Genomic DNA, 71,005 nt, shown 5'->3' on the forward strand with positions numbered 1-71,005 from the left:
CCTGTCTTCCGCGGCTCCCGCCTCTGCGCTATGCTGGGCCGCCCCCTGCCCTGCCCCCAGCTCGGCCGTCTGCCGCTCCGGGCTGGCCTCCTGGCCGGGCTCGTCTCCCGCCATGACCGTCCGTCGTCTGGTGGGGCTGGCTTCGGTGCTCGGACCGGCGGACAACGTGACGCGCTTTGTCAGACGTGACCACGTGACTCTCCGGCGTCCGAGCACCACAACTACTGCGGCCGCCGCCGCTAGCAGAGACGCACGGAGCACCAACTGATTAGCCAACTGATTGGCACCAACTCCGCGCGAGACACGAGCGCCAAGGTCGGTGGGACGCTGTGTTGGTTCGCAGACCGAGGCCGACGCCCGTGACCATAGGTACCTAATACCACTAGATCGGCAACACCCATGCTAAATTACTAGCAGACGCGTGCAATCGAAAGCGGAGCATCAGATGTAAAACGGCATAGACTGGCAGGCTAACTGGACAAATTAAGATAAACCGGACGAGTAACGGGCAACCATAGATCTACGGAACTAGATAGGACAGCTGAATGGAGTGGTCCGCTTGCTGGTACGTCGGACCGGCCGGCATATGGGTACAGTCAAGAAAGATAGACTCGCTCTGTCAGAGCCATGGCAGCATACGGGGCATCTTTGATCTTTGTGATAGATCGCGGAAGCAAAGATTAAAGCTAGAGCCGGTCCTTAAGGGCTTTACTAGATAATATTTTTTGTCAAAAACTATAACAATAACCAGGAGTATCACCGCACATCAATTTAGGGCCAACAAGGGATAAAACGTTTCCAATTTACGACTCACCAGTGCTTGCATCAGTCGACGCTGAGGATGACGTTGTTTTCAGTGTCAAAGCCATAATGGTGAAACGAATGTCCTGTTTCCCCATGTCAAGATGTCATGAGACTTCTGATTAATGTTGTTTGCTTAATCATGAACTTCAGCCTCAGCTTTGCACTCGATCGAATTAGGCATATGACATTTTGTCTGACATGTATGTCAATCATGTCAGCAGCGACAAGCAGAGCCTGGAGAGCTGCTGATTGGCTGGTTGATGCCACGAGGTACGTGCAATGACCGTGGCGGCCGTGTGCGTGACCGTGATTGGTCGAAGAGTGGCGTCATTTAGCAGGATGATGCTAGTGTTGAATCTGAGCTTTGGAGTTTCCGATACTGTGAAATCTTTTAAAACAACCAATGGGAATAATTGTTTGTGAACTTTTTGCATCATGTTTGTTCTGTTTTCCTTTTCTGCGAGGGTGCTACGGATGCCTTCTACATTTCGATATTTAAGGTGTTGATTGCATGATCCGTTTATTCCTTTAACATGTTCTCTTAACTACATCATTTTGTCCTCCTCATACACACACCTCTCACTAATTTTGTGAGGGTACGCCGACGGGAACGGGTGATTGCCAACAGATTTGAAAAGCCGGAGATGAAAAGAATCCCCTCCAAGGTTTTTACAGAATGATTTTCAAACGGGGTGTCATAGTCCGACCAAACTCGATCTAGCTGTAGGCAATTGAATAGCTGATCTTTTGTGTAAAAAATTAAATGTACACTTGTAAAGTCACCGGTCTGTGGCAGGTCAAAGCCGGGCCGTGACTGTCAGCGAAGGCAATTCCTAGGGAGTCGTTAGATCTGATGCGACAGCGAAATGGTAGACGACGCCACACATCTCCGAGAAAGCTTCATAGGCAATACTACCATTGAAGTTATGATTAAAAGGAATGACGTTGCCAAGAAAAAGACGTGAATATATATTATTCTTTTGTTTACTTAGGTGAGGCTAATGGCACTAAATTTTCCTACGAGTAAATAGCTTAACTAATGATAGCTTGAATAAATTATAACTTATATGATAAATAAATAAATAAATAAATAAAGAATGATAATAAATGCATATTAAGTGACAACTTGAACAATTTGAATAACTTACAACCTTTTTGCTAGATTCCAGTGGGAATATATTCTAACTGAATTCTTCATTCATCATCTTAGGTCATTCAGCTTTTTTCAGAAGCGCTGGAGGACTGGTGCGACGTTAGTGCAGCACTAATATTCAATAAAGGAACCAAAAAAGTGTCAGTGATCACAGAACTGTCAGCCAAGCCTCACTAGTATGTGAGATGTGAGAGCAATTATTTAAGGCTAACATTAAGTCGCTCCTAAATAAGCATCAGTTAATGATTACTTGCCAGCATGGTTTCCTTCTTGGTAGTCCCTCTGCTTGACAACTATTCACGGAGTTCATGGAGCATGTTACTAGTGAGATAGATAAAAGCAATAGGTTAAATGCCGTTCATATATATATATATATTAGTAAAGCGCTTGATCAGGTGCCACACTAGCTTCGCAATCTCAGTTAGAATTGCATGGAATTAAGGGAAAGCTATTGGCTGGGGGGAGGGTTTGCCAGCCAGACAGGAAACAGAGAGCGATGCACAATGGCACAAATTGTCAGTGGGAGCCAGTAAGGTGTGGGGTTCCACAAAGGTCGGCCTTTGGTCGTTTTCTCTTTATTATTGTTGTGAATAATATCGAGCTAAGGTTTAGAGAGCGAGCTGCCGAAAACTTCTGACAATATCCAACGGTAGGGTGTCGAGAAATACCGACCAGATGAACCAAACCAAGCTTAGAGAAACTAGTGAATTGGGCCTTCCCGTGGCAGATGCCAATTAATCGTGACATATGTAGGGTGATAGATTTGGGTAGTTTTGGCAGAGTATTGGCAATAAAATGGGAGGCCGGGAGTGCGAGGAAGAAATGGACTTTGGGATAATCATTTCTGGGAAAATAAAGGCTGAAAACAATGTTGGGCTGCTGGGAGCCAGGTGCTGCGGATGCTGGGACGTGTTCACAGAATGCGCATTACAATAGTAGAAACGTTGTTCAAAAGGTACACTCAGCTTATGTTAGGCCACACCTAGAGTTGTGTGTAGGGGCTTGGTCCCCATCCCTTCAAAAATATGTGCAAAGGCTGGAAAGACTACGGCGAAAAGCAACTATGATAGTAGACGGGATTTGTATTCAGTGAAATATCGCAGGCTTAGAGGGGATCTGATATAGGTATTCAATGTTATGAAAAAATTGACAAGGTAGCTACATGGAGCTCTGGAAATTAGGCCGAGACTTAGAGGATACCAGTTTCATTTAACAAAAGGCAGGAATAAAAATATGGGAAGGCAGGTGACATTTGACCAAAGGGTAGTGAATCATTGGAATGGACTGCCAAGCACGGTTATAGGAAGTCCCTCTTTGGCATCATTTAAAAGCCATTTGGACAAGCTCTGTCCGTCTAAAGATTGCATTTATAGTTAAATTTAGGCAGGTCAGGTGGTCAGATTAATTTTGAGGGTGTGTACAAAACCTGAGGTATGCCAGTCTCGATGGGTCGTTGTGGCTTTTGTTAAACAGATGTCTTGCCTCTCATGCCTTTATTACAGTTAAACCGAGGTATAAACCAGCCGGCTTTTTTACCCGGGACTTTCCCGTATGTGGCAGATTCTGGCGCTCATTTCGAAGGGGCTTGTATTGATAATGCAGACCGCGACAAACATCTCCCACGAATATCTTCAAGGTCAGAGAAGGTCACTGTCCTAAGGTAACCCAGGTAAACAGTTGTTTTTATGAGCACACCGCCGAGAGCTATCCTTCACGCTTGTTCAAATAAAATGAATACAATCTCGTGTGATTTTGGTCAAAATGACCTGCCGAGGGTTAGACAAGGCCACAGACCTTGAATGAACACCAGTGGTCTTGCTTACAACAGGTATTTAGATTCGAGATGGTTGCACGAGGAGGTCGGGGGGGGGGGGGGCACTTCACAGAGCCAATCTGAAGTTTGGCCCCGTTTGACCTCATTTGGCTCCATGGTCACAACCTAACAAACGAACATTGTTCACTCATCGTATTATTATCAGCACAACGGATTGGAGAACGAGGCTAACCAATCTTGTAAATTTGCTGCACCTAGCTCTCTGAATTTTTTAGAGCTCACGGGTCCCTGAGCGAAGGGTATTCAACCGGCCACCCGGGTGCGTGCTAAGGGTGGCGAATGGAGAATGTAAGGAGCTCAGTTTGACAATATCCAGTAAGATACAGAGAGATCAGTGAGAGTTTTGGGGTTAAAAGCGACGCATAAGTTACCAGGTTCACTGCGCCTATTGGCGTTGTGCGGGACGGTCGATAACAAGGGCATGACCCTAGCGATGGATGCAACATGGAAAATGATGTACACAAAGAAAAAACGTTTGGGGAAGATGCGATCCATAGTAGTGGCGGTAGGCGTAACAATGCTGCATTCCTGGTCCACGGAAGCAGGTGGCCACTGGAAGTGTGGTCCAGGGGACAGGAGGTTCCAGAGTGGTCCAGGGGCAGGGGATTCGGAGTGGTCCAGGGGCAGGGGATTCAGAGTGGCCCAGCGGCCACGGGACCGCAGCCCGGCTCGAGGTGACTATCAAGGTGATCCGAGGTAGCTATCGAGGTGATTCGAGATCACTATCGAGGTGACTACGGAGGCGACTCGAGGTGACTATCGATGTGACTCCAGGGGACTGCTGTCGCGGTGAAGGTGATGCGGACACCCCACGGCCGGCCCACCTCTCTGCGGAAGGGGGAGGACTGGTCCGTATCTCGGCGCAGACGGCTCGTCTGACAAGGTACTCGGAGAGCGTGCTGCGAGCAGATAGCCGATAAAATGGATGGATGTTGTTTGGCAGAAATTGAAAGACCCCACGGGGAGTGCCAGTAATGGATGAGCGGCGCTTTTCGAGGAAAACATACGCACGCCAGCGCAAGGATATCGCGTGGCGGAACTCACGTCCGATGTAAATGGCTTTATGTCGAGCCGTACCGGTCCCATGTGAAGCGGAAAGAGTAGTTGTTTTTCGTGGACGCAAGTAATTTGCTGTGGAACAAGAAAATACGCACAGCTACTTTCGAATCCTGACGGAGTCCATTTGATATCTAGCGTGCCTCTATGGCCTGGTTATATCTCGCATCTCGATATACCCGAGCAGCTCACTGCATTGTGTTGAAGCAATGGCATCATAAACTTAGTTCATGAGAATCACTTTTCCGATATATGAGCACCGTCTCTGATCGCTCTCTTCAGAGATATTTGTTGCATTTTTAAAGTGGGTCATTATCTGGTCACTGAGTGCACCTGAACTGCTTTGAAGGTAGTCGTTCCTTGTTTCAAGAACAGTGACGTGACCAAATCTTGAATGTTTCTCGACACGCTCGTCACCCAGAGACGGTAAAAGCTGGTGGACCCAAGGTCGCAGGGCATGTGCCATACGTGACTTCTTCATGCGCCACTATTTCTGACATTATGTGTAGCTGCCGGCCGGCTGACCTGCACGTGCACCTTGCAACTAATTTCGAGCAATGCTGGGATCACCGTCATGCCAGCAAAATTATTTTGGAGAACTGGTGACATATTTCTCCTGCTGTATTTTCAGTCAGAACGTGCACCTCCGCAGCACGTATGTGGGCCTTGTACATGCATTACGCATCATCGCTCGATGATTTACCAGTGAGAATGTGGATCAAGGCTGTTTACTAGATGGGACGCTGCGGTCCCAAAAGCCACGAACAGCGTCAATTCAAGCGCGACGATCGGCCAGAAGCCACGTGATCTGATCACGTGACTTGTGACGAAAGTGAGCAGTAGGCGTCCGACTGGTGATATTCCTGGCGGTATAAAGGGACGTGGCCAAAAGTGTTAAATGCAATAATTAGCACAAAACTGATACAGTGGTGTAGGCCAGAGGGGCTAAGTGGGCATGTGTTCCCTCCCCCCCCCCCCCCACACACACACACTTTAAGGTTCAGGGGGTCCGAAGAAACCGTTGGGAACGACGATTAAGCGCCCAATTTGGAGGATCAAAGGACAAGCCCAGTCGCAGGTTGCATTAAGGGTCCCAGGCCGTACTGGCCGGGTTTTCAAAAGTCAGCCAGAGGGCTCATTGACTCGACAAGGGGCCCTTAAGTCAGTGTAGATCTTTTTATTGGTTAGACACCAGTAGTGCCGAATAATCCTCTCCGTGTCAGGGCCTGCAGTTTGTTTACATTTTACACGATTTTACAAGGCCGATGCCTGTGATTTATATTGGTCGGGCCCTGAGTCAATGGGGGACCCCTGCGTCGGCCGGGGCCCACAAAGTCGAAAAGTTGACCCTGCGTTGGCAACAGACCCAGATTCGGTACAGGACAGTGTTCGGTGGCCAGAAGCGTCCCTCCCAAGAAGCTATTCGTAGTGTTTAATGCGTTGAATCTAAAGTAGGTCAAATTTTAAGAGAATGCCAACCCATGTCGGCCTGGGGATATTCATCCTTCTCAGAATCGACCAGCAAAAATTAAACAACAGTCTTTGAGCTTGAGCGCCCCTAATCTTAGAAGCAAGAACAGCGATGGCCGAGGTTGCGGTTTCCGTCCAGGGAGCAAGAATCGCTTCTGAACTAGGGTGGGAGTGAAAAAATTTCATCGCAAAAAGACCGTGCGGAAGTGAAAAAATCAATTCACAAAAGATGGAGTTTATGAGCTCGTGGCTGACGCTTCAGCAAACAAAGACATTCTGTTTCAAGTTGGCATGGACATAATATCAGGAACCTGAACGGCGCGGCGTAGTTGCGCCAAATTTTGCATAGCTGTAGAAGATTGCATAGAGGATCGTTTGACATATAAATTTAAGATGTACCTTGTAAGGTCGCTGACCTATGACAGATAAAGTCCGCCCATGGTTTCAGCGAAGGCGATTTCTAGGGCATCGTCCAATCTGATACAACAATGAAGTGTTTGACGAAGACATACATCTCTGAGATACTTTCTTAAGCACCACAAATATTGAATGAGCAAATTACGTTGACCTAAGGTCAGGTATGATGGTCAGACCAGGTCAGGTATGAAGGTCAAAACCAACCTGATTTTTACTCTAGGGCTTGCTGTATGGAATAGTTTTTGGTGCTCATTTCGAATTTATTGACAGCAGGAACCGCATTATGCATTTTCAGCTGACTTCTTAGAAGTCAGAATAGGCCATTGCCCTAAGATGACACGGGTCGAACGTTTTGTTTTAGGAACATTCTGCCTAGCGCAATCTTTGTCGCTTATTCAAATGCAAAACGCAGGGTAGTCTTGTATCATTTTGGTCACCATGACCTTCGAAGGGTCAAACAAGGTCAAGACCTCAAATGGGCTTGTGAACTTTTGCTTAGAGACAGTTGCCTAGGTTCTGGGGGCGCTTTGGAGACCAACCTGGGAGTTGACCTTGTTTAGCCTTATTCGACCTCAAGGTCATGGCCTAGGAAACTGGAACCCTAACCTAAGTGAGTTGACGTATATATCAAGACACCCTGTAAATTTGGCGTATCTAGCTTTCTTAATTCCCAAGATCTCAGAGGGGGTCAAATTGACCCCCCCCCCCCCTCCCACCCGAGCGAAGGCCGCATGTTGCGCCGCGCCTATGTTTTAACATGCGCCGTGTTTTAACTTACTATGTTTTAACATGCGCCGGCCAACCGGGCGCATGTTGAAACATAGTAATTTCATGACAGTATTATGAGCATAGCAAATTATTAACACCAATAATTTGATGCTGCACTTTTGAACTCCCTTCCACGGAACTTTTAAAACAAAACAAAGCAAAGGAATTCAATAACAAAATAACAACAGAAGATGCAACAGGCATAAAACACTCAGACAAAATAACCCTGGACTCCTACACATCAGCCCATCACCAGGCCAAACACAACAGACATACTTCTGGCTTCTGTTAAGATGGGGTCAGGGATAACAAACATTTTGTCACTGTTTCTTACAAAATACCAAGGCTTATTTCCGTGAAAGTAGCCTATGCCTAACCTGAAGAGGCCTTACATCATCTCATCCTGTATAACCTGTTTGTATCACAGCAGCAGTTGGGAGTTACTGATTCTTGCACAATTCCCATTGCCACTTGCCATGCATTTGACTAACTTAACCTAACTTACAGTAGCCCATATATATGATGAACATCATCTCAACTCATCTATCTGTTGACAGCAGCACTTTAAATCACTTTGAACAACTTTTTTTGCTTGTCATGGTTAACCTATGTCAAAGGCAATAATGGGTGTGCTCCACAAAACGATCTCCCTTCTCCAAAAATAGCATAACTTTTAGATAAGTTTGGGATGTTGGCTTCACATTTAAAATGGGGTGGTCTGACCATTTGATACATATCAATATTTAACTCATGTTACAATTGCCAAGCAGCTTAGAGTGTTCCTGTGTTAAAAATATAGTTCATATATGCAGTACAGTCATTTGCCGGTCAGCAAACCATGACAACTATAAAAAAACATCTAGTTAAAGCAGCCATGAGGGACCACTTTAAGAAATTTAGGGCAAATAACCGAGAATATGGAAAAAGTTAGCTTGTGGCATCATAATTTGTCTTATCGCAAGACTCGACGCATTAAAACAGAAAATGGCTAACTTTGGTTACCAATTATGTGTTGAAAGCAGGTAAGGTAAGCAACTACTTGGTCCACAGGAGACTTACTGGCTTCATCCTGCTCCTCCAAAAACACAAATTCGTCACCTTTTGCATGGCCCGCTGGCAGACAGAGTCATCCGACTCACCTCCCAAATATAAATTTCAATCCTGCCCACCAACCTTCGAGATTAAAATGCAAAACAATGGAGAGGTGTGCACGATAAATATCTCCAGGGGGCAAAGTTTCGCCGTCAAACAATTATGTACTAGTTGCGTCAGGTCTGTCCCAAGGCTCTATATGGCAGCCTTGCCTTGCCTTAATAGCCTTGCCAGGTAGCCTGGTGAGTCAGACACTCGAAATGCTTGGATCTATCATTATTGACCACCGCCATGAACCAAGAAAACTGTTAACCGAGGGTTTAAGAAGGCAAAAACGGCGGTAAAAATAAGTTCCGTGCTTCAAATTGTCTCCTTCATTCCCTGTGAATTGTTCACGCATGGGTGCATATCAAACATGTTTGGGCGGCTGGCGAATTAATCCAATTTATGTATGAAATACGTGCAAGTTTCCAGTTGGAGCATCTTGCAGAGAAATTGGTCAAAATCTTAAGCGGTGGATGGTACCTCTAAAGACAATCAAAGAGGAAAAAAGAATAAAGTGGTATCACACTGGTATTATACCAAGAAAAACGAACGTAGCTAAATAAACATAAATACTGGTAATTTTGACGCAAAATTTTGTGATCAGCTGATTTGACTTAAAATATGTTAATGTAAGTCCTCGTATGGTGATATTCATCTTGTAAGTTTAAATTGGAAGACATTTCTCGAACTTTTCACTCATGCATTTCGGGAGTGGTGCATTTAGTGGTCAAGTTTCCTCGGGAAAAAGAAAGACATGAAGTAAAATTTTCTACCAGGCCTTGCTAGTGTTTGCACCAGGCTCTGCTCTCGTGGCGTGGTGGTGAGACCAAAATAATAGGGGATGTGTGAAAACCTTGCATTTGGCGCACAGCTGTAGATTGTGGTGGATTTTGTAAACAAACCAAACTTAATGCGTGCAAGCGGCTGGAGTCGCTGGGGTTCTTGAGCTTGGAGGTACCTGGCGCCCTTGCTCTGTGCATGCATAGACATGAGTCAGATGTAGGTGAGGCAGGACATAGCCATATGTCCAGGTTCTGCGGAGCCTCGTTTATGCTTGGTGGTTTCAAATGAGCTCGGTTTTGGATGACATCTGAAAACCTCAGAAAGGGAAACAGGGGTTTGGCATGTGCCATTAGACAATGTGAGGCAGGAGTGAAAATTCACATAAAATGTGGGGGAAAGAAGTGAAAAATTATTCCTCATAAGGCGTTGCTTTACACCCAAAGTCCACAATTCTAGGACACTGTTTCCGTCACACCGAATAGCACTGGCGGCTGCAGCTAATGGCACACGGTCTGTTAACGGTGACAAGTGCCCTTTCTGTCACAAACGAAATTTGGAACCGTCTTGACTATCACCTAGAACTAAGTCTCTCAGAAGCCGTTGTAACAGAACTGTAAACGCAGTAAACCAAAAAACAACGGCAGGTTAAATGCAATGTGACATAACCATCAATTTCTATGTTTTGTTTTGTTTCGGGAGCTAATTTGCACATATGTATCCTTTACTGGCCATCAAACGCTGAGTGATAATTGAGATTAACCTGATGAAATTACCAGATAAAGGTATCTATACTAACCCAGCCAGTCTAGAGGTGTGTAGTTTCGTATTCAGTTGGGAGGCTTTATGTTTTCTAATCAGGGATACAGTTTGCAAGTTGCATTTATTATGTTTATTCATTATGTTTCATTAATTACCATTTTCAGGGTTCAGCCCCGAAACAATTTTGGGACACTACGCCCCTGTTTGAGGTGTATGGCTTGAGGTGTATGAACGCGCGTCAAACCTCGGGAGAAAGCTGTTTGAAGTGCATTTTGGCACCCGTGCCCCCTTCCTCACCGGTGTGTATTTTGTAAAACTGCATCCCTATAGCCCTTCATTTACCGATAAAATGGGTCTACGAGTACCTGAAAATAACATCACTTTTGGTTTTGTGACGTCATCGTACAATCAGCTGGAAGCGTTGGCGACCTTAAGTATACTTGCCTTAACGTTACTGGCGTAGAGCTCGCACTTCGTACGAAACCCAGGCAATGCTAGCATCAGCAGATGCACAAGACATTTGTGAACACTTCTCTTGCCTTTATTTAGCATTATATATAGTGGCATGTCAACTAAATGCGTTTTATCTCACGCCTGTCCGCCGGTCAGAACGCTGATTCTGAAGCGCAGCCAGAAGGGTTAGAGACCTACACCAGTGATGCTCGGCAATCGGTACCTCATCTCAAAGCCGGTGTTCCTCTCAGCAGCAGAAAGCCCCAGATGAACCCTTGGCATGTGAAGCTCCAATGTCCTCCATCGACATTTAACACGCGCTTGGGTGTGGGTCAAATTGCCTCCCGAAGGTTTTTCCAAAATGGTTTCCGAACGGCGCGGCGTAGCCACGCCACAGTTTGCATAGCTGTAGACAATTGAACAGCAGATCGCTTGGCATAAAAAATTAGGTGTACCTCGTAAGGTCACTGATCTATTGCAGGTCAAAGTCAGGACATGGCCTCAGTGAAGGCAATTTCTAGGGAATCCTTCAATCTGATCTGATAACAGTGTTAGACGAAGCCATACACCTCTGAGATGCTTTCTTAGGTAACACAACAGTTGCATGAGCAAGTTACATTGACCTAAGGTCAGGTATAAAGGTCACACCAAGGTCGAAAGCAGCTTGTTTTGTTATTTTAGGCCTTGCTGTATGGGATAGTTTCTGGTGCTCATTTTGAATTTATTGATGGCAGGAACCGCATCACACACCTTCCATGGACTTTTTAGAGATCAGAATAGGTCATTGACCTAAAATGACCCGGGTCAACATTTCTTTTAGGGACATACTGCCTAGCGTAATCTTTGTCGCTTAGTCAAATGCAAAACTCAAAGTAATCTTGCATGATTTTGGTCATCTTGACTTTCAAAAGGTCGAACAAGGTCACCGACATTGAATGAGCATGCGGCCTTTTTCTTAGAAACGGTTACCTAGGTTCTGGGAGACTTTGGAGACCAGCCTGGAACTTGATGTTGTCTGATCTTTTTTGACCCGAAGATCATGACCTAGGAACCTGAAACTTTGACCTAATTGAGTTTACGTACAGGTTAATACGCCCTGTAAATTTGGTGTTTCTAGCTTTTTTAGTTCCCGAGATCTCAGTGGGGTCAAATTGACCCTCTCCCGAGAGAAGGTGATCTAGCCGGCCACCCGGGCGTGTGTTAATAAACTTTTCACAATAACGTGGTGTATGCTTCCAACTTTTGTTTTAAATAGAAATCTGCTGAAAAATGCAGTTAGACAATCAACAGATGTCTTCAAAGCGCAGCAGAATTAATATCTGCAAGTGAAAGCATGTCATTTACAGAACATAGAAATATGCTTCTGATAAGCATGTAAACTGTACAAAGCCACAGCAAACATGACGAAAGCAGCAAAGTAGTTGATTGATGCAGGCTGATGTGTTGGGCCACAGCTAGTTACTTTTACTTTAGTTCAGGTATCCACAAACAGCAAGCCTCCTAAGGTGTCAGGTTTTTTGACGCTATTACCAGGGACGCTCTTCATGCAGGTCCTTAAAAAGCCGCACAGTCCCTAAAAAAACAACAACAACTGACGATTAGCTACGTTCTTCAAGCCAGTCAGCTTCTCGTGACACGAACACAACCAACGGCAGCCACAGCCTTGCATGAAACGCACACTGAACCCAGTGTATTACCGCGTCGCGAGCATTCGAGCATTCTGTCTCAAATGGCACGATGGTTTAAAACGCGGCGTAGCAAACTGATAACGTTCGTCGCAAGATTTTGTGGCCAGCCACAATTCTTACGACCATAAAAAGTTAGGTAGTAAGTTAGTTAGACCAAGTTAGTTGGTTTTCCCTACTCTTTAGAGGGTAAAGTCAGTTTTTGCTGAAAAAGTCTGGGAAGAGCACTGATCTGACAGGCACTGTTAAAACGTTGTCACCACTGATATAGTGTAGTTTGTAGTATATTTCTGCCACCTGCTAAGAACTATCCTAGTTAAAGCTATGGGTTGGCTATCGTGACTCAAGGTTCTTTTGGCAACATCTTGCGACTCAGCCTGATCATGCAGCGAAACGTCATCTTTTCGAAATGCGCTCTACACAAGCTCACGCTGAAAGTGTTGTCGAGTACAGACCAATGCAAAGCTTTGAGTTCTATCTGACTGGGATGATCTCTTGAAATGTGGTCTAGTCTGTTGTAACTTACTTGCATTTTCACAATTTCTTCACCTATTGGCTGGCCCAAGTGTTCGTTTTTGTCACCGATCATATCCATAAATCAAAAGCTTTTTCACCCCGCAACACCTTCAAAATTAGATCGTAGCGCTCAAAAATAACACTGAGGTGAATCCTCACCTTGATAAAACAGTAGTATTAGCCTCATTCCTCGGATAAAAACCCGGAGAATGGAGATAAAGTTGGGTTGATATTTCGACAACATACTGTTATCGAAACAATAGCAGATGTGAGAATGGGCATATTCCCGAAATATCAACCCAACTGTATTTCCATTCTCCTGGTCTTTATCCGAGGAATGAGGCTAATACTACTGTCTTATTTATGTGAATAATGTTCCTCGCTAATAAACTGAACAACTTACGGAATTCTCACCTTTAGGATTTTGGAAATGGCCTCTGAGCACATAACTGTTCCAACAACACGGAAACAGAGATTCTACCTTAAATTTTGTAGGTCCGCAACCAAACTCCAGCAAAAGTTTGCGGTGGTATAAATTATAATTTATTTCTTTTTGTCAATATAGCAATCCAATCGGGTTGTCTTTTTTTATTTCTTCGGTTGATGAACCCATATGTTAATAGGCCGGAACAATGCGCTCCCCCTCAAGTTAAGTTAGCCATAACCGGTGATTTTTCGGGGGTCACCATCAAGAAACCCTTTGCTAATCTTATGTGCATATGTCCATATATTTCGTAACTTTCCACAAGATCCAGTGACTTTTTAGAAGTTACACGTCATCATTGATAAAAACGGGCATAAAAGAGACAATGTGAAACCTAGTAAAAATGGCCAACACATCACACATCGGTCAAGGGATCATCTCGGTGAATCACACTACTGCATTCACATTGTAGCATTACACACAATCGAATTCACACACGCACCCACTCATGTGCCAACATCCGCCTCTCTCAGTAGCAACTCCATAAGTTGGCGCTTGAAGCGGCCTAGACTCTGAACATTGCGCAAGTCGGACGTCAGGCAGTTAAACAAATCCGATGCTCTGTAGCTAAATCGGCGAGTGCCAGAGATGCTCACCGCTCGGGGGCGCCTCAGCTGGTTAGCCTGTCGCGTTTCATGAGTGTGCTCAGCACGTGTGAACATCGCGGCTATATCTGGTGGCTGACCCGTGAGTAAGACTTTTTTGAGCAGGCACAACATATGATATCTGACGAGCTGATCAGCACTAAGCGATCGTAGATCCCTGACAACATCCGATGTATGGTCACACCTTCTCCTTCCGCTCACAACCCGCGCACAGAAGTTCACGAGTTTTTGCACGCGATGGAGCTGGGTGGCTCCGTGAGTACCATACAGTGTTATACAGTATCTAATGGAGGTAAGAACTAGAGCTCCGACAATGCGAACGAGGGTGTCTCTTGGGAGTACATGCTTGGCATGGGACAGGGCCATCAGAGCGCCCGTCGACAGGGCAACAAGCTGATCAATGTGCGGTTCAAATGTGAGATTTCTGTCCATCACCACACCAAGGTTTTTGACAGTATTGCTTTCAGTGATGACAGCTGACCCAAACTTGACATGCACAGGAGGCATGTTACGCAGCATAGCCTTTGTCCCGAAAACTATGAACTGCGTTTTTGTTGTATTGACTTTCATAGAGTGGTTGTTAAACCAGTCCAATACAATTGACAAGGTACTCTCCATGGTTCCGACAAGATGTTGCATTGCACTTTTCTTTCCAGTAACCAAAATCTGTGTGTCATCGGCATATTGTATCACTGTAGCACCTTCTGAATATAACGCTAGATCGTTCGAGAAAATGGAATACAGGAGCGGCCCGCGGGCGGCGCCCTGAAATACCCCCATCCCATTCGGAAGACTGCGAGAGCGTGCAGTATGCCCTGAAGGATAGTTGATCTGAACCTGTTGGGTATGCTGCAAAGGTAGCTTTCAAACCATTTCGTGTCAATATTGTATATCTTAAGCTTGGATGAGAGAAGCTGGTGATACACAGCGTCAATACATTTTGACAGATCTATCAAAACAAGCAGAGCGATCTCCCCAGCATCCATCGCGGTGAAAATTTTATCAGTCACAACAGTAAGTGCGGTCTCTGTTGAAAAATTCGTACGATATCCGTGTTGTGTATGCGAAAATAAATAACGCTCGTTAAAATATGAGCTAAGCTTATGATGAACAATACGATCGACTATCTTTGCTGTCGCTGGCACTACAGAGATTGGCCTAAATTTGGTAGGATCGTTCGAATCACTGGTTTTCGGGAGCGCTGTGACAAGAGCGTGTTCCAGGCGCTGGGCACCGTTCCCTCAATGAGACTGTTATTGATGACGTCAAGTAGGGGACAGCCGACACCACGAAAAGACTTCTGTAAGAGCTGCGTACTAAGTTCATCTAGCCCACAGGATGTCGTCGGGTTCATCGTAGACATAGCAGCTGCAAGCAGCTCATCGCATGACACAGGATGCACCCTAAATGAGCAGGTCATAACTCGGGGGAGCCTGACCGTGCCACAAAGCCGTGCATCAGTTCGGCACGCTGGCGGCAGTCGTAGGCCCTACCTTCACAAAGTAGCCATTCAGAGTATCAGGATGAATGCTAGGTGTGGCTGACATGCCCTGTTTACTGCCAATAACCGATTTAACGCACCGCCACATGCCGGAGTGGTCATCATACCCCAGAAATCTGCTTCCTAATATGATCGCTACAGTCCCGTCTTATAGCTGCTCGTGTCTGCTTATTGAGTGCCTTGTACTCAGCACGCGAACAGCACGCTAGAGCGACGCGGCGACGAACCATCAACACACGCGTATCAGCTGAGACAGGTGGGGCGGATTGACAGCGCAGTTTAATGCGCCGGGCAGGCGCGACGGCATTCAAATCGGGTGTAAACACTCCCAGAAAAGAGTCTCACTTCTCAGACGTTGTCGCACTTCCATAGACGAGAGACCAGTCGGCGTTCACGAGCAAATCATTGAAATAATCAAAATAAACTCGATTCAGGCAGCGGGATGTGATGACATTGGTTTGGCGTTTCCTTTTCGATACTTTCAGCAATATTCGCGTGAAGTCATGCGGACTATAGTGACAGGCGGTGACACCACAGCGTTGGATGAGGTCCTTGTGATTTGTGATCGTAACATCTAACAGCCAGCCAGCAGGACGGTACGTTGGATAGGAATCGTTACACATATGCAGATTGAAAGACCTGAACAGTTGCATCAATTTCTGATAGCCGGTGCCTGTGCTCGAGCCAATCAGGTTCATGTTTAAATCACCGGCGATCACTATTGGGCAGTCATATGTGGACATTATACATTGTAACTGGTTCTCCAAATCATCGAGATCATCAGACACCTGCCGGGCTGTGTTAGTGGGATGTCGGTACAACGACCCGAAAATAATCTGCTTTGCTTTAGCGGGTCGAACAAGGGTCCAAATCATCTCGAGATTCGATGAACTAACGGCAGTATGAGGCGTTTTCAGAACAGTCACATCAAACGAGTCTCGCGCCAGACCTGCGACCCCTCCGGAACCCCTAGGCAGTCCACCGTCTGCAGGCCGGTCGTGTCGGTACAGCCGGTAGCCATCAATGTTCAGCAGCCGGGCGGGGACAGACGGCCGCAGCCACGTTTCACTGAGTGCGAGAATATCAAACTGATGCAAATCAGTTTAGACTGTGACGTAGATCTGGCAGTTTGGGTTTCAAACTTTGTATGTTTAACTGCGCGATGTATAGTTCACCCGCACGGCATTCGCCGGGCGCCCGCCACCTCGCTCCTCCCATACAGCCCCGGCGCCGCGATTGCTTGCCCCGGCGCGCCGGGCGGCTGTCACCCGAGTCAGGCCCGCGGCCACCAAAGGGTCGGCCCGCGCTCACGCCCGCACCCAAGCCGACCAAGGCAACCCTGGGCTCGCCCCTGGCCGCCGCCGTGACCTGGCGCGGTCCGCACTCAACAGCTGACTCCGCATGGCCCGAGGGCACGCGCCGAGCCGGGAGCCAGGGATTTGGGGCCGGCAAGGCGGCCCGCACGATAACCTGGGCGACCGCCAAGGTCACCAATAGGCGGAGCAGCTGGCGATTCATTGCAGAACGCAGGCTTGCCGCTAGCTTGCTAGCTTGTCCGCTCCAGAACTGGAGCGGAGATGGTTGTAGTCGCGTTGTTTATAGGCTCAGAAGCCGCCGGTAGTTGTCACCTCGGACCCGTCGCTGCACAGCCGGCAGGTAGGTGGTCCCGTCTCGGTAGTCACGGTAGTCACGGTAGTCGGTGGCGATTCACGTGATCAGCGAAATGATCCTTCACCTTCTCACTCGCGCGCAGGCACTCTCACTCTCACACTGCCACTAAAACTGTTTACGAAACATGGTAAGCGATCAGCTAAAAGGCCACTGGGGTCGCGAGGTGGGGAGAGACCACGGCACGTCCCCCACCGGCGCCGCGCTCAGTGGAACTGCCCTCTTGCCCTCCCCTTTCCCCCCTACCAAGATTTGCTTATACGCCTGTGCCTCTCATGCGTGTAACATCAAGCCATTTATCTTGGTCCTGGTTGTCGACATAGCTGAAGGCCCAATTGCCTATCTTCAGCTATCACTGATCAGCCGATTAAGTCATACGATTAAAGCCTCAGGATATCACATAATCTTTTAACTACATTGTGCATCTCACAAACAGTTATACACGCTTGCGATATCTGGACGCTAGACGTTAGCAGCAATTTGTACTCGAACTACCCCCATTCAGGAAATTAAACTCGGCTGTCTGGAGTTAAGCTCTGGAGCGACCTGCCGTGCGTTATAGAACCCACGGGCAGGTCACTGGAAGGTCTTTCTACTCTTAGCATTCCCTTATGCAGCTGGCGGAAACGCCCACGTGGTCTTGAAGAGGAAGTGCGGCTGGTGACCAACACATCACGACTGCATACGTTCGTGTTGCACAAGGATGTCATACTTAATTGAAGCTTTGTGAAACATTGCTGGTTTACTTGTAAATATATGCAACTGTGCATGTCACAGCAATTACATCAGCAGTTACCCGCATTCATAGCACGCGACAACGCGACAGGTACATCAGCAGTTAACCGCATCAGTAGCACGCGACAGCGCGACAATTGTACGATAGGCTCTGTTAACGTGTTGCAGCTGTCTCCATACATGGGGCCCACACATGGTGGTGAAAAGAGACCGGTAAGTGGCTACTGCTGCAGGAATTTAACTCAGATCCCTCGATCATGGGAATCGCACCACTAACACAGTGCTTTAACCCGCGCCCGGCCGACCGGTGAAAAGTTCCGGCACCGACCGTGGGGCATTTTAGAGCGCTGTCTCCAGATAGCCATAACTACGCGTTTAGAAATCAGTTGTTTGGCACCACGAGTAGCAGAAAGCCTAAAGATGTCTCCGTAATGATGAAAGCTTTTTTTGACATTGAGGTCAATACTTGAGCCACCTGAGGCTGAGTGGTTCCAAAAGAGTATTTCCGCTTTACAATCATCAACACTGATACGTGTGTTGGTTCTTTGATGCCATCTGGCAAAATGACGTATTTGACACAATTTTGTATTGCATTTGTATTTTTATTTGTAAACATTGTATTTAACACAATTCTATAATAAAATATACGTCAGGTGGGGTCAATATAGTCCCTTTACATAACAAGATTAAAGCCTAAGATCACTTTAAAAAGGGAATGGAGCCTCAGGAGTAAAAGCATCATTTTGAATGTCGTCCTGGCTTTGCACGCTAGTATGTACATGTGTGTTAGTTATTATTGTATTAAGATTCGGCCAGCTTACTCTCCGGCGTCGTCAAATGCTATGTAATCCCGGGAAGGACTAGGTGATACTTGGCTACCAGCCATGTACGTATCAGAACTGAATCCACTCCTTTAAATTGCTGGGGTTCGAACCAGGGTCTTCTTGGATGCAAATCCAAAGGTCTGCCAACTGAGTTAACCGGAAAAGATTTCTGGGCTGTCGGAAATTGTTCGTCCCGGTTAGCTCAGTAAGTGGAGTTGGACTTCCGAGCTGACGGGGACTGTCCTTCCCGATCAGCTCAGTCAGTAGAGTTGGACTTCCGCACTGACGGGAACTGTCCTTCCCGATCAGCTCAGTCGGTAGAGTTGGACTTCCGGGCTGACGAGGACTGCCCTTCCCGATCAGCTCAGTCGATAGTGTTGGACTTCCGGGCTGACGGGGACTGTCCTTCTCGATTAGCTCAATTGGTAGAGTTGAGCTTCTGAACTGGTGGGGACTGTCCTTTACGGTTAACTCCGTTGGTAGAGCACCGGGCTCGCAATCAAGAAGACCCTGATTCGAATCGCAGCGATTTCCAAGAGGACCGGCCACTCCCAGGTATCCACAACATCTGACGATGGCCGAGGTTTAACTGTGCGGAAACGCTGTATGCACACTAACACACCAGACGGGACGCATCCGTGATACTTATACCTCGTCTTAATCTTTACGTAAAACTGTAATGGGTTATGTCAGAAGGTGTCATGACCTGTGCTTATTCTAATGAAGCAGCGGTTTGCGTGGTTTGGGTTGCTCGTTTTTCTAAGTGAATCAACGAGCAAGGACGAAGCGAGGTCGTAGCTCTTCGGTCAACCACGTTCACCCAATGTCGAGCCAGCCGCCTTATCTTGTGGTAAACAATAACGAACGTTAGTTACCTGCGGTCGTTAAAAATATTGCTAGTTCTGATCGTTAAGAGGTAACAGGGAGGGCTGTATCGGTTTTTCCCCTGAGCTCCCGCCTGCTGTAACAACTGAGGGTAGTACTGAAATGTTTTATCTGCAGGCAGCTATTTCCATAAATCTTGTATGTAGCGGTAAAGCTTTGGAAAGTACGTCTCCGTTTTTTCGCACATGAGTTCTTATCAAACTCATTTCAGATAAAACAATCTGTGTCACCTCAGAGTAGGTTATATCACATAACGGGGATGTTATGCTTATGTTTTTGCAAAGAGTGAGTTGCATCGCAAACACACTGAATGCGCTATCACACGTAGAACAAATGGGTTAGGACACGTAGGCCAAATGCGCCCGTCTGTGCTATTTCGTAATTCGTCGTGATTACGACTTGACAAGTCTTTGCCATTTTTATCAATCAGTGTTTATTTAATTACTGCCACATCGGCTTTCTTTGCTTAGATGGAAATTATGGATCTACATGAGCAATGTAAATGTCGACCCGTCTGCATCCCCTAAGTTGTTTCGTGCATTTGCGGGGAACATTATTCATTTAGATAACACTATATAAATACCCTATTCCTCGTAGAAAAACCAGGAGAATGGAGATAAAGATGCGTTGGTATTTCCGCAACATGCCCTTATCGAAAACGAATAGTAGCAGTCGTTTACTGGAAGCTGTACCAACTCATTTGCTACTGCTATTGGTTTCGATAAAGGCATGGTGCCGAAATATTAACGCATCTATGTCTCCTATTCTCCTGGTCATTTTACGAGGAATAAGGCTATTACCACTGTTTTTTCTACATCCTACTAAGTCATCAATATCATGTCATTCAATCATTGACGGTAAGTCAATGTAGTTATATTCTCGATGCATTGTATCAGCGATGTGGCATGCCTATGCAGAGCTGATACGGCATGTATCCGCCGATTTTTTAGGATAATTTTCGCGCCACCCTGAAATCCTTGGCTGGCAGATGCCAGATGCTTTGCAGCATGTACGACACATGTACTTCTCTGCAGGGGCGACGTCACGGTTTTTGAGTTGGGGAGGGCAGGATTTTACAGGGGGCGTCATGGACAGAATGGGGTCTCCTCACAGGGGGCGTGCTGGGCAGTACTGTGTCCAAGTAAGGTCCCAAGCACGTGCTCCCTTATCGATTACTGCATGCATCAACATCCATCCGGCTTCGGCTCTGGCCTCGTGATTTCAAACTGATGGGCCGGTCTGGGCTTCGTGTTCCTGACGTTCGAAGCTGCAGACTCGCGCTCCGCTTGAGGCTTGAAGCCACTGGCTTTGGGTTCGGATTCACGTGTCATAGCAGGAGGATATTGGCTGAAATGGCTATTCATTAGGGTTGCCCACTTTACCTTATGTGGGAAAATTCAGACGTAGTGACCTCTGTCCTTGTTGTGTTTCTTCTGAATCCATCGATACCAAAATCGAAGAAGCAAAAAATGTTTTAAATATCGATCCGTTTTAGTAACATACCATAGCTGGTTCACCCAGGCCAAATTAAATCATAATTGTTGCAAATTTTCTGAAATAATTTCGTCACACATGTATACATGAAAACAAATGTGAAGGCACTGGGTTGCTTTATCACTACTCCATTCCTAAACCTTGCATCGAGTGATGCCCATTCGTGGTGAAAACCAAATTACAAGTTCAGCTTAGATCAAGTCACGATAGACCCCGTGATGTTTTATATAAATCCTTCACTTGTCAGCTTGTTACGGCTAATGATTGATTGAAACGGATATGCATGTGATTTTGTGTCTTATGTCTAAGTGTCGCTGCATGCATTTCTGCGGGAGTTTTGTTGCGGAATATGGTACAAAATGGATGAAATATTTATAGTTTTATGACATACTTCTAACCACGAAATAGAATTGTGCGCGTAAACAGGCCCAATAATGTTGTCTCTGTTGACGAACAGATTAAGGCTAGGAATTTTCTCACTTGACAAGTCTAGATGAAACCTAACAAATCTTGTGGAAAAGGAGAAGTTAGTCAAGTAAAATGGATTCAACGTATTCCTTGCTGTTAATTTTTATAGAGCAAAGCTCATTAAAACACACTGTATGGCGAATGGTTCCTTACACGGGGGTCCGCAACATAGGAAACCTCACGGATTTGATTAGCCCATGGGTACCAGTATGGAATGGGAACCGTTGGGGTTTGTCAAAAGTTTGGGAAAATTACGAATGTGGCTCGAACATGGGCAAAACCTATACGAAATACTTTTTAGATGCCTAAAATGAATAATACAAAATCCCACTGCTTGGGCTTGTTTTCGTAATGATTAGCTCAATGCACGTGTTTTTTCAATAGCGTTGTCACCGGTAAGTAACGAGTTGTATGCAAACTACTAAAAATATTCAACTCAATTTTGAGACTTAGCCGGAACGCTTTCATAGGATGTATTTCTGAGATCACTGTCCGCGCTAAGCAGTCTTGTTGCGCGGGTGCTGCCTCACTGTCCGATCTTAAACATCCGGTGCAACAAAAATCAAAGGGGGAGGTCAGTGCCTTAGAATTGCCACCTTTAGGTGTAAAGCAACACACTTTGAGAAGGAGTTTTTCACTCCTTTTCTCAATATCTTATGTAAATTTTTCACTCCTATCTGACCTTGTTAAGCCACACGTACAAAACCACATTTCCCTTTCAGAGGCTTTAAGATGTCATCCAAAACTAAGCTCACCTGAAACCATCAAGCATAAACAAGGCTCCGCAGAACTAGGATACATATGGCTATGTCCTGCCTCGCCTGCATCTGAATCATGCCTACGTATGCACAGAGCAAGGGCACCAGGTACCTTCCAAGCCAGAGAGCCCCAGCGACTCCATCCTCTTGCATTCGTCAAATTTGGTTTGTTTACAAAATACATCACAATCTAGAGCTGTGTGCCAAATGTAAGCTTTTCACGCACCCCCAACTTAATGGGTCACACCATGCGAACACCACACCAGCAAAGTAAAGCCTGCTATAAACACCAGCAAAGCCTGGTATATAATTTAATGCACGTATTTCCTTTACCCGAAGAAGCTTGACCACTAAATTGTACCACTCCCGAAGGAGTGAAAAACTCAAAAAATATCTTCTAAGTGAAATCTAAAAGCTGGGTATCACCACTTGAGCACCCATTTTCAAAAATTGTTAGTCAACTGAGTTCGTTACAAGGTTTACTAGAAAATCTACGTTTCCATGTTTATTTGATTACTTTTGTTTTCCGCGGTCTCATACGAGTGTGTTACAATTTCATTTTTCCTTCCTTTCCAGTTATTTTGAAAGATACCATCGTTGGCTTAAAGTGCTGACCAATTTTACTCCAACATGTTCCAACAGCAAACTTGCACATATTTCATACAAAGCTTGTATTAATTCGCCAGCCACCCAGCATGTTTGATATACACCCAACAGTGAAAAGTTGATAGGGGATGAAGGAGACCATTTGAAGCACGGAACTTAGTTTCACCGCCATTTTTGCCCCGTTAAGCCTCCAGGTAGCCGGTTCTTTTTGGGTTTATGGCAGTGCTCAATAATACAAAATCTAAGCCATTCCAATTTCATTACCTCACCATGCTACATTATCGTCCTGCACGCAGCTTTGCGGCAGACCTGGTGCAGATAATACAAAAGCGTTTGGTAGCGAAATTTTGCCGTTCGAGACTGTTTTCTCATGCAGACCTCCTCTTAGTTATTCTGCATTTTAATTTTGTAGATTTGTGGGCATGACTGATATTTATCTTTTGTGTTTAGGTTGGGTGACCCTGTCAGCAAACCATGCGAAAGGTTTTGAATTTTGTGTGGGGGAGCAAAAAGAGGCCAAAAAGGGTTTAAAAAGCCAGTTTTCCCTGTTGAGCAACTAATTGCTAGCCCTGCCCGCTTTCAACACATGGTTTGTAACCAGACGTAGCCATTTTCTGTTTCAATCTATCGAGTCGTGTTCATAAAACAAATTACGATTCCACAAGACATGTGATTAAACTATTCTGTTCCATATTCTTGACTGGTTGCCTCAAATTTGTTGAAGTGGTCCCTCGTGTCTTTTCATGTTAACAAAATGTTGTTCATAGTTGCCATGGTTTGCTGGCTGGCAAATGACTGTACTGTAGATATGCACTATATTTGTATTACTCAGGAACAGTCTAAGCTGCGTAGCAATTACCATATGAGATAGATGTCGGTTTCTAGCAAATAGTCAGACCATCGCACTTTTGTGAAGCCGAGATCTCAAACTTTAAGTCATTGAATATGAATAACCAAACCTAAGTGGATGCCTTTGCCACAGCTAAAAATGCAGCAGCAAAACTATTTTGTGGCCATTTATAAGTCATGTTACATTTGGAGGAGAAAGATTGTTTTGTGGAGCATGCCCACTATTGCCGCTGCCAGAGGCTAACCATCGCAATCAGAATAAGTTGTCCTAAGGGATTTGAGGGGTTCTGAGTTGTGTATTGTTAGCTTTGTCAGGTGTTAACAGGCTGACGCAAGCGAACTGAACCAAACCACAAGTTGAAACCAGCCGAAAATAAGCTTTATCATGTTTTTTTATTGCAAGTGCTGCTGTCAAAAAATAGGTAAGGTGAGTCGAGATGATATTCAGCATGCGAGCTACTCTAAGTTAATCTAAGATGGTGAATTGCATGGCAGGTGACAACAGGAGTGCTGCAAGGATCAGTGACTCACAATTGCTGTTGTGATACAAATACGCTAGACAAGACGAGATGAGGTAAGGCTTCTGCAGTTAAGGCTCAGATTCCTTTCACGGAAATAAGCATTGGTATTTTGCAAGAAACAGTGACATAATAGTCGTATTTCCTGACCCTATGTTAACAGAAGCCAGAGGTATGTCTGCTTTGTTTCGTTTGATGATGTGTTGATGCCCAGGAGTCCAAGGCTTTTTGGCTTGAATGTTTGATGTTTGTTTATTTTTTGCTGTTGAATTTCTTTGCTTTGATTCGTGTTAAAAAAAACTGTGTAAGAAAAGTGCAAGGTGCAGCATCAAAACATTGGTGTTGCATAGTTTTTGATGCTCCTCTCACTATTATGAAATTACCTTTAATGTATTCTGTTTCACTGTATTGATCCATGATTTGAAAAGCCAAAACGTATCCGTCATATTTATGTCCTTGCCAGCTTGAAATGTAAGTCTTTGTTTGCTTGAGCATCCCTCACTGACTCCTAAGTTCCAATTTTTTAATTGAATTTTTCACTCTCGTACTTTTGCCATGGAATTTTTTGCTCACACCCTGGTTCCAAAGCAATTTTAGCTCACTGGGAGAGGGAGTAAGCTGAATTTAGAACTGATTAACAGTTGGTGACAGGTTAGTGTGGACTACAGGGCTTCACGGGTTGGGTAACTCCATAGGCGATATGGGTAATAAGTGGGCTTGATATGGACCTCCAGGCACTCTTCTCCTACACAACGTTATTGCACTCCTCCACACTAGCTCCATTTATACCACAATTACAATTACCCACACAGCAAGATGAGTTGGGATGTAAACATACATGGAAGCCTGTCGTACTGCATAACTAAAGACCTGGGCGCAAAAAACTGCCTAACTAAAAACCTGGAGGCAAAAGTGCAAAATGCAAACTAAAAAAATGCAAACGAGTGCTTAGCGGGTGGTTATAATTGGTCAGGGCTGGTTAAGGACCGAGTGTTTGCCCAGCCCCCTGGGTAAAGAGCCCACTGAGTTAGCGAGCTATTCCCCGTGACGCATCTAGCATGGGCACAGCCCCAGGGGTAGCGAGTGGATTTGCTAAGGAAAATCTTACCCATGAGGTCATCCACTCTACAATTACGTAGACAGTGCCACCTTTCGTTTTCCTCGACATTTTCTTCAGAATTTCTATTTCTTGTCCGGTGCCTTTAAGAGAAACTCAGATGCACTTTTGATTTGCTAGAATGGTAAGTCGCGAGCGTGTGTAACAAATAATGTAACTCGTCACGTGTGCATTAACGGACACTGCTTCAGTTAGTCTGGCTAATAGTAAGTCGCGAGCGTGTGTAACAAATAATGTAACTCGTCATGTGTGCATTAACGGACACTGCTTCAGTTAGTCTGGCTAATAGTAAGTCGCGAGCGTGTGTAACAAATAATGTAACTCGTCATGTGTGCATTAACGGACACTGCTTCAGTTAGTCTGGCTAATAGTAAGTCGCGAGCGTGTGTAACAAATAATGTAACTCGTCATGTGTGCATTAACGGACACTGCTTCAGTTAGTCTGGCTAATAGTAAGTCGCGAGCGTGTGTAACAAATAATGTAACTCGTCATGTGTGCGTTAACGGACACTGCTTCAGTTAGTCTGGCTAATAGTAAGTCGCGAGCGTGTGTAACAAATAATGTAACTCGTCATGTGTGCATTAACGGACACTGCTTCAGTTAGTCTGGCTAATAGTAAGTCGCGAGCGTGTGTAACAAATAATGTAACTCGTCATGTGTGCATTAACGGACACTGCTTCAGATAGTCTGGCTAATAGTAAGTCGCGAGCGTGTGTAACAAATAATGTAACTCGTCATGTGTGCATTAACGGACACTGCTTCAGTTAGTCTGGCTAATAGTAAGTCGCGAGCGTGTGTTACAAATAATGTAACTCGTCATGTGTGCATTAATGGACACTGCTTCAGTTAGTCTGGTTAAGCATACAATGCAATTTCCTCGCCTGATGAACGCCATAAGGCGACAATTATTCCAGCTGTCCGATAACGACTTTGCAAAAAACGGCCCCAAAATGACTTCGCAAGTGGCACACGGTCTAACTGCGTAGCCGACAAAATCCCTTTGCGATCAATGCTTTTCAATCGCAATTTCAAAGGTCAATGGTCGCAAACGTTCCTTGACCTATCATGGCCTAACCTACCCTGACTTTATAATAATGTAGGTCTAACTGAGAATGACCACCAACAGCCGCACAGTGTCAAATGAATAAGCGGTAAGAAAACCAAGTGTTCGCATGATTGCTTTTTATCTACAGCATGGGGGCGTCATTTCGAAGGATCCGTAGAATTCAGCACTTGGCGACTGGGTCCTGGGGTACTGCTCAACTTTGACACAACTGGCCTAGAAGGTCAACTAGACAGGGTATATGAATGAAACTAACGCGAAATGAAGGCTGAATAGCTAGGTTGAGGTGCCACCATCAATACGACGGTAACACTTATATATCCGTATAACAAGTGTTGGCGTACTTAGCACAAAGTTGTCTGATATTAGCCACATTTTCCGAACATAAGAGCAAATTTTGAGCCTTATCTGTGACTCTTAAAGCCCTTTATTGCAGATTTTGGTACTAAGAGTTTAAGAAGGAAGGAATGAAGAGAAAAATCGATCGCATCCATAACTTTTACACCTTGTGTAAAGTGAGTGCAGCCATACTGTTCATGAATCATCTAGAAGCCATTGCCCATTCCGACACAAAATGTTTTCTGTGCAAAGCGGATTCAAAAAAAAATTATTCCATTAAAACAGCAAATGCCATCATTTGGCCCTTTCTTTGTTTGGGCCTGTCGTTTCCAGCCTATGTCCGCATCTAGCATGCGTCATGCAACATTCGTAAGACAAGGCCTTTTCAATGTTTTTCTTACGTATTTTACATCCAGCTTCTATCCCCTGGCGACCCAGCTCGCTTGAGGTGCTAAATATTGATTCATAGCAACATTGATTGAGCCGTAACTAACCTGGCATCAGTCAATAAAAAAGGATCATGTCTACACACGGCATCCACATTTTTGTTGTTTCACTCTTGCACTCCCAAATGGTTTGGTCTGGCTGTGGGCCTCCTGATGCATAACAGTGGCTCTTGTTCCAGAAAAGACACTGTTTGATATATATATATATATATATATATATATATATATATATATATATATATATATATACATATGTTGTATATACAGGGCGGTTTCCAATCTAGCACGAGGACCCTCTACTTCATAACGGGGCCTCCAAGTCCGCAAGGGGTACCTTCTTCTCGATAACGGAGCTCTCCTAGTTCATAAAACGGCCCCTTGCTCAAAACCGAGGCTTCTTGCACATAACAAGTACCTCCTCGTTCACAGAAAGGCCTCGCAGTGCAAACTGAGAGCCTCCTAGTTCAAAACGGGGATCTCCTAGTTTAAAATGGGTGTATGCTATTTTATAACGGGGTCCTCCTAGCTCATACCGAGGGCATTCTACTTCACAACTCTTAGTTCATAACGTGGTCTCCTGGTTTAAAACGAGGCCTCCATGTTTATAACAGGAGCCTCCTAGTTCAAAACGGTGGTCTACTAGTGCATAATGACGTCGTCCTAGTTCAAAGCATGGTAATCCCAGTTCATAACGAGAGCCTCCTAGTCCATAGCGGGGCCACCTCACTCATCATGGGGTCTTCTAGTTCATAAAGGGCAGAATCAAGCATTAGACATCATGGGCCTTCTAGTTCCCGAGCCAGCGAAGAGCTCTTTTAGCACAAACTTGGGCTTCCTGATCCAGAGCATGAGCAAACTAATTGATAAGGTGGTCACAGGATCCATCAACAGATGTCTTGCTGCAGAAAATGGTCTTTTGAGCTTGATTAAGCACCCTCTAGCCCGCCTATAAGAGCCTCCGCGGTCGGAATTTTGGTAACCAACATGAGCCTTTGTGTGGGCAAAAGAGGCAAAAGAGGCTAGTCATGCCGTGAGTTCTTAAACACATATTCACACCGATCGCTACAGTTTTTAACAATATGCAAAAAGACGCATGCTTGTAACGACCGGAAGCACACCGAAAGGTGCGCTTGGTGTTAGAGGCGAGCCGCATGGGTAGGCTGCGTGGCTCAAGACTGCAGTCTGTCGTATATTTGAAGTAAACCACCCTGATACTGCTTGGATATGCTACAACTTACCACGCTCTCTCCTTTCAAGACGAGTGAGAGACCAAGCAAAATTATGTTACCGTATTAGGACAAGTTCGAATAGCCCAGCGACATTGCATCTGAGGGAAAAAATTAAACGATACACTGCAATGGTCAAGGCATCGTCACATATAATGCCTTTATGAAACCCAGAATCAAATACTAGGCAATGTCCATTCGTCATCACCTCTCCCATCCCCCACCACAATAGGCGTCCTACTGGTGTATAGATCAATAAACATCTGCTCAAAATGTGTGTCACAATTAAAGGCTAGCTTCGCCTTTTTCAGTAGCGAGTAGAGTAATTATGGATAGGTAAAGACAGAATATTGCAAAAGTGAAAGCAAGTTCCACAAAACAGGTGGCTTTCGGCACGTAGAGAACCGTATTGTATGCTACTTACTGAGAGAGTTTTGCTGCATCTCCTCATGGCTCACGCGGTGACAGGTGGGGTGGACTCTGAAGACTTCAGCAATTAGTATGACCGACAGGAACAGGAACAACGTCACTCCCGCCGCACGAGGGTCGACGGGACGGAAGGGGGCAGGGGAGGTCTTCGTGCATGTGCTCTAGTGGTAAGCGTGTGTAGCTCGCGGTCACAGGGGCAGGATCCCATTTCTGTTGCCCTGTTGGTTAACTTCATCTTTAAATCTGCTGGTATGTAATGGACGATTATAGTCGCCGGAATTATAACGCCGTTTTGTGTGCTATCTCACCTGACAGTTTTAATGATTTGTCATTGTGCCGAGAGAAACCATGTGGTGCATGGATGACACACAAGAGACCAATAAACAGATGAATAACTACGTCCGATATCTGCCACTGTTCCCCACATTGCAAGCACCCATCAACTTAACCCGCAGGCCAGAGATAGCAAGCAACTACACATCTACCTCCTCATTTCAGGTTCCTAGTTATGCCTTATGGTTTTTAGGTTAGAGACCAATGGCTACAAGTGCTTAAGCTGATTCCGTGCCTCCTCTATATTGCACTATATTGAGTTTACTCTCGATGTGAAAACCGATCATGGATAACAGGCATCATTGACATGAAATCCTGGGTCGGGACTCCCGCCGTCCCGTCATTTCGCCCTTGATTTTGGAGGATCTATCCCTCCAAGACGCCTTATGAAGATCTAAAACCAAGCCCGGGCGGAGGCGATGTTTGCTTTGTTCTTGCGGGAGACAGTTTGTCGGCTTGATTAAAAATGTCCGTGACACGCCTGTCGTGCCCGGACAGATGACTGTTCAATTAGGCTGGAAACGCGGCCAAGTTGTCTTGAGTGCGGACACTGCTGTCGGGCAGAAATCAAATGAGATCCTCAGCCTGAGGTTGAAGCAGCCAATGTGTTCAAGATGTCATTGCATGAAAGTGTGTGAAAAGATTAGCTGCAAGCCCGTTCCCTTAACCCGACGGTTTATTCGGTGATTTATCCAACATCCAGAACTCAGTCAAGAGGGCTTCCTTGCTCTCGTCCATAACTTCGTAACCAAACAACCCGTAGCGCCGATTCAAAAGGAAATCCTTAGAAGCAGCTTTGTATCGAGCACATTTAGAACGGTTGCTGCCCCAAGCGTCGCCAATCACGGCGCATTCAAGGTCAAGTGAAAACATGCGATAGATCCCGAGAACACTTTTTTGCGTCAAAGCCGGAAGATGGAGGACGCTTAAACTAAGCGAGCAAAGGTGTGAAAGAAAGGCATATAACAGAAATCCAGGCTGTCCTTAAATCGCTAATGGTATCTAAGGTTTAGTGGGTTAAAATATCGACCTAATTTTCAACGCTTTATTTGAGGTGATGCATGTGTGTCACCTTTTTGCAGGGAACCCGAAATGTAGCGAAAACCTTTGTACGTAACGCAGATACTTGACTCTTTACACTTCAAACTTGATACTCGATGCCTGATATTTGATACTTGATGCTGAATATCTGTGTATCTTATGCCGAAAAAGTTCAAGCCTTATTGTGGTATCACAGTAAGGGGTTGTCTTCTGGTTCGCTAGTAATATTATAAATGCATTTTTGCATCAAAAGTGTTTGTTTGCACACCCTTTTGTCATTCTGCAATAAGATGGCACGACGTGACAACTTAATATAATTGGAGAGCGAAAACGTCATTTTCGATCAGTTTATGCCGTCATTATTTCATGACGCAGAATGACACTGACATTAAGTTGTTAACACATAGTACTTTAAACGTTTATATGAAGGCCTTGAAAATTCCAAGTCGCTGTCTCCTAGCCTCGTTTTTGTTGACTCAAGAAAACTAAAATGGGGGCGAAAATAGACCTTCAGTGGCAAGTCGGTGAGGTCTGTCATTCAAACTTTTCGGATTCCTACAAAACAAGGTGTGCAGGCCTACACAAACGGAAAGTTGTGACATCACCTACTACTTTCTCAGTCATCTTTATTCGTGCGAGCTGTTTGCCATTTCCCTTATTTTTCGTGCTTTGCAGACGTAGTGAGCTTCGTTGTTTGTCTGCTTTGCTCGCAATATTTATGACGAAATATGTATAAGCAATAGTCGTAGAACTGGCAGCTTAATTGTAACAGAAAGAGTAGACGGCCAGTGTAGAGAAAGCTTAACTAAGGACGAATTGATGATTACGCAACTTCATAAAGAGAGTGTTCTGTATTTTTTTGGGGGGGGGGGGCTTTGAACTGAAACAGGGGTCTTGAAGATCATGCGATGCGGTTCACAGCCCTGCTCATCGTAAGGCCTAAACCCCTCTAGTTTCTGAGGTATACACCGGCGAAGATGTGCAGACTTTTTCGTGCAGACTATTTCAAGGCCACCCAGGCATCCATGACGTCATAATAACGTCATTCAAATCTGTCAATCCATTGGTCATGCGTCGGCCAAGATCAATGATGATATAATTGTCGGGTCTTTTATATCTAGCGTTCGTGAGCTAGACTTCCAGATATGAAGGCCGTCAATTGGCTCTCAATCAATGTTGTGTAAGGTACTGTGACGCAATCAAACAACGATGCATTCGGGAGCACATTTAGTAAAAAGAGATATTTTGTTGTCTAGAGCAGTCTTTTCCACTTGAAATTTTGCCAACACTTATGAGTGAGTTTATTTCATTACTGTAGTATCGTCCGCTCTCACAGCCCGACCAAACACTTAGTCAGGTGTTACCGTGAGTATTTTCCCAATACCTCGGTAATAACAACAAAGCAATTATATAACGTCCGAGGCGCCCGAACACGTCGCGCCCCCGCCACGCGCCACCTTGTCCAGGCCAACTCTCTCGCGCAATTGCCACTTGCCTGGCGCGTGGGTTCCCTAAACGACTGCCATATACCACAATTACATATGATGTTTGCCTCAGCATTCTCTAATGTGGAGTATTTTCTTGAACGTATGAGGCTCAATAATCAAATAAATCTGGATCTATTGCTTAGGCGTACAATATCCGAATGCACAATTAATTTCATTGGCGCTGCATTGCTTGGAATAATCGGCATTGTGCGAGTGAATGAGGAATGTTTCTGACCAAACCTTCGCGTCGCATGCTGACATACGGATAGCAGCTATGTCTTGGCTACGGAACGGCCAATGTAAATCTCAGCAGTTTTGCACAAGGTTGGATTTAAGAGAGATTTTTACCCGGAGTGCCCTCAGTACTCCCATCTTCTGGAAGAGGCCAAGCCTTACTGCCCCGGTTCAAGTCTGTGGGGAACCGTGCACAGTTGTCATTTGTCTTGCCTCACGCCAGCCAAGCGCTCGCCAGCGCATGTGTACGCGGTGAGCGCTGTATTTGTCTCTATCAGAGTGCCGACTTGCCCACACTTTCGTGACAGACCAAAGTTAGGCATGGCGTGCGGTGTGTTGAGTCGTGTTCTGCAGTCGCCAGTGTATCTGTATCCCTAGTGATTTCGAGCGGCTGGGCTGGCGCGTGTCCCGGCAACACCACACTGCTTTTGCCTGTTGGAACAACAACTCCAACTAGTGTGAAACGCTGCCCGCCCGTTATTGCTGACGCATTTTGCAATCATTTCGTACGCGTGACGCATTCCATTCATAAAATGTGTGACATTTGTCCGCCCTCCCCCTTCCTTGTGGCGGAGATCACGCCCAGGTAGTTAGCATTTTCCTGTCCGGCTGTAACAGCTTCGTGTGTTTGCCCTAATTATGTATGAAATGTTTGATTTTTAGTGTCCCATGTAGTATTCTGTAGGCCCTACCATTTGTCCTTCGGTCCTAATCTATTCTGGCCTCCCAAGCCGTCATGATAAGTTATGAGGGGCGCAGCCGAAGCCTTGACAAGGGAGGAGCGCAGGGATGAGAAAAGGAGTGGTGATGGCGAAAGCCCCCCCCCCCCCGCAACCAAAAAAATGTCGCCTGATATAGCCCACTTCTTAATGAGGGATACGGTTTTCTTTGTCTTTTTCAGAATGCGTGCCTACCGTTGCTGGAACAAAAGCCATAGCCTACTACGAAACCAACTCTAGTTAAATTTTGACGCCAATAAACTGAATGAATCAGGTGATAAACGACTGCACGGATTAAATGACCAGCTTTTTCAGTTTACGATAGTTCGCTGGACTTGTTCTAAGCCTCTTGTTCTAAACTCATCAACTTTGCTAGAGTTTTGATCTGGACTCTACAGAGGTGGTGAGGAACACCTGAACGTAGATTTTAGGTCGAAATTGGTAAAAAATTAGCATTAACATGGCCAAACCTCGTTTACCCGGAAATGCTTCACTTTCAGTCAGAGTCGAGTAGTGGACAAATTAATGTAGGGTAGTTTCGAACTTGCACGCTCCCACATCTTGGTAAAAAAACTTCGACACTCGGCGTTGCAGTATCCGTAGTCTGCACGAATTCGGCCCTGCGGATAACGCTGGGCGTTGGCAGACGGCTGGAGGAGTTTCTGGTGGTAGGACTGGAAAACTAAGCGTAAGATATCTATTTCTCAAGTTGTAACTGTTAATTCGTTCAGAGGACAACTCAGTGTCATAAAAGATAGGCATGCGTATAATCTTGGAACGGTACCGACTCATTTTGAAAGACTTTGGAACCATCATTCCACGACGGCCGATCTTGCGCGCGGCGCCCGCCTCCTGGTGCAACTTCAGTGGCCGCTCGGATTTACGGAGACTGCGACCGCTGCCACCGCTGCTCTTACTTCTGGGATCGCGAGCGTGCAGGCTCAAAAACTTTGACGCAGATTCATCAGTCGATTTTGAGAAAGATGAATGCCCTCATGAAAACAGGGCTTGACATTCTCTTAATATTTTATCTAATTTCGGTCCACTTTATTGAACACCGCTAAGAGCTGTTACCTTTTCCGGAAGCGCCCCTTTGATGTCATTTGTTGACTAGTCGATTCTCCAAAAAGATTGAACGTTCTCACGCAAACCTCGGTGGCCTTTTTCTTTGTTTAACTCATTTAACTCACTTGATTAACTCATTTCGACCCACTCTTTTCAACACTAATGACCACACCTCAACACCTCTTTTTCCGGGCAAGGGTCGCCTTGTGTAGAACACTAAGAGACATATTATCGTTCCCGGTCAAGGGGTGAATGACCATTCCGTCCCAGTGTGTGGTGCTTTCGGGGTGCGGTTGAACCCGGATAGACGCAGAAACTCTCATTGACGCAGTAAGGTCCCTCATCGTTGCAAGTGGTCCAATAATTGGCACAAAGACTCCAGTTCGGCTTAACGGGCCCATGGCTGGCATTGGTTTGGAGGGCCCACCGTTCAGCCCTGGGTCCTGACTGACACAGGGGCCTTGCATTGCCTCATTGACAATGTTCATCGCAAGTTCTCAAGTGTTGTTTTCATTGTCAGAGGGCTCTGACCAACGCAAGAGGCCCTCTGGCATTTGGGGTCCCGGCCGTGCCGTGCCGTCCCTGTTCAGCAAAGCCTGGCCGACCACTCCAGGCCCCTTGTCGACACAGGACACTCGGTTCGGCATTACGGGCCGCTGACCGACACAGGAACCTTATGTTGTCGCAGGGCCTTGACCAATGCAAATCACGGGCCCAGTATTGTCCTTGCCTGCCTCGATCAGGTCATCTCACCGACCTCCCTGAACTGCCAGTCCATTAAATCAACAAAACCCAAATATTCAGTCTAGATACGTAATTATGAAATCGCGATGCGAATGCCGCTTGCAAAGTCACTCACATTCATTCACAAAGTTCATTCAAAAATCACAGAATATTTTTGCGCTGGGTTGAGATGGAGCGCGTTTAGGTACCATGGTGCTCACGCAGGCGCAAAGGCTCCTTACGGACGTGGTTGCTGGTGTTGTGTGACGGAAGGTGCTGACATGTAGGCCTCATGTTGCTCTGAATTGCGCGCTGCAACATTTTGTCTTGGCCGTCACTTAAATCCCCATTCAAAAACATTTGTGGCACCAAGTGTCGTGTGAAAGATATTTTTGTCACCGATCCTATCCCCTCAAACAACATGATCTACCAGCCCTGGGCACGGGGGGGGGGGCACGTGCGCCCCCCCCCGTTCTGTAGGACCCGAGGGGACCGATGGGCTACCAGGAACCGACGATTAATGATCCGATTTGAGGGCCTGCGCACATGCTGATGGAAATCCAGTGATTTAAGGAGAGGGTCGCAACTGAACATGTGAACACGAGAAAACAAACATAAAAGCACGGACAAGTATACAACAGCACCAGAAGGAGGGGCCAACCCAAGCGCACCGGGATATGTGGATCTATACTTTGCCAATATACTAAAAATATATGGCAGCTTCAAAACGCAGCAATTGAAACTAAAGCGCCGTTTACGTCTTTTGAAGAAGCGGCGTATGGCGTAATCGTGCGGCATGTGGTGAAACGTGTGATGCTCGGAAGTGCGACCACGGTTGGGCACCGCGTGTTCTTCGGGTTCTGAAGACGTCTTTGGTAAGGTATAGGGGTGCCCGTTTTGCCATCCAGCAATCTCCAGTTTAAATTCAAATTCATGTATTCCGCCAATTGTTTATTCTATCATTTCCGTTGTGGACACCAGCAGTACCCATAAATCCCATTTCGTGGCTAGGCATGTGCGCCTCTCATTCACCGTCCCACGTCTTATGATTTTGACTTGAACCGCTGAGTTAGACATGCTTTTGAGCAAGGATGGGAGTGAAAAATTTGAACAGAAAAGATTTTGTAGGCATAAGAAATTTCTGCAAAAGCTGCATGTGACTCGTGCTCTGAAGTAGTTGTTCCTCTTCAGAAGTAAATGGTATGAAGTGAAATAGTCTATCATGCTTTGTGTGTTGGTGGTATGGTGTTACTAAAGGCTATTGCGATGCAAGAAAACCATATTTTTGGCATGCAGCTGTACCTTTTAAGGTTAGGGTATACATTGCTACCTCATGATAAGAAAGTATTGTACATCAGTCATCATTTTTAAGGCAGAACATCTTGTAATTAGTCATAAAACAGGTCATCTAGGCTCTTACCTTGGACCTTAAATAATTATGATAGCGAACAGCTGAGCGCAAACACACAGCAACCACGACCCCGGCACCATTTCTACATGTGATCACAACATTACTGAGTGATCACAACATTACTGTAAAATGTATGAGGCCAAGGTAACAAGAATTCAATCAAATGTATTTCTTGCATATCCAAGCAGTCTTCCATGTTGTTTGTAGATTGGTCAACACTGTGGGGAAATATGACATTTTTGTGTGGGAATGAAAAGCAAAATGAGAACATGGCGGCCAAACAAAACTTCTTAATACGGTACATGTATGTGGCATGGAACATGGATGCCAATGGGACACTGGGTTGAAGGGGATAGGGTGGGGGTTAGGTTAGTTAGGTTAGGTTAGGCTAGGCTAGGCTAGGCTAGGCTAGGCTAGGCTAGGCTAGGCTAGGCTCTGTGTCCCATACATTTTTTATGTTTCTTGATGATAAGAAATATTGTAATTACGCAACAGTAACGCAGAAACAGCGCTGGGGAGTCGAGGCGGTGGGGTGCGTACAGCTCTCAGGAGCTCGCTATCATAAATATTAAAATTTGAAGGTGGAAGCATGAATTTACCCATTTTTAGATTATTTGTGATTTGTTCCACCTTAATCACGACAAATGGTGTACAATTATTTTTTCTAACGTCAGGTAGCAATGTATACCTACACCCCTTTTAATCTTGCTAATAAGGCAACTTTGCTGAATGTGAGCAGATGGGCCCCTTAGTCTTGAAGGCAGTGTATATATAGGTGAGGCATTCAGGGTCAGGCCTTGTGGTATGTGGCTTGTATGTGGCGTGTTGGACACTTGTTTATTGCAGATTTAGGGAAGACAAGCATTTTCAGGCTTGCTTTGCTGTGCTAATGAAGAATTTCAAGTTCAGTTATCTATCTTTTCCAGTTGGACTTACTCTAACTGATCTAGGCAGCAAGATACAGGGCAAAATGTGAAAAGGACTAGGCTGCAGGCCACCTGGCAGCCTCTGGGAGCTGCCACAGGAGAGGGCTTATTTTGCCTGACACCTGCGCCTTCTGCAATGCAGGCAAACCTTTTTATGGGACCCTAATGGATCATGAGACTGACCTGAGGGTGATCTTTGCTCCTTCTATCAATGTCTGCTTTTGAATGATAGCAGCATGCACTACCCCTGTAATGAATACTATTGTATGAATGATTGTAATGATTGATTGAATGATGTATTGTACTATGTAATGAATACTATTGTATTGAGTCAGATAGTGAGCAGCAGGCTTGGTTTTGCAGGGGTTACAGATTACCCAGCTGTGTGGTGTTCCAAAACAAGTTTGTGATGGAGAGCAAGAAATGACTAATCCAAACCCGTATGATACACCAGCGATTGGGTTTATCCCTGGATTTGGTCTTTTTCTGTTGGCAGGTTGGAGGCCCCACCTCCAATAAGTGAATAGGTAACAACACCCCTGAGATGATCGCTTCATGTTTTACGCAACAGAACATGACAGACCATGCCAGGTTCTAAAGAGGGTTCCACATTTGCAGTGCACGCCTTTGCATCTCCTTTAAAAGAACTGTTTCACAGGTTAATTTTGGGCAAGCATCATATATGATGAAGTAAGCTTACCAAACACTATTTTTTACAGTTCAAGACTGCCCTGGATAGCGCAGTTTTTCTGTTAAGTAAATATGGTCCCCAATATGTCATTGTTTTATTGTATCATTGTGCCTTGCACAGCATTTAGAGCCAACTGACAGTCATTGTTTCTGGAAATCATGCTCACAAACACCAGATATGATGAACTTGACAGTTCTATTTTTCTTGGATTGGATTGTTGCATGAATAATGACATGGCAGGATTTGAATGGCATTATTAGGGTGTCATAAATGTGGGTGATCTTGAAATAGTCTCCCTGAATTAGTTTGTGCATTTTTATGGTCATGTAGCTCAGAAATTAGAGGCAGTTTAGGTTTAAAGAAGGGCAGACCTGTGAACAGCATGAAACAATCTGTAATGTGTCTGTTTTGGCACATAATGTCATACAGATGTGGAACACTTTAAAATACATTCAAGATTGTGATATCATGAGAAAGCATATTTTCAAAAATCTGTCTGGGTACCAGGATTTTATAAATGCACCAGGAAAATATTGTATACATGAACTATGCCTCTGCTGCATTTAATGAGTGATTATTATTTGTTTGTTAAGGTGATTGCCTGTGCATGGCTACGATTGAAAACTGTTAAGTAATTGCCACTAGCCTATCTGTAGGTTGTTTTGGAACTGAGCTTGGGTTCATGAGCATTTAGATGTTAAAAAAAGCTTAGTATTATGTGGATAACCAGGTTGAGAAATGAGCTGCACATTTGAGAAAGACCCCAGTGTGGATCAGTAGCCCACATTATGGGAAAAATTTTGGTCAAGGCTTCATTTTGACTCATCTGGTGCTTATAGCTATGCATTTTGTTCTGCTGAACCCCATGTTGTGAAAAAACTTAATTTGTTTTATGTTAAGCACTGTGTGGGCCGAAGTGTGAAGTAATACTTCAAATATTTATTGTTACGAGCATTGTATGCTGGGCACATGTATGACCCAGTTACCATATTCCAAACCTCAGATGAGCATGCATTAAATCCCTAAGCCCGCTCCATTTAGTGACACCATGTGGCCAGTCCAATGAGAGCTGTGTCCCTCGTTTTCGAGCACGGCCTGGTCTGCAGCCCTCCCTTGACACCACCCCTCTCCTGTCAACCAGGTAACTCTCTGCCGTCACACGCACCGCAATGGCCGACGAGGGCGACTTCGAGCCTGATGATGGCGGGGATGACTTCGACGATGCTGACGACGGCGCCGACGACCTGGACGAACAGATCGAGGGCGAGGGCGAGACGGTGGCGGTGCTGCCGTCGGGCGAGGGTGGGCAGGCGGCCGCCGGCGCCGAGCGCCAGACCACGCCCTTTATGACGAAGTACGAGCGCGCCCGTGTGCTGGGCACGCGTGCCCTGCAGATCGCCATGTGCGCGCCAGTCATGGTGGAGCTGGAGGGCGAGACGGACCCGCTGCAGATCGCCATGAAGGAGCTCAAGCAGCGGAAAATCCCGATCATCATCCGCCGCTACCTGCCCGACGGCAGCTACGAGGACTGGGGCATCGACGAGCTCATGATCGTAGACACGTAGGCGGCCGGCGAGGCAAGGCCGGTCGCCTCGCGTCCGCCGGAGAGGCGGGAGTGGCCTAGGCTGGGTGCCGGCGGTTGGAGGAGGGGGGCTCCGCGGCGGGCCGCGTGGTCACCGCCTTGGAGGTGTCTTGAATCCATCGTGAGCATTGCTATCTGTGTTTCATCAATACATCATCGTGTCCTTTGACGTCTGTTCGAGACAACAAAATCAGGTATTTTACGGGGGTACTTGTATTAAAAGCATATCATGGAGTTGACATGATGTACAAAAACTATGCATGAAATTGACGTACAGGCAAAATCCAATAGCAATCGCGCCTTCGTCAAAGACAAGCAGCACCGATCCAGGCCGCTTGCCCCATATCAACATGGCATAGGTGATCACAAAATCCGTCACTCGCGGTTCATTATACATTGGCAAAGTCACCACGCTACCGCACAACACGGAGCGCTCTGCAACTCACATTCCTCTAGAAACTGTACGCATACTGTTGCGCGACTGGGCCCGTCACGTCACACCTCCGAGCAGTAAGTTTTTACGGCTCGAAAAACGAGTCACACGCTCTATCACAACGGTGCTGGGAAAATCTGCACCATCAGTTTTCAGGAAGACGTCATACGTGACACCCTGCCTAGCATGTAGAGGAAGTCTGGTGCAATGCTACTTTGACGCTGACTCGTGAAATATGTCGACGGTGGTCTCGTGGCATGGCCGCAGATCAAAGTCGTTGAAGCCCAGACAGAACTTTCCTGCGGGCGGTTTGAAGTAGCTGAGGCCTCTGCCTATCTTGATGATCCAGCCACTGTCCAGCCTGTAGCATACATAATGCAATGCATGATGGGCTGAACGCGGGATGCGCGTTACACCATCACGTACCTGAGGAAGACTTAGGCCAATGCAGGGAAGAGCACTTGACTATCGCACCACAGACAAATCGGTGGATCTTCACTTTCAGCCAGCCAGGGCATCTGCACTACCCTCACTGACGGACGTGTAATCTCTCACCCCACTCCCCGTTTAACCCTGGGTCGCTGCAAATGCTTCGCCCCACCTTGAGTATGTCGCGCCTAGCAGTCATCAGTCGGCTGCCCTGAGAGCAGGGGCTCCGCCCGAGCAGCGGCACAACTCCGGTCTGGGTTCTCTGTGCATCCCCTGGGTGTCAAAGGTGACTCGGGGTGGACGCTGTACTACCCCACGCTTGTCCCTTTTGAGTCTCAGCTCTGACGTAGTCACAGAGGCACAGGAGCTCTAGAACGAATCAAACTGAATCGGTGAGGGACTGCCTCGTCCCATGAAGTCCCAAGAAGTGCCCAAGGTCGGAACCTTACACACACTCCTCACTGATACATACACAGAGCACAATACAGTAACAGTCCTGAAGGATAATCTGCATTGTCATCCATTTGCACGTGCTGACTGTCCTTTGGTCACATTGGCCGCCTATCGTGGCATGACTCGTAACTGTTTCTAGCATTACCCAATCCGTTCGCCATGCATTTAGAAGCCACCTCAGTTCTCGTCCTGAGCCCGCCATTGATCCGTTCCAACTGTTGTGGAGCTATCAAACTGGCTGATATATCTAGCTCTGTGTTTTTAGGCGTTTAGGCGTTTTAGGCGTTTTTAGGCGTTTTTATATTTGTTCCCGCTTTATCTGGTCCGCAATTCATTTAAGAGAAATGGCTGCATGAGTGAAATTGCACGACGGAAGGGCCCCACAAATGTGCTTGGTGCATATCACTTCTCCGCCCCAATTCCGACCCGAACAAGACCTCACCGTATCTCTCTGTCGTGAAGCGTGTCAGAGTAGTTGACGATCAACTTGACGCCAAAGTCTGCCATGGATGTGCAGATCTCTGTGAGTCGCGCCTTCTGCGCATGCTCGTCGCCCGGGTCACTGCCGGTCAACAGTCGGATGAACTGCAGATTTGGGCACTTCTTCACGCACAGTTCGCATAGCCGGAGTAGGTTGTAGCACTGAAACGAAACGGAGCTCATGTACGACCACCTAAATGTATGCCGCCATCGCATCTTGCACCCACGGGACCCTGCGGATTTAGTACCTATCGCAAGCACCGCCCAAACACCATGCATCGCAGATAAGCTCGATTCGCGATTACACATAGCTACTTTCTCTCCATAATTTTGACTCGCTGATCACCGATGTGCTTTCTCCCACTGTTAAATCAATACCGTGGTAGCAGATACTAGCGTCTATTCCTGATGTACACATCCACGTAAAACGTAGCGCGAGCAGGGGTATCTCGCAACGCTTAGCGCTGCCAAATACACCGACCTGGTGCACGCTGCGGATGTAGGGGTCCTCCACCTCGACGCTCCTGACGCGGCCGTCCAGGAAGCGGCCGAGCACGCTTTCGTAGCTGTGGCCAGTTGAGTTGTCCTCGATGTGCACCTGCTCGTGGTACTTGCCCAGCTTCTTCTCAGACTCGATCAGCGCCTTCAGCTTCTCCGCCCGGTCCATGTACTCGGTGGCCTTTGTGCGGAAGGCCAGGCGCCGCGGACTCTCCGGCAGCCCCTGCGGCGCGTTCAGCCACGTGAGCGGGTCGCCACGCGGCACGCGGCCAGGCCGGTCTCGCCGGCGGCACGGACGGTACCAGTGACGAGGTCGGTCGGCGCTGTAATGCGACGCTGGTTGGATATGTGGGTGTCGCATGGCACGGACGACTGGGACCGGCTGTCGGTGGATGGACATGGGGATGTGAGGATTTTAGTAGCATCTGTGATGCAATAAGATTGGCACTGTCATCATTCGGGAGGAGTTTCACAGGGCCATATCCGGCCACCATCGGTAATGCCCAGCATTGAATACCTTGGAGCGCTGGGCTGGTACATTAAGGTGTCAATTTGTATGTTATTGATGCCAACATAAAAAAGACATCAAAAATGGAGTTCCAAGTGTTGGCTGGTAATCATGCTGGTAGGAAATTTGCACTGCATTTACTTGACAAATATGATGACTGGCAATGTGCACGCATGGTTGACGGTTTATGGGTTAGTTGTTATGTCACCACTGGTGTGTAATGGTGTGCATGGACAACACAAAAACAGGGCAAAGGACGCATGGCATATGAGGAAGCAGCGCGGGGCACAGCCAAGGAATGACCGGCTGATGCACCTCTCATTTAATTCTGACATGCACCTAGAATCAAGCTATGGTTGTACACTTCTTATAAGCCTTCATAGTTTAGAAAAACACAGGTGCCACTGGAAGGATTGAAACCTTGCTGATCAGGGATCTACCCATGATTTGCTATCTCAGCAAGTGAGGCATAGAGAGAGAGAGATATACATACATATATATATATATATATATATATATATATATATATATATATATATATATATATATGTGTGTGTGTGTGTGTGTGTGTTTGTGTGTATGTGTGTGTACATTGGGTAGCATTTCGTGCCAACCTCACACCAATTCCTCGTGTACAATAATATTGAGACGTGTTGCATGTGCGTGCCTTGGTGATTGTGCACTTGCTGTTGGTGCCGCATGCTGTGCGGGCTTGCATGGCGGTTGCTTGTGGTCGTGGACGCCCCCGCTGCTGCCCGCCCATGCCCATTTTGCGCGTAACTGTCGAGCTCCGATGGGTTTTTAGTGAGGGCCTGAGAAGAGGGGCGCTCTGCGGTTCCAGGTGCGAGGCCCAGTGACGATGTGGTCCAGGGATTGCGTGGTCGTGCGCGCGTTGTGGAAGCTGTTGTAGGTGCAACCATTGTTACCGACAACAATTAAAAAGATGTGTTTGTTGGGGGCCAGTACAGGGGCAGCCTATGACATGGTTGATGGACAGAGGAGCTCAGTGTACATTAGGCAGCTCCGCAGTCCCGGGCGTTTGCGATTTAGCTCCCCGCGCGGTGCGCCAGCAACCTGTTACAATCGATTACTCTTGTTGTTGCAGGCATTGGTGTTGGCTGATCTTCGTCTAGGCGCCTCCGTTCTTTTACAGCATTCTGTGTTTGTTGCGCCATCAATGACGACGCGGTGTCTGCTGGGCAATGATGTCATCAGAAGGCTGGAGGCCACCGTTTTAATTGGCTGGGTCTCCGGAAATTGAAGGTTCGGAAAACCTTGCCTCCACTAGTGATGAGATGCAGGCTGGAGCTGTGACAGCTCTTCGTTGCGACACGGTGACACCGTCATGCGATATTGTCGTGCCATGTCGACATGAGATCGCCACGAAGGGGAACGCGGCTCTGGACCTGTTAGCCGGAACATGCGTAATGTACACTCCTGATGGGACGTTTGAAGATAAGCACCAGGTCGCAGGTGCTCATGTGCTCGCCACTGTTGCGGACAATTCTCAGGTGAGTCTGAGGTTTGTGAATCCAGGTGAAGGAAACATCAAATTATACAAAGGAACAGCCGTCGGACATGCTTAACAGGTGGCGGTGGTGCATGAGGCCCCGCCACCCCACGTTGTTCGCAACGTCGCCCAAATAACTGGAAGGGAAGGCAAGTGATAGCATCGTCAGGAAACTGAGTAAAAAGTCTGATTTGGAATTAGAAGAGGAAAAAGAGAAAATCGCGAAGCTGCTGACTGCGTACCTGGATCGGTTTCTCACCGATGAAACACTGCGACGGTCAGGCGACGTTCAGCATGCAGTTCAGACGGGTGATGCATCGCCGAGGCTCTATGCAACCGGCGCGAGTGGATCCTCGCATGCGAAAGCAAATGAATGAAGTGGTGGACGACATGCTCGAACGTGACGTCATCTGGCCAAGTGCGTCCCCATACGCAGCAGGAGTAGTTCCGGTGCGGAAGAAGGATGGGACGATTCGATGTTACATCGACTGCCGTAGACTGAACGCGGATACCACGAGTGACGCTTTTTCCACCGCCCCGAATTGATGACTGTTTGGACGCCCCGTCCGGGGCCAAGCGGTTCCATGTCATGCATCTGAAGAATGGGTATTGGAAGCAGGACCTCAAGGAGGAGGATCAACACAACGCTGCTTTTGCAACGCACAAAGGACTGTTCAAATTTAACGTGACATCCAAGGGCTTGAAGGGGGTGCCGGCATCGTTCCAGCGGCTGATGATGGTGGCACCAGGGGTCTCGTTTGAAACATCTGTCTCGTGTATCTCAACGACATAACCGCCTTCGGAAGAACGTTTGGTGAAAGTCTGGAGAGATTTGAGATTGTCTTGGGAGCGTTGCGGACAGTAAATCTGACACTGAATCCGATGAAGTGTAGGTTGTTTCGGAAGAAGGTCCAGTTCCTTGGGCATGTGGTCAGTGGAAAACGCGTGTCCCTTGATCCCTGGCAAGTGTTTGCAGTGCAGCACTTCCCAACCACGTCGTCCATTAGGGGGGTGCGTGAGTTCCTGGGAACGAACTTGTGCTTCCGAACTTGTACTTCCGATGCTCTATTCCAAAGTTTGCCCACCTGGCAAGACCTCTCCAGCGACTTCTAGAGGGTGCCTCTTGCTTCAGATGGACAGAAGAGTGCGCCGCGGCCTTTGAATTTTGAAAGAAAAACTCATCCCTGCTCCGGTGTTGTGCCACCCGAATCTTCGGGAGCCTTTCACGTTGACAACTGACGCCAGCGATGTAGGCCTGGGAGCGTACTGACTCAGAAGGAAAATGACAAGGAATATGTTGTGGTATATGCTAGTGGCAGCCTGACTAAGGCAGAGAGGTCATATCTTGCAGCCGAACTAGTGCCTCGCTATAGTTTGGGCTAGTCGTCGGCCCCGGGTGTATCTTCATGGGCAGCACTTCATACTGCGGACTGACCACAATCCTTTGGTTCATCTCCGACAGAGCAAGGATCCCAGAGGCAAGCTGGCGCGGTGGATTCTGGAGTTGGAAGCGCTGGATTGAGCTCCAGTACCGGCCACGATCCAGCCTTCCGCATGCAGATGCCCTGTCCCGCGGCCCTGTAGAAACTGCCAAGGTCACTGCGCGATAGAGGTGCGGGCAATGACGCTCGAGGGTGGTTTTTAAGTAAGATCGGTTCAACAATAAGCCCGATACAAGGCGGAGGTCATTGAACTGATTAGAAGGAGGCGTCCATGTCCTGCGTCTGCATCGCCAGTGGCGAAGCACTACATGTCTCAACAGGACAGATTGCAGATGGATGGTCAGGGACTGCTGATCGAGTGTTCGCTCGGAACGGCGCTCAGCACCGGCAGGTGGTTGTGCCGAGGGCACAAGGGGAAGATGTGCTCGCGGGGTGTCACGGCGATTCTTGTGCGGGTCATCTTGGGGTGACGAAGACGTTGGAAAAAATCAGAGCTAGCTCTTACTGGAACTGATTGTTTCAGGATGTCAAGGCATGGGTCCATGCACGCAAATCTTGCGCGAAGAAAAGGAGTCTCCCTACCTCAGGCTCTTTTAAGAGAGATGTCTGTGCCGGACCGTCCGTGGCAGTAGATTGCCATGGATATAACGGGTCCTTTTCCCAGAACAAGAGGAGGGAACCGCTACGTGTTGGTTGTGATGTGCGGGTTTTCGAAGTGGGTGGAAGCGTTCGCACTTCCTGACCAGACAGCTGTCACCGTGGCCGAGATATTTGAGGAACAATTTATATGTCGCCACGGGTGTCTCGAGGTGATCCACTCGGATCAGGGGAGGAATTTGGAAGCGACGGTAATCCAGGAGAACTGCGGAAGGCTGAACATCAAGAAGACTCGTACAACTCCGCACCATGCACAAGGCAACGCACAAACTGAAAGATTCAACCACACCCTGTGCGCCATGCTGTCGATGTGTGTCCGTGAAGATCAGGGAGACTGGGATAGGCACCTATCGTTCGTTATGCTCGCTTATCGCACGAGCATCAACGAAACCACAAGAGAGTCACCAATCTTCCTGTTCTGTGGACGGCAAGCCAGAGCGCCCGCTCAGATTGTGCATGGTGATGGACAATCGACTCGTGACAAGACGGAATACGTGCAAGAGATGGTGGAACCTCTCCGTCAAGCTCAGCGTCGAGCGCAAGGCCACATCGTAGGTGAGGCCCCGCCACGACGAGCAAGGTAAGCACAGGGCGCTCGTCAGTATGCCTATCACGTCGGGGATATGGCGCTATCACGCTATCAGTATGCCTATCACGTGGTATGACTGTACAAACCGTTGAGACGGGTGGGCCGCTCGCCCAAGTTGCAAATGTCGTGGTGCGGGCCAAACCAGGGGGTTGGGTCTTGCAAGGCGTGAAATACCGGGCCAGGCTGAAATAGAGGCCGAAATACCGGATGGTAGTCCATCACGATCGGCTTAAGCTGTATCATCAACGGAAGGGAGAAGAAGGGCCAAAGAACGTGAAGAAAGGTGACTGGGAATGGGTTCAACAGGGATGAAGCAGCTGGAGAGGAGGAAGAGGCAAGAAGGAGGGGAGTTGGGGATGTGATGGATGGCGGTTCATTGACTGAAAGTTCATGATTCCTGAGAGGGCAAGGACGCAAATATGGATATCGCAGACGAAGATGCTGAGGCTGGAAACGAAGAATCGGGAGCAGGGAAAATCAAGAAGCAACAGCAGAGGCTGGGATTAGCCGCTTAGGATGCAGAAGAGATGTTGGTACAGGGGTGGCCGAAACTCAGATGGAATCCCCTGCTAACTGGACAGAAGGGACGACTGGGGTAGAAGCGTGTCGTCATCGGAGACAAAGCAAACGGCGTCGACCGGCCCCAGTTGGGCTTGATTTATGACAATGTGAAGAAGTTTTGAAGTCTTGGTTTTTCTGTCCAGCCAGGCTCTGTTAGTCTGTCTTTCGGCCGCACTCTCCGGTGGCAGGGGCCCATATCAATTATGCCGTGAGCTACCGAGCGCTTTGCTCGGCTCTTGCAACTGACAGAGGGTGACAGTTTCAGATGAGAGGAATGTGCTGTGTTGAATGTGCATGCCTAGGTGATTGTGTATGTGCTGTTGGTGTCACATGCTGTATTGGCTTGCATGGTGGTTGCTTGCTGCATGTGGTCATAGATGCTCTCGTTGCTGTATGCTGCATGCCCTCATACAAGCTCCCAAGGCTGCAAGCTGTGCATGGCTAGTTACCAGCTAATGAGTCCTTTGCATGTGTCATGAAATGAGTGTCTAATTCAATGCTGTACTATTTCCTGAACAAATCACAGTTTGGCAGTGGTCACAATAAAGGAAAAAATCCCCACCAGCATAAATCAACAATCCAATAATGTACTATCATGCATAAGATATAAAAGATTACTTTTTTGTTAACCATCTAATGTTATGGTTTATCAAAATGGCTTTGATAGGAGCAGATTCATCACCTTAAAATGAACTTTTCCCATTCTGTATATTACCATGCATTTAAATATTGACCATCAGTGTAACCATGCCTCTGAGCTTTCAGGAAAATGAGCATGAAAGGGCCAAACTAGAATATGATGGACCAAGCTGACTTTCAAATCATATTTTGAAGAGGAAAGTGTGAAGAATAGGCATTTGGTAGGCAAAATTAAAGGGAACAATGCCTATCTGAGGGGCAGTTGGATGGGACATCTGCAGTGGATATACCCGTGACAATGGCCTAAACCTGGTTGCCTTTAACAAGCTTGAGGTGCATATGAAGCATAGGAACTATGAGCCTTTCAGGCATAGATTCATAAAATGAGTACAGTGGGAGGGCTGAGCATTGACAAATGGTAGAACCTACCCCACACAATGCAAATTTTATTTTCAAAGTTGAGGGTTTCAGCCCTAGTTGGATGAAGTCCCTCAGCTAAAAAGGAAACCACACCTCAGCTTGGAAGCCTAGCAACACTGTCAATTCACCTTGATTACTTCCATTAGAAGCTGAAGTCCCTCCTGATAGCATGTCATTGACTCTGTCCATCGGTGTTTTGCATCCAGGTCCACTGCCCGCTTCAGAATGGAAATTGCAGCAGACTCCAAACCATCCATGGTGGCAACTGAAAAACTGGATCAAACAGATATTTGAGTCAACCCCTCATAACAGCCATTACAGGCACATGTTTTCAAAAATGATCAACATCCCTATTGCTATTTTTGAACCTGCAAAGTGAGCTTATGAAGATATACTGCATGACATTGTCCTGGAAATTAATACACCAAACACAGTGTGTTTTTAGCCCTTGATGCTAATCCATTAGCATGCTTTATTTTCATATGGCATGGATTGCATAGATTACATAGATTACATAGGCGTGATAATAATGCGTACGAGACGTCATACGACATCGTAAGCTGCAGCAGGAGTCAGATCGTTAGAAACGTCAGTGACTATCCCTGCAAATTTTACAAGGATAATATAAAATGCGGTATATACCTATACCTTCTACCTCACCTGCGACCAACGCCTACCTATGGAATGTGAACAAGTACGATAGTCTGCTGCCAAGCATTTCCAACGTGCGATTATTTAGTACGTAAGATGCTTGAGCTCAAAGTGTAATTGTACATATTCGCAATTCGTAAAAGGAAAGTTGATTTATTATGTCTAAAGCATTGAATTTACAGAGCAACTTTACCTCTACCAGACGTTTGTAATTAGGACAGAAGCTAAGAATTTAGAAACGGCGGCAGGCACTGGAAAAGGCAGTGGAATACACCGGTTTTTCTTCTTTTGTTACGTACTCCACTTTGTGCATGTCCGGTAATTGCTAAGGTGTCCGGTAATTGCTAATTGCTAATTGCTAAGAGCGCGCGGGGTTGGGGAGGCGGGTTCGTTTCACTTCGGCTTTCGATGTAAGTGAGCGAGTTGGAGTTGGCGGTTGACTGGTGACCAGTCTATTTATCTATGCACACTGAGAAAGCTGATGCGTAGCATGCATAAACGTAATAAGTGAGGCGCAGCGAAGGCTTAAGGCAACAAGCCCAGCTACCCGTCTGTTCATCTTCCTTGATTTCGTTGTAAATCTCGCTGGTGGATGCACCGCACACTGACGACGTTCGTATGATTGCTGCTGCTGCTGCTGCATACAGGATATGGGTGATTTGTGGATTATGTTCTCTATTCAACAGTGTGCATTAAGGTTGAAGTTAAGCTTGCCTTCTATTAAACGTGATGTTCCATTGAAGACACTGAAATGAGTTTTGAAGAATGTATATTCCTACGTTCAATGTACAACACCCTTTCAGAAAACAATGCATTTTTTAAGAACCATGTTAGTTGTGTTAATGCTGAAGTTAGCACAAGGCAAAGGCAGTGTTCCTCATATGCATGGGGCTTGAACTGAACCAGTCATTCTGAAGATCATTCAGTGCGGTTCACAGGCCTGCCATTATTAAGACCTGAACTGTCTAGTTTTTTAGCTATACTCCCACAAAAAGATGCAGGCTTAGTTGGGCACACTACTTAAAGGCTACCCAGACATCCATGACACCATAGTAATGTCAATTGAATCCTGCCATTCTATAAGCCACACCACAAGCAAAGTCAGGAAAAATATGATTGCTGAGTTTTTCTTATCTGGATTTGTAAGCACAGGCATGACTATCCAGATGTAGCATCTGTCAGTTGGCTCTGAATCAATGTTATGCAAGGCATGGTGACACAACCAAACAATGATGGATTTTTTAGCCTATTGACAAAGTCAATAAGTTGTATAGTCTAGAGCAGTCCATTCCATTTAGAGTATTCAATTGTTAACTTAGAATATCCAACTGTCAAACATTTCCATTTCATTCCCATGTGGAACACCTTTCTGTGACCATGTAACATTCAAACATGTTTTGCCTTGGCAAAGTACTGTCTAATGAAATACTGTGACAATCAATGAAGCAAACATGCCAGGGATATGCTATTATCTTGTGTTTGAAATGCATTAAATATGAGAATGAGTGCAGGCAAGACATAAAAGCTTGGTTTGCCAGCTAATGCTGTCCTTTCGCAACCAATGCCACTGATTATATTAACCAACTGTGATGCATGCCCAAATATTGTCAGCACATGAGGCCATTTATTTAGTGAGATTTTATACCTGCTTATTATGTTTTGACAGTCATTGTTATTAAAGAGTTTTGCTTAGAACATTTTTTCTTTGGAATGCCTGATTACAGGCTGTTTTAATTTGTTGTGTGCTCCTCCCCAGTATGTCTTTTGTGCAAACCTCACTGCTTATAAACTATTTTTGTTCCATTCCTTGGCCCTGTGTTACAGAAATAGAGTGACCTGAGTCAATACAATGCTGCATGTGCATGTAGCTGTGCTCAAGGAGCCTAGGGGCTTCATTAAGATTCTGCAGTTTGTAAGTATCAAGTAATGGTAGGGTTGAGGGGTTCATTAATGTGCTCTGCTTATTGCATGTTTCATTTTATTGACAATTGACTTGTTGTTTTTCATGAAATGGTTTGCAGAAGGCCTTTCAAAGATTGATGTTTGAAGCCATGCTTTTATAGTTGAGTGCAAGTCTTTTTGACTGTAAAGACACCCATCTGTGTGTAAAATATTGCCTGGCAGTGTCCATAAGTCCCTTGCAACACTATTGAGCCCTGCACCTGTCTCTCCTCAGGTGCTGGCCATTCTGGCCTTCTCCACCACAGTTGGGTTCAGCACGTATTTCACCTTCCATGCCACAGTGGCCGGCTGTAATAGTGGCTCCCAGAACGTCGTCAGGAAGGATGTGTCCTACCCATTCGCGTGAGTATGGTATATGATAGGCCACTGGCCGGTTCGTGTCCAAAAAACAAATCAGTAGAGAAAGGCAAATGGAAAAGTTGTGGGTAAGTAGGCAAAATGGGTAAGAGTAAGTTTGGAAAAGTCTGAAGGACAAAAATTCAAAAGCAATTGTGACAGCAGGAATGGATGTTGAATCAAGAAAGTGAAATGGAATAAAAGTAGAATAGAAGAAAGGCATACAGTGGTAAACAACTGGATAATAATACATAGGCCAAAAAGTCTGCAGGATCAAACTTGAATTGGAAAATGATGATGATGAGGATGATTTCAGGTTTTTGGACGCATCGAACGCAGTAGGTCATGCAGCGCCCTCGAGTTGAAAAAGTCGATAGGGACAAGCCGGAATGGAAACAGTTTGGCGCAGACAAAGTCGACATAGATAAACATCGATTGGGATGGCAGTAAACAAGCGGGTAGTCTAGAGGACCGGGGAGTCTTGGTGATTTGACGCCTGCCATGCAAGGGGATATTGCCGACTGCATTCGAATGCACCCGTGCATTCAATGGGTTTTGCTGCCTGACATCCCCTGGGTCCTCTTCTTTGGGCCCACCCGCGCTCGCCCGGCGCACACGCTCCAAACAGGATGCCAACCTAAAGACTTTACGCCCGAACCACACGGCACGCGTCCTGACGCCGTCGCGTGGCCGATCGGCTCTGGGTGCCTTTCTAGCTCCTTTATATGCCCATGACGATACCCTCAGGCCATTTTCTGGGACGGTCCTGAGCGTGATAAGCGGCCACGGTAAAAAGCGGTACTTAAGCGGTGCCCGCTGCGAATTCTGTCTTTTATTTCTTTTTTCTGGTTAGTCCTGCTGCTGGGCGGATACGTGTCGGGTTGGTTTTAAGTGTTTGTTTGCGGTGTTCATTTCTCCTGCTCGCCTTCCCCCCCCCCCCCCCCCCCAGGTCCGTATTTTTTCACCCCTGACGAAAGTTACAAATCGGTCGTAATGCTTTTCCATTCGAGCTCGGCGTCTCTGCCCCTCCCCATCAAGAGAATCATGGCACGCTCCTACCTTCTCCCCACTTTGAAAACGAGATGTTAGATCCTTGGATGGTTGTTGCGTAAACCCCACTTCAGTGTCTAGATTCCATGGGTTTTGCAAACACAGCACCCCGGGGTCCTGGTCCTCGCTGGTTCTTTACCAGATTGAGATGGGTTGGGTTCCTGTCTTCCTCTGCTTTTTTCGCGAAAACTAGAACTTTGTGTCGGTATTTCATTGGCCTTCCACGAAGACTAGACCCTTATTCTGGTTTCCAGTGTTGTGTTGGCCCCCGCTGGTGAAGCGTTTTCAAGTGTGCTATTCGTGTGTATCTCTGCCCCTTGGACTTCTCGTTGTTGGACTTTTCGCGTGTGATTTTCTTTCAACCATTTTCCATGCGACTGTCGCGTTTTCTATTCGACTGTTTGTCCGGACATCCCATCAGCCCTTCCACGGCCCGACCGCCCCGGGTGTTGTCGGGTGGTGCGCTGCTCGGCATTTGAGCAGCACTCTGTGGGGATCGTGTGGTCATGGCTGTTTCGGTGCCCAAGCTACCAACTGGCAAGTATTTTTATGGGAGTGTTTAGAATCCATACTAGTAACTAATAAATATGTGTTACCCATGATATACGCTGTTATCATCACATACGCTGCGTGGGGGGATTGTCTTGACGCGTCCCGCTGTCCTCGCCTGACCGTGGTATGTGGCCGTGCCCTTTAGTCTGGACAGCCAAGTGGTGCGGCAGCAGCTGTGCGCCGACCCGCCACGCACCGAGCGGTTCCACTTCGCCACCGACGTCTCCTCGCACGCCAAGTTCTTCGTCGCCGTCGGTGTCATCTGCATGCTGCACGCGGTCCTCGCGCTGGCCGGCTACGTCCTGTTCAGTGACCACTACGTCAACCAACGCATTATTCCTACCGTCGTGAGTCGCACAGTGCTGCCCTCTTCGCGGGCCAGGCCGCGGACTGTGCTGACACCTGTGAACTCGGCATGAGATGTGGATCTGGTGCGCGTGTCGAAGCCCCCCGAGTTCCACCTTGCCTTCCCGCCCGTAAGTCGACACCGCGCGACCGCCTGAGCCGCTCCCTGTCGTTGCACCAGGGTCTCCGATTCCTCCCCCTGTAACGGCGCCGTTCGGTCCGCAGGATTTTGTGACACACGCGTTGCTGGCGGCCATGTGGCTGGTGGCCGCCTCGGCCTGGGCGTCCGGATTGGGCGCGCTGAAGAGCGGCGCCGACCCGGGACAGCAGCTGAACCAGCTCTGCGACCAGCTACACAACGTCGATTGCCGCGTTGCCGGTGACGACCACCGCGGTACATTCGGCAAACTCAATGCTTCGCTGGTGAGGGATGGCTAGGCGAACGGCGTCGCTGGTGAGGGACGGGCGGCCTGAACTCGTCGCTGGTGAGGGTCGGGCCGCCTGAGCTCGCCACTGGCGGGGAAGGGGTGGTCTGAGCTCGTCGCTGGTGAGGGTCGGGCCGCCTGAGCTCGGCACTGGCGGGGAAGGGGTGGTCTGAGCTCGTCGCTGGTGAGGGTCGGGCCGCCTGAGCTCGGCACTGGCGGGGAAGGGGTGGTTTGAGCTCGTCGCTGGTGAGGGACGGCCGCCTGAGCTCGGCACTGGCGGGAAAGGGGTGGTCTGAGCTCGTCGCTGGTGAGGGACGGGCCGCCTGAACTTGGCGCTGGCGGGGAACGGGTGACCTGAACTCGGCACTACTGAACGACGGACGGACGTGAGGACGTCTTCCTTGTGAGGAAGTGACATCACAGCGGTGACAGGTTGGGGCCGCAGTCGGCAGGCAACGTGTTGAATTGCTGAGGCGGCGGTTGTAGACGGTGCAACCACCACGGCCGGAGTGCCGAAGGTGGCTGTGGTGAACCGCCCGAGGACGCTCTGGTATGCGTTCCCACATTGTGGGGGTCCAGCCATGCTGTGTGGGTGAACTTGACGCTGCTGCCCATCCACCGTGGCCCACACCCGTTACGGCTCCCTCCTCTGTCGGCAGTGCTTCGGTTTCCTGAACGTCTTCGTGTGGGCGGGCAACCTGTGGTTCCTGTTCAAGGAGACGGTCTGGTACAAGCCGCGCACGTCGCCGTCTGCCTCCGCCACCACAACCGCCGCCGCCCCCGCCTAACGGGTCGGCGTCGCCGAGCCGTCCGTCCGGTCCGGCTCGCTGCCTGGGGGGCTCCGCGCCTGCAGCGAGTCGCGGCGTGTCGGAGCTGTCATGGGCGGCGCCGTCGGCGGATGCTTGCTTCGGCCGATGTCTGATTGCGGGTCATCTATTGTAGGATCGTGACGCCGATTGTGGCAGCTGTGTACGCCAGGTGCCAACAGCTGGCGACTGGTTTGCGGTCGTCCAGTGCGCGGAACGACGGCGGACGCGTCACCTGTGCGCTAATCATGACAAGTTGTTAAATGTGAGATTGTGTGGTGTGAGACTGGCCTCGGTGACGGATGGCGGGCAGCTGCAGTGCCCGAGCTCCACGGCGGACGCCGTCATCCCCCCCCCCCCCCGACCTAAACCCAGCGCCAGTTTGGCACCTCTCCAAGTTGTCATTAAAGGTGCGCCGTTTTTTGTCGTGCGTAACTGTAGCGGGGCCCACTGGTGACAGCTGGAAGTCGGCTGATTTGAGGAGTGCTTACAGTTGTGGCCTACGCTTCCGTAGTGGATTGGTTCGTGCGGTTGGACGTTGGAGCGAACGCAAATCGTGTTTTTGTAGTCATAACATGGGAGCGATGTGTGCCTTCAAATCGCCGCCGCCATCGATGTATTCTGGGTGATTTCGCCTCGAGAACTGAACCGCTTAGCTTTGCTTCAACTCAATGTAACCGGTCATTCCGTGGCTTGTCCGTACAGAGCGGTGCCATCGCTGCCTATTGTGCTCTATGCGGCTGCGGTGCCAAGAACGGGCCCGGGTGGCGGGGCTGCGCCTCCCAGCCTGAGCGGGGCAGCCGCTGGCGAACACCCTCCTCGAGGGCGCCGGGTTGTTGATTCCACGCCTGCAGCCGGCCGCGCCGTCCCAGCTAGTGGTGAGACTGCTCGTGGCCATGCTGCCGATCCCATGATGTGATTGTGTCAGCTAGCGGCGTCGTGCGGTGACGCTGTGTATCATTCCGAGGTGTGGCAATACAGGGTACATCCTGGCCGATGTGCTGGTCAGCGGGACGGGGCGGAAGTGAGCTGGGCAGACCAGTTCATCCTCTGGCGACCTTCCTGACAGTCCGTCGGAATTTAAGGAAGTGTCGCTTGTCTGATGGGATCGTGTTAGGTTCGAAGGCAAATGAGATTTACAGCCTTCTGGGAGTTCGTGTCACCTCCGGCATCTCTCCAAACAGCAATCGAATTTTAGGGGGGGGGGGGGGTTGCGGTACTAACGCTCGGATAGTCCCTCTCCTGTTTCGAACTCGGAAAGATGGAGCATGGAGTGGCCCAGCGGCAAGTCTTGTGTGCGTCACAGTGCCTGACAGCGCAACGCTATGACGAAAACGTACTGCGCAATTCTTACCCGCATATTTTGTGTTGAGCTTTCGGCTCACTGACAGGTAATAGTGGTTGTTGCAGGCAAATACGTCATTGTTGGCGAGCAGGTCGAAAGATTCCTCGTCACGTAAAAAATGTATTCAGCATTGCTGGGATGAGATTTACAGATTGCTGCCTAAAGCGATGAGTGGAGGACAACGGTACGTCTGGACAGGTTGCGGTGAAATTATTCATACCTGTATTTCTGGACTATTATGTAGGTGGACATTTTTCTGTCGGAGTATCCGGATTCCCCTGTCTGGATGCGCTTCCTGAAAGACCGCTCGAGACCGGAACGCTGTTAGACTCCGTTAATCCCAGGTTGGCTAAGCTCTGAGTTGGAATGCCGTCCATGCCGGACATGCTAATCGGCCATTAGTGGCGATGCTGAACAGGCGGAACAGAAGGGGCGGCGCCAACACCACTGAACCCGGCAGGGGAACCGGTTCGGCCGACAGGGTGACATTGACACCGGATCCCGGCCGCGGGGGCCGGTTCCGGCTTTGGACGCGGCGTTCATGGATCCTGAGAATGTTACAGCCACCACGCTGGGTCCATCAAGGGGGTTTTCGTCAGTAGGCAGCAGATGTTCGGGCCTAACGCCAGTGTTTGTCGGATTGGTTGATGCTCGCTGATGGTTTTTATAGTACAGTCGATGATACTGTGTTTGCTTCAACGGGACTCACTTCGCCAACTATCGACGTGTTCAAAGCTATGAAACGGAGGAAGGCAACGAAATGCCATGCGATTGATTGTTGCTTTTTATGGGCCTGCAAACATTTGGAAACATCTCTGTTTCCAGCTATTTTTGTCCCAACACTGACGTGAATTTCAAGACGTCGTTCTCTCTAGCTCTGTTTTCGTTTTATGTCTGATAAGGAAGCGCTTCCTGATCTTACAATTATAATTACTTCAAATGAGTGGACGATGAGAGGCAGCTGTTTGTGTCCGGACAGCTCACCCCGACCCGGAGCACTGGAGGGTCGATCGCCCCGAGCACTGGAGGGTCGATCGCCCCGAGCACTGGAGGGTCGATCGCCCTGAGCACTGGAGAGTCGATCGTCCTGAGCACTGAAAGCTAGATCACTCTGAACACTGGGGGGTCGATCGCCCGGAGCATGCGAGGGTCGATCGCCCAGAGCACTGGAGGGTCAATCGCCCGGAGCGCTGGCGGGTCGATCGCCTCGAGCACTGGAGGGTCGATCACCTGAAACACTGGAGGGTCGATCGCCCGGAGCACTGGAGGGTTGATCGCCCGGAGCAATGGAGGGTCGATCGTCCTGAACACTGGAGGGTCGATCGCCCTGAGCACTGGAAGCTAGATCGCTCTGAACACTGGAGGGTCGATCGCCCGGAGCACTGGCGGGTCGATCGCCTCGAGCACTGGAGGGTCGAGGCTGGCTACGAACAGAAATTGAGTCTGGGGCTGCCGCACGGCACCGTTGTTTTTAGGGGACCTGAGTTCACCTCTGCCGCACGGACTCACGGGCATTGAGTTGGCGTAACGCCAGCGCCTCCCACCAGCGTGATGTGTGACGATCTCAGGAAGAACACAGTGCGCACGCAGGGCGCTACATGGCAATCAGAGTTGTGTTCAGCGCTGGAAGAAGCTCATTTTCCCGTGACTGGCACGCAAACATATGTCGGATGCCCTGCAGTCGTTACGTGCGAGTGTCGATACGAATGCAGTGACGAACAGTTAAATTCTACTTCATTCTCAGTTACCCTTATCAGAACAGATGTAATCAGGGCATTTTGTCTCATTTTAAAATGTGGGCGCAAAATGACCATTGAAGTCGACGCGCCCGAAAACACCAATGAACAACATCTCAAAATGTTCTGCTATTATTGCAGTCACCCTCCTCCTGTTACATTGGTTTGGTTCAAGATTTGTGCATAGGTGGAGAACCTTACCCTCCCCAGGGTTTTCATAATTGGCTGCTGGAGCGTGTAGACCTCCGTTCCAGAGTAAGATATCACGCAGAGAGAGAGAGAGAGAGAGAGAGAGAGAGAGAGAGAGAGAGAGAGAGAGAGAGAGAGAGAGAGAGAGAGAAGAGAGATGAGAGAGAGAGAGGAGAGATAGAGGAGAAAGAGAGAGAAGAAGAGGAGAGGAGAGAGAGCGAGAGAGAGGAGAGGAGAGGGAGAGGGAGAGGGAGAGGAGGGAGAGAGGGAGAGGGATAGGGTGGGAGAGGGATATGGAGAGGGAGAAGAGGAAGGAGGAGAGGAGAGAGGAGAGGGAGAGAGAGAGGGAGAGGGCGAAGGGAGACGGGAGAGGGAAGCGGGGAGAGGAGAGAGGAGAGGGAGAGGGAGAGGGAGCAGGGGAGAGGGTAGAGGGAGAGGGAGAGAGAGGATGAGGGAGAGGGAGAGAGAGAGGAGAGAGAGGGAGGAGCAGAGAGAGAGAGAGAGATATATATATATATATATATATATATAATATATATATATATGATATTATCGATATGACTGTTCTCCCCTTTCAAATAGATGTTGCAACACAAATTACAGGAAAATACGTGAGTTACAACTTTTGAGTAATACCGGATTACAGGAGGGATACTTGCAATATGCAATTAAAAATGGTCATAAAGGCAATAAGACACCCGTTTGATACAAAGTTAAACATTATGACATGGCAACTCCCGGCGTTTTCAAAATAATCAGGCATGGTTTTGAAAACAAACTTCGAACGTGAGATTACGCGAAACCACAGACAGGTATGTGCACACAAATAAGTCACTGAACTAAAGCGGTGTTGGTCCCCCACGCTAGCATGGCACAATTCGTCGCTGTTACATTAATATTGACCAAGAAAGTAATGGCATTGTTGTTCACTATGCGTTAATAAGCTCTGACACAGTTTGATGTTCACGACACGATCTTTGCTCATCCTGCCACAGTAAAAGGTAAGAGCTCTCTCGCATTCGCTTCGCACCGCCGTCATAACAAGATAATATGTGGCAACGGAGCTTGATATGATGGAGATCGTTTCGCAATCAGAAATTTTGAGCGTTGCCAGACCTCTCATAGTTGATGCGTCAGAAACTGTCAAATCAGTGTCATAACAATCCAAAATGTCGCGGTTTCAATGGCTTAAACGTAGACACTGCAGCCCAGCAGCACGCCCATTTCACTGCCTATGCGTCGTCGCCATTACAAAACTACTGAGGCAGTTTGTCACGGTGATTGTGGACGACGCGTTGATGTGGACTGAAGCGAACCCGCCTGCCATGCTGCTCTTCCGCTTTGTGTATGGTATTTTCCCCATGGCTGTGTTTAGAGCCCTTTTCCCTAAGAAGTTATTTCTCGCCCACCTTTATCTTCAGAATCTCACTCTTTCCTCCCTGTCCCCCCTCTCTCACTCCTTTCCTCCGTTCCTCTATCCCTTCCTCTCTTTTTATTCCCCACACGTCCTGAGATCATCTTTCCCTTCGCTCCACTCTCCCTTCCTCTCTTTTTATCCCCGTACGCCCCGAGATTCTCCTTTCCCTTTGCCTGCTCTACCCTTCCCCTCTCCCTGCTTCTCTCCTCTCCCCTCATGTGACCCCGGCCGTCACACGGCGGCCGGTAACGCTTGCGCCCGCCGACCGGCCGACGTCGGCGGCGTCATCACCGTCCGCTCCGGGCCGGTGAAAACGCCATGAAGACCGCGCAGGTCCGGCCACCCAAATAGGTGAAATCGCCGATCAGCGCCGGCGCCGGCGGCGCTGGACGCCGGTGGACGTCGTCGCGGCGGACGGCGGAGCCGGCAGCGCGCGCGCGCCCCGGCTCTCGACTCCGACGCCGGCGGAGCGTGACCGGCGCGTGACCGCGGGCGCACCCCGCTGCGCCAACCCGCGCCCTCGCTCGATCGCCGGCCCCTGAATGAGGTGGCTTGAATCGGGACGGGTTTGCGAGCATGCTTAGCTCAGCGGAGTTTGGCCTCGCAGTAGCTGAACCCGGTGATTTAACGGGCTGTTCGAGAGAAGTCTCGAGCTCATGGAAGGGTCGTGCTACTCCCTGCAGTTGTCGTCGGCGATGACCGAAGATACTCCTTCGCCCTCCCCTTCGCTCCCCTCCCGTCCAGTTCCCGATGATTCCCGCTAATATGCCTTCTCAGGGTCCTGCTGACGGCACTTGTCTGGCTGGGCTGGGTAACGCGACTGGTGCGTCCACTGACGTGATTCCCCGAACGTCCACAGACATGACTTCAACGTGTCGCACATGATTTGACGTCAGCATGGTTTCCACTGATCGAATTCGTCCACCTACCGCCAACGTCCCCACCGAAGTTCGTGACGGTGCTGATGCGATCTTGCTGCGTGCTTGTAGCTGTGATTTCCTGGTCGGCCGTCGCGCTGATGCAGTTTTACCTGGCCTCCACTGGACCACCAGGCTGGACGTGCGCTGAGGCAACTAGACGGTAATGATGTGTTGACTGATGTCACCTTACCGCATCTCTTCCGGCCCGAGCTCCCCTGGCTAGCGACTGATGCGATCTTTGATGGTCTGACTTCCAAAATGCTCACTGATGCCATTACACCGCGACCACCAATGTCACGTGGCTTGATGTCAACTAACATGACACAACGAATGCCCACTGATGTAATAATATCTAGTGTCCATTGACTCGTTGTCTGGTGTCTACTGCTACGATTGTCATAGTTATGACCAAAGCTACCTCACCGACCGGCTACTGTTGCATCTTTATCCAGCGTTTACTGAGGTAGCGACGGAAACGGACCTATTTTTTCGTAATGACCTAAAACGCTAGGAAACTGGGTGGCCTTAGAGGCGGCGATACGATGCGGCGCTCCTGTAGTTTTGCTGGGTGACTTCTGACGTTGCTTCATCAGACAAACCTCCCATGTGACCTTACGGCGTGATCACTAACACGACCTCATCAGGGTAGTGCCCGATGCGTCGCCATTGGGAAGGGTCTGATGAGACGCCGTCGTGGCGAAAACTGATGGGACCTTATGTGGGGTGCCAGTGATGTGGAGTGACCGATGCACACACCAGTAAACCCACTGATGTGACACCACCAAACGACAGGGCCGTAGTCTCCTGCTCAGTTAAGGGAGCTCCAGCTGCTGTGGCCTTCTCGAGTAACCGCTGACGTCACCTCTGCGAGCGGCGACATCAGTCACATCGACGAGAATTTTATTTTGACAGACTCTCTGAGCAGTACTCTTGGTTTGAGGTCTGTTTACTCACCATGTCCCCCTTGTACAGAACTTTTCAAGACGTCTGACTTAACTCAAGCAGGCCGGAAAGAAGGTCGTCTTGTGTTGGATCCCAGTCACGTTGAAATCGCGGGCAACGAGTTGGCTGACGCGGCTGCCAGGCGAGCGGCGCTGGCTCCATGTGTTCGTTCTCTTTCTATCCATGCTAGAGACTTTTACCTTGCAATAAAAACCTTCCTGCAGAACGAGTACCAGCGTTGTTGGGATGGGGCAGATCGTAATAAGCTCAGGGCAATAATCCCCAAGCTGGGTGGGTGGTTATCTTGTCCTCGCAAAGTGAGGCGAGAAGAGGCAGTTCTCTGCAGACTAAGCATTTGGCACACGTATGCAGCTCAGGGCTATATGCCGGGTGAGCCGACAGACCTATCTGCCATCGGTTTGGTGCTGTTTTCACTGTTCTCCATGTGCCTATGTCGTGCCAGCGCCTCGTGGAAGAAAGTCAACGTCACTGGCCAGCATGACTCGCCCATGACGCTGAGTGACATTCTAGGAGGCAACTCGCACTTTCTTCAATCTTAGCAGGTCTTTTTGTTCCTCAATGATATCAACTTCGGGACCATTTACACGCTTCATTAGTTCCCAAAAAAGTCGTTATGGGCGCCAATTGACCATTGCAGTCAGCGCGCCCCAAAACACCAATAAACAATCAAAGCGACCTCTCCGGGTAGGCCATTGGCCTACCTTCACCAAAGCAGCCACCGGCCCGCCTTCACCGGAGGAGCCACTGACGTGCCTTCACCAGAGCAGCCACTGACGTGCCTTCTCCAGATCAGTCACTGACTTGCCTTCATCAGAGCAGTCACTGACGTGCCTTCTCCAGATCGGCCACTGACGTGCCTTCACCAGAGCAGTTACTGACGCGACCTCTCCGGGCAGCCACTGACGTGACCTCTCCGGGTGGCCACCGAAGTGACCTCTCCGGGCGGCCACTGACGTGACCTCTCCGGGTGGCCAGTGCTGTGCTGTCCGCGGAGAGGCCCGTTCGGCAGAGGTCAGCAGTGGCTGGCCTTGCCTGTGGGCCGGTTGTCAGCGGTCGGCCCCGAGGGCCACTCCTCCAGTCAAATCCGGGAGGCTTGCTCGGCACATGACAGTCGTGCAGCGCAGTAGATGCGTGGGCTGCCGCACTGCTTAGCATACGAGCCGTGGTGCTGCGGCGCCTGTGGCCTCCGAGCATCGAACGCACTTCGCAGCCTGGCCGGCAGCCCGCCTCCTGGCTGTCCTGTGACGCATCAACGTGTGCTCATCTTGCCGCGCTATCATCAGTGTCTCATGTATGGCTGGTGCAAGTATCTGTATCGTGAGGAATAAGCTTCACTAGCGATGGCCACAATTATGATAGGTGTTGGTAATCCCTGATCCATTGCAATAGTCACAAATGAGCCATTTTATACATATACCTACTGCGCGGTACTTTTTCGGTTTGTGTTCTCGACTGGCGCGCAGCGTGTGTAGGCTTTGGTTTACTTTTATTCATTTGTATCGACGGCCGGTTTTCAACACGCTTGCCAGTGTTTCCCTGCAATACCAGCGGTAAAAAGCATGGACAATACGTGCCAGTGCAGCGATAAGATTGGGGCAAAAAATAACGAAATGGCATTGGAGCATTTCCGTTTCATGTGAGTTGTGTAGGGACAGATTGGTGCTACGGTATTGTTATAGGTGTTTTGTCACCAGCGTGGTATCACGACGCTATTGTCTCACAATGCCATCGTGTGCCTACTGTCGCACTGGTCGCCCTCGACTAAAAGTGTCTTACATTTGAAGACGTAAGTTTTCCAATCACCACTGCAGCGGGCTGGATCGGCGCGTCTGAGGGAGGCCACGATCAACAGTGGCAGTGAATGACAAGGGAACAGTTGGACCTTGAAGTGCACTGGGTTACGCCACACACAGTGGACAAATACAGGTGGTAGCACATGTTAGCCTACGTTTTAAGTTACCTGGGGGCTCGTTTGTTCACGAACAAAGAAGTTACCACACCGACCATGATTCAGAGTTTGATGGAATGGTTTTGTCACCAGTCATTCATTATGAGTATGCCTCAACAAAAGGGCTCGGGGCATCTCTGTCTATAGGTCGCTGTTGGATGCAACACCCAGATAGGGATGCAAACTTCTCTCTGTCGCCGCTGTTCATATAGTAAACTTAACAGGCTAATGTGATGACCTGGTTAACGGTTTGGCTCCACTTCTGATTTTTCACGCCAAGTATCTGGTAACGGTGAACGTATTCAATATCATCGAACGAATATATTTAGTATATATATATATATATATATATATATATATATATATATATGCATGGCGTACATATAACTGATCTAAGCCTTTCAAATTCAATTGAACTTTCGTTTAGGGGGGGGGGGGGAGAGGGCCAGGTCATGCGATAAATTTTCCCATCCTCATAGAAAAGAATGTACTCGTTACCGTCAATAGTTGCATGAATTGTGGATGCAAGCCTACAGCTGGGCTTTGCAATTCACCTAACACCTTTTACGGTGTGATGCGAAAAAAAATATTAGAAATGGGCAAAGCTACGTTGCAAAATTGCGTGTGGTTTCTGTATCGTTCCGTGGGATCTTTACCGAATATGACAGACATTGCGGTCCAAGCGATGAAGCGGGATTCCCGAATGCGATGTTCGAAAGCAGTATGTCCGAGACCACTGAAAACCAAAAGGGTGGTTGTTAATTATCTTCGACGGTTTTCTTTGTTTCTCCAGCCTACTCTGCTTTTGTACGTCAAAAACCTGCTGCACAGAAGCACCTGTGACGCGTTGCAGGAGGCCCGATTTCAGCCACGCACCATTTCGAGCAAAGCGTTTGGAATGATATTGATGTGACAATGCACCCACTCTAGTGCGTGGATAAGGGCCATTATTATAATACCAACTTTAGAACGCGCTCGGGTGGCCGGTTGAATACCCTTCGCTCGAGTGGCGGGGTCACTTGAAACTCACTTGTAGCAAAATTTAAGATTTTTAGGTCATGACTTTCGGATCAAATAAGGTCAAACAATGTCAGGCTCCAGATTGGTGTCCAGAGTGACCCAAGATCTTCTTATGCAACCATCGTAAACCCAGATACCTGTTCTAAACAAAAGGTCACTGGTGCTTATTCAAGGTCAGTGACCTTGTGTGACTCCTTAAAGATCGTGGTGACCAAAATCATAAATGATTGCTCCGATTTTTCCATTTAGATAAGCGCCGAAAATTACGCTAGGCGGTATGCTCCTAAAAATGATATGTCGACTTGGGTCATTCTAGGTCAGTGGGATATTCTGGCCTTTAAAAAGTCCATGGAAGATATATAATGCGGTTCCTCTATTCCATAAATTCAAAATGAGCACCGGAAACTTTTCCATGCGGCAAGCTGTAAAGCAATAAAATAGGTTGATTTAACCTTTGTCTGACCTTCATGCCTGACCCTAGCTCAATGGAGTTGCTTCAGTCACTTGTTGTGTTGCATAGGAAACCATCACAGAGACGCACGACTTCGTCTAACACTCCGTTGTTGCGTTAGATTGAGCGATTTCCAAGAAGTTGTCTTAGCGGAATCCAATGTCTGACCTACCTGCGGCAGGTCAGTGACCTTAGAACGTAAATGTAAAGCTTTGATACTAAACGATTGAATAACCAATTTTGTAGAGCTGCGCAAAATTTGCCCAAAATTTGCCTTAAAATTTGCTCCGTTATTTGGAAATCATTCCGGAAAACTCGGGCGGTCCATTCTATTATAAGTCATAAGTCATAAGGGGGGTCATAAGCCTCCATTCGAGCCCGTGTTAAAGCAAACACTTGCGCGATATTTAAGCTATCTTGGTGTCGCAGATACGCCAGCAGTTTAAATGCTAGCACAGCACCACAAATATCGGTCATAATAGCGACAAAAGCATCGGCACGATGAAACAACTAGCAGCACCTTCTCTCGAACGCACCGGCGCATCCATCACGCATACCCCGGCAGTTAGATCGGCCTAGCCTGACAGTTCTCCCACAGCGCAGGCGACACCTTGCGTCGGGTTCGCAGCCGGCGAGCGCGCGCTCACCGCTCACATACGCGGCCGCTGTGGCGTCACCGCAGGCTTCTGCCGTGTGGCCGGCGGCGGCTGGGGGTCCGCGACGGCCGGCGGCTGGGGGTCCGCGGCGGCCGGCGGCTGGGGGTCTGCGGCGGCCGGCGGCTGGGGGTCCGCGGCGGCCGGCGGCGGCACGCACACGCGCCGCTGCCGCGCGCCGCTGCCTGCGACGACCTTCGGAGGTGGCCGGCGACCGGCTGTACCTGCCCGGCCGGCTCTGCGTCGGATTCCTCGGCGTCACGTCACGGTACGGCCCGGGCTCTGTCTGCCGGCCGCGTGCGGGGTCAGGGCAGGGTTCCCGTCGGCGCTCCCATGGGCACATTCAGACACTGTCTTTAGTTGAATGCACGGTTGTTTTGAATCCGAAGGCGACGACGTTTTATCTACGGAACCCTCCGTGGCCGCTTTTATTGTTTACCTTCAGAGGGCCCATGTTGTTCTGTTGCTGGCGACCTAATGATGCGTACAGTGCGCTCTAGGCAACAGCACCAGCCAGCCAGCGTCAGCCCAAGGACTCACCGGCTCGTGTCGCGCGTCGGGAACGAGCAGCCGGCTTAAGCATGGCCGGGCCTGTCTTTGGATACCCCGGCTGGTTGTGAGTTTTCACCGATACGTCATGAGGCCTTTCAGCGATGAGAAAAAAACGTTTTAAAACTCCGCTTTCCTGTCTGGTTACCAAACGTGCTGGCCTTGACCTGATTGCGTGCAATTTTGTGGCATGTGGTGCTGACAATAGAAAGACCAGCAGTGATACGAAGGCCCTAAATTACAGTTAGATTCCGCCCTTATCATTACCCATTCTTGTTCTGTCTATCAAATGTGCATTGAAACGCATGGGAATTGTTAATTAGTGGTCGAACTTTACCCCACGTGCTTAACACGCGCTCAGGTGGCGGTCAAATTGCCTCCCCCCCCCCCCCCGAGGGTTTTTCCGGAATGGTTGCAGAACAGCACGGCGTAGTCGCGCCCAACTTTGCACAGCTGTAGGACAGTTGAATAGTGGATCATGAGATATCAAAGAATTATATACCATGTAAGGTCGCTGATCTAGCAAAGTCAATTTTTAGGGATTCGTTCAATCTGACGAACCAGCGGAGTGTTAGAAGAGGTCACACATCTCTGAAATGCCTTTTTAGGCAATACAATGATTGAATGACCAAATTTCGTTGACTTAGCGTCAGGTATGAAGGTCAGACCAAGGTTAAAACCAACCCTAGGGCTTCCTGGATGGGGTAGTTTCTGGTGCTCGTTTTGCATTGATTGATAAAGAACCTTCGTAAAAGCTCTTCCATGGAATTCCGAAGCGTCAAAATAGGCTACTGACCTAAAATAACCGTGGTCAAGATTTCGTTTTTGGGAACCTAGCGCCCAGCGTAATCTTTGTCGTTTATTCAAATGCAAAGCTCAAAGCAGTCTTGTTTTGTTTTGGTCGCCCTGATCTTTAAGAGGAAAACAAGGTCACTGGCCTTAAATGAGCATGTGGATCCGGGGACACTGGAGACCAACTAGGTGTCTGATCTTATTTGGCCTTATTTGACCCAAAGGTCACGATCTATTATCCTCAAACCTTCGACCTAAGTGAGATCACGTACAGGCCAACACACCCTGTTAATTTGGCGCATCTATCCCCCTTAGTTCCTGAGATCTCAGGGGAGTCAAATTGACCCTCCACCCGAGCGAACGGTATCCAACCGGCCACCCGGGAGCATGTTAAGTGTATGAAGCTCCAATTAACACCCAATGCAGTGAATGGATTGCCGTTTGCTCTAAACAGGAATGAACAGCCACCATACGTCTAAGAAGAAATTTCGCCGTCCATCACATCAAATTTTATCATGGATTTATTGTTTGGCGATTTCTTCAATCACTAAGGCAGCGAACATGTGCGGTGGTCGAATTGAGGCAGCTGAAATATATTTCGGTTGATAATTAAGCCCAGGGGATTTGAATGCTGATGTTAAGTACCAACCACAAAATAATGGCATCACGGAGGTTCATGATTGGTATCGTGAGTTCATGCAATTGGTACACAACGTTCATGGTACGGGCTAGGAGCAGAGCCTTTGTAGATTTGATCTCTTATTGGCTGTGCAAATAAAACGCTGTTAAATTCTCCGAAAGACTAAGGCTGTGCCATCTTGATAGGAACAAAAGGAAAGTCTTTCGATGCTATCTGCGTTTATTTGTCACGCCGCTCGCTGGGACAACCTCGCATGCCGTCCGGGAATGCTGGGAATGTACATCCCACAGAATGCAGAACACCGCGGGTATGCACGCGCTGTCATTGCCAGCCATGGCCGCCCTGCCTCCCTCAGTCAGGGAGATTAATGGCCTAACGACAGCTCTCCTGATGTTTGTTATTCGATGGGGGCAACAGATAGCACTTAAGGTGATATTGGTATTCGTGGTCTGTACGCCTGCCTGATAGCCTAGTGATTCCATCCAAGAGATGTTCATTCATCAGCCATAGGCATGTTTGACGGAAATGACGTCCCGCCTATACGGACACATTGTACGAAACAGTAAATTTCCGCATATAAAACCATTGCGGTTCTCCTCGTCACGCCGCTTGCAATGTGCCAGCATGCACAGAAGATAAACTAGCAGGTATTATTGGAAGACCTACTGCATTAACAGAATATTGGACGAGCCTCGGCGGGCCCAAAATAGCTGTTGCTTGGTGAAAGAGGTAGAAGAGGCTGTTTCACTTCAACGTACATAAAAGCGCGGTATTTCCAACTTGCCGCTTTTCCAAGGCCTGACTGAACCCGCTCATTCAGTCGATACCACGGCTCCCGTTGTACGGCCATGAACGCACACAGGAGCACGCCTAGCCGACAGTGGCAATGAACGAAAGTTCACACAACACGTCACGTCCATGTGGCAACGGCAAAATGTGCGTGATGCGCCACCAGTGGGCGGTAGAACCACGAAATCAAACCCACCCGAGGCCGTTTAAACATGACTGCACTTCATCCGAACGCAACAAGTCATATCTCATGGACTTGCTGTGTGCAGGACAACAGCAAGAATCCTGCCGACCAGGCTAAAACTCTGTATGCTGCATGCTCTATGCAGGCAGAAGGCTGACAAAGGTATCGATATGGATTGTGCAATACAAGGCAAAAGTAGACCCAGAGCTGTTATGCTACGGCTGAAACTCAAGTAAGATAATAAGCCCGATGCAACGCATAGTTTTGCAGCCAATCCAGTGATGAGGTCAGCTGAGCGCAGTCCCGTCCATGGTGCGGTACCGCCCCGCCACCTTTGGCAGCCAATCCAGTGATGAGGTCAGCTGAGCGCAGTCCCGTCCATGGTGCGGTACCGCCCCGCCACCTTTGGCAGCCAATCCAGTGATGAGGTCAGCTGAGCGCAGTCCCGTCCATGGTGCGGTACCGTTCCGCCACCTTTGGCAGCCAATCCAGTGATGAGGTCAGCTGAGCGCAGTCCCGGTCATGGTGCGGTACCGCCCCGCCACCTTTGGCAGCCAATCCAGTGATGAGGTCAACTGAGCGCAGTCCCGGTCGTGGTGCGGTACCGTTCCGCCACCTTTTGCAGCCAATCCAGTGATGAGGTCAGCTGAGCGCAGTCCCGGTCATGGTGCGTTACCGCTCCGCCACCTTTTGCAGCCAATCCAGTGATGAGGTCAGCTGAGCGCAGTCCCGTCCATGGTGCGGTACCGCCCCGCCACCTTTGGCAGCCAATCCAGTGATGAGGTCAACTGAGCGCAGTCCCGGTCATGGTGCGTTACCGCTCCGCCACCTTTTGCAGCCAATCCAGTGATGAGGTCAGCTGAGCGCAGTCCCGTCCATGGTGCGGTACCGTTCCACCACCTTTGGCAGCCAATCCAGTGATGAGGTCAACTGAGCGCAGTCCCGGTCATGGTGCGGTACCGTTCCACCATCCTTCAAGCAGGGACCAGCTAGGGCCCTGGCCGTACTCACCAAAGGCCCGGAGGCTCAGCCCAGGGACCAGTGGTTGGCGCTGGCTTTCGCTAATAGGCACTGATGACGCACTCTTGGGTAATCTACCTGCCACGACCTTATGTGTAGCCCGGCCTGTTTTCGGCGAATCTAATCTTCAGTGTATACCTGAAGCAATGACTCACGCCAATGTTTTAAATGGCATTCAGCTGATTCAGACGCGCCCATGGGAGGCCGCGTTCGGCTCATGCTGCTGATGGCATAGAAAGATTATAAGGTCGGTGATCTCATCGCGCAGGGGCCTGCGCAACAGGCCATTAAGAGCATTTCTGGAATCTAGCAGAGTGTACGAAGTCCATCGGTGTCCATGGATTTAGCCCCAGGGACTATTGGCAACGTCATTAAAAGATAACATTACACCGATTTATCAGGTCGTGATACCGCATCCGACAGAAAGAAGGACGTAATGGTATTGCGACAACGTATTATACCACAGTTACAAATGGAGAAGAGCGACAGCAATCATGGTCGTGAACAGCGTTGCCTCCCCCACCTACTGGCACACGGGCACAGCCTCTGCCACACTCCTCGCACGGCGCCCTTGCCTCCGCTCCTGGCCGCGGTCGCCCTCGTTCGTCCTCTGCCGATGGGCGGGTCCTTCGGGGTGCGCGCGTCGTGCGTGACCGGCGGCGCGCGGCGCGTCACGCGCGCCACAGCCGCCGCCTGCGCCGCGCGTAACTCAGACCGCTAATGGGCGGAGGCCGGCGGCCGGACGGCTGGGATGCGGGCGTCGCACGACCGCCGGCCGCCGGCTCAGGCGACTCTAATGGGGTGCGTGAACTAGCAGCCCGAGCATTACCCATTACGGCGCTAAGCTGGCGACAGTGGGCGCTGATGGAAGGGAGGTCAATCCCTTACGGACGTCAGCACAAAGGCGGCCGGACTGGGTCGCTCTCACGCACGCCAGCGCGTGCGCACACTTCTATTGATTAGCGTGCAAATGCACGCGCATACGGTGCCCATAACAAGAGAAAAGCACGTACAGACGTGGCAAGGTCCAGGTGATGAATAACAGGGAGTACAAAACAGACATGGCAAGGCCCAGGTGATGTATTACAGACAATACAGAACAGACATGGTAATGTCCACGTGATGCATAACAGAGAATACACGACAGGCATGATAAGGCCCAGGTGATGTGTAATAGGGAGTACAGAACAGACGTGATAAGGTTCAAATGATGCATAACAGGGAGTACAAAACATCCGAGGATCGATTAACAACAGCTTTCAGCTTGCGGCTCAGCTCAGGACCAGATTGATCGCAGTCACCAACAGGAACCAACAGGGTGGAAGTTACGACGGATGGGGAAGTAAGCTGATTACGTCGGTCCGCTATAGCCACCTTATTTGCATTTGTGTCGTATCGCAAGGACATCTCATTGGTTGTTTATGACGCTGACAAGTCTGAGGGCGGTGCATCATGCCAAAGCACTGGCAGCAGCCCAGGAATGAGCAGATCTACAACAGCTTAGTGGTTCATATGCAAACGTTTGAATAACCTGTTGGATTTCCGGCCTCGCGCAGGGCCATATGGTTTTGACCAGAACGTGTATCATCATATTCGTTCAGGGGCATAGTTCCGCAAAATAAGCTAGAGAATTAGCAGGGAAAATAGCCTAACCTGCCCCAAGTACACCAAAAGACATGTTTCGTCTCAAGTGGCATGCACTTCCCTCTCAAAATTGTTTCGAGCGTCCAGGTAAAAAGGACACTATGCCTGTGCATTTATATATCCAGCATGAGCTGAGACGAATGTTAAACGATAGACTACTGACATTAGGTGACGAATATCTGATACCATCCATGGGCTATTTCAGTTTTACGTCTCCCTTGCGATACGTTTTCCGCGCTTTCTTTTCCAGCGTTCCTTTGAGAACCCTGGAGAAGAAAGCGTCGAAAGCGCACGCCAGTCATGCCCTGTTTCGATTCGCTGAACCCAAACGTCAGAGACCATCAGCACTGCTGCTGTGATTCTCCTAGCAGCGGCAATATGCTAACTTGCATTGCTGTCATCGACACCAACGGCCCACACACTGATCAGCTGATCAATCTTCGCACTCCGCTGGGCCGTCTCACCTCTGATGGACGCCGGAGCCTCCCGGCTCAGCTCGGGTGACGTGCTTTCCTCAGTGAATTGGGTATTCTCCAAGTAGGAGTTGAGCGCCCCCCCCCCCCCCTCAGTGAATCGCGTGCTCCTGCAGAGGATCGCATGTGCCAGTGAGTCAGGCGTTTTCCCAGCTAGTCGGCGGTCTCCCACTGAGTCGCGGGCTGTCCCAGCGAGCTATGCGCTGACCTGCGGGACACGGGGTAGGAGGTATAGACACAGTGAGCGTGCTTATCCCAACGTGTCAATACTCAGGTGTTTTTCAGTGGGTATTGTTCTCTCAGGGTGATGCAGGTGTTATTTCAGTGAGTTAGGGGACCATACAGCAAATCAGGTGATATCCCAATGGTTGTAAGTTTCAGATATATTTCACTGAGTTTTTTTTAAGGGTACTATCTCAATGACTCGTGTACTATCCCTGCAGGTCAGGTGCTATCTCAGTGA

General features: G+C 48.4%; 4 protein-coding genes across 12 annotated transcripts in view; 2 read left to right on the forward strand and 2 right to left on the reverse strand.

Moving 5' to 3' along the window:
* Window positions 1–198, reverse strand: part of LOC119107788 (uncharacterized) — a 9,976-nt gene extending 9,778 nt beyond the window's left edge. The window contains exon 1 of the mRNA XM_037231337.1: window positions 1–198. This exon is cut by the window's left edge and continues 268 nt beyond it. Within this exon, the coding sequence (XP_037087232.1) occupies window positions 1–114 (114 nt within the window). The 5' untranslated portion in view covers window positions 115–198.
* A 35,048-nt stretch (window positions 199–35,246) lies between these two features.
* On the forward strand, window positions 35,247–39,229 carry Polr2F (RNA polymerase II subunit RpII18). Its single transcript, XM_037232342.1, has 2 exons — window positions 35,247–35,328; window positions 38,623–39,229. The coding sequence occupies exon 2, from the start codon at window positions 38,651–38,653 to the stop codon at window positions 39,044–39,046; it is 396 nt and encodes a 131-aa protein (XP_037088237.1). The 5' UTR covers window positions 35,247–35,328; window positions 38,623–38,650; the 3' UTR covers window positions 39,047–39,229.
* Window positions 39,230–39,270: 41 nt separating this feature from the next.
* On the reverse strand, window positions 39,271–48,728 carry LOC119107531 (MIT domain-containing protein 1). 7 transcript variants are annotated; one of them, XR_005095237.1, is made up of 6 exons: window positions 48,360–48,517; window positions 47,811–47,955; window positions 41,340–41,579; window positions 40,821–41,020; window positions 40,098–40,294; window positions 39,717–39,795 (listed from the first exon to the last, which is right to left on the reverse strand). XR_005095237.1 is itself a non-coding variant. In XM_037231007.1 (5 exons), exons 1-5 carry the CDS (start codon window positions 48,644–48,646, stop codon window positions 39,707–39,709), a joined length of 750 nt encoding a protein of 249 aa, XP_037086902.1. In that variant the 5' UTR covers window positions 48,647–48,728; the 3' UTR covers window positions 39,271–39,706. The 7 variants fall into 7 exon arrangements, 5 of the variants coding, with proteins under 5 accessions (XP_037086902.1, XP_037086904.1, XP_037086905.1 ...); XR_005095236.1 differs by having other exon boundaries at window positions 39,786–39,857; XM_037231007.1 differs by lacking the exons at window positions 40,098–40,294; window positions 48,360–48,517 and adding an exon at window positions 48,633–48,728 and having other exon boundaries at window positions 39,271–39,857.
* On the forward strand, window positions 48,606–54,801 carry LOC119107532 (synaptophysin). Of its 3 annotated transcripts, none has more exons than XM_037231012.1 (6): window positions 48,606–48,670; window positions 50,158–50,245; window positions 50,510–50,637; window positions 52,379–52,580; window positions 52,804–53,001; window positions 53,663–54,801. In XM_037231012.1, exons 2-6 carry the CDS (start codon window positions 50,183–50,185, stop codon window positions 53,789–53,791), a joined length of 720 nt encoding a protein of 239 aa, XP_037086907.1. In that variant the 5' UTR covers window positions 48,606–48,670; window positions 50,158–50,182; the 3' UTR covers window positions 53,792–54,801. The 3 variants fall into 3 exon arrangements, with proteins under 3 accessions (XP_037086907.1, XP_037086908.1, XP_037086906.1); XM_037231013.1 differs by having other exon boundaries at window positions 48,647–48,663; XM_037231011.1 differs by having other exon boundaries at window positions 48,649–48,743.
* Window positions 54,802–71,005: the final 16,204 nt, after the last annotated feature.

This window comes from Pollicipes pollicipes, unplaced genomic scaffold (genome assembly GCF_011947565.3).
Source record: "Pollicipes pollicipes isolate AB1234 unplaced genomic scaffold, Ppol_2.1 Scaffold_6686;HRSCAF=7923_pilon_pilon_pilon, whole genome shotgun sequence".
Lineage (NCBI taxonomy): Eukaryota > Metazoa > Arthropoda > Thecostraca > Pollicipedomorpha > Pollicipedidae > Pollicipes > Pollicipes pollicipes.

Bases quoted from the DNA above. Each gene is read 5' to 3' on its own strand.
- LOC119107531 (XM_037231006.1), bottom strand. From the start codon at position 48,400: ATGCTTGGCAGCAGACTATCGTACTTGTTCACATTCCATAG. The intron at 41,580-47,810 runs GTGAATTGACAG...AACGCGCCGCAG, and splicing joins TTCTAATGGAAGTAATCAAG to GGGCTGCCGGAGAGTCCGCG. The intron at 39,858-40,820 runs GTGAGGTCTTGT...TGTATGCTACAG, and splicing joins CTTCACGACAGAGAGATACG to GCTGGACAGTGGCTGGATCA.
- Polr2F (XM_037232342.1), top strand. From the start codon at position 38,651: ATGGCCGACGAGGGCGACTTCGAGCCTGATGATGGCGGGGATGACTTC.
- LOC119107532 (XM_037231012.1), top strand. From the start codon at position 50,183: ATGCTGCATGTGCATGTAGCTGTGCTCAAGGAGCCTAGGGGCTTCATT. The intron at 50,246-50,509 runs GTAAGTATCAAG...GTCTCTCCTCAG, and splicing joins TCATTAAGATTCTGCAGTTT to GTGCTGGCCATTCTGGCCTT. The intron at 50,638-52,378 runs GTGAGTATGGTA...CGTGCCCTTTAG, and splicing joins GATGTGTCCTACCCATTCGC to TCTGGACAGCCAAGTGGTGC.